General features: G+C 42.0%; 1 non-coding gene and 1 pseudogene across 1 annotated transcript; one reads left to right on the top strand and one right to left on the bottom strand.

The window, feature by feature from the left end:
• The first annotated feature begins 13,792 nt into the window (after positions 1-13,792).
• LOC104676559 lies at positions 13,793-49,888 on the top strand. The gene is made up of 5 exons (XR_004059931.1): positions 13,793-13,848; positions 14,500-14,644; positions 15,623-15,759; positions 41,229-41,264; positions 48,125-49,888. It is a non-coding gene; the product is annotated as an uncharacterized LOC104676559 (transcript).
• Positions 42,374-42,499, bottom strand: LOC115900599 (annotated as a pseudogene).
• Positions 49,889-72,089: the final 22,201 nt, after the last annotated feature.

Genomic DNA, 72,089 nt, shown 5'->3' with positions numbered 1-72,089 from the left:
TGGATGTGGGGAGGGCAGAACCTGCCCTGGGTTTTGTTTAAAGAATTTAACATTTAACAGATTGTCTGAGCCTAAGTAAAATGTGTTCAAGTACCAGTTTTGCCATACAGCCTCATGTCTTTGCAGCTCTATGGGGAATAGTATTAAAGCCTGTTCACTAAACTGCTGTATGGGAGCCCCACTGGAGAACGTCTGATGAAGAAAAAATGGAAACAAGAAGGCTCAGCAGTGTGGAAATCCACAGTCAATTATCCCCAGACACTAAAAGAAGCAGTGGGAGGCCAAGGTGGGAGGATCATTTGAGTCCAGGAGTTCAAGACCAGCCTGACAACATAGTGAGACCCCTTTTCTTACTTTTACAGAAAAATGAAAAAATTAGCCAGGTGTGATGGCACACGCCTGTAGTCCAAGCTATTCAGGAGGCTGAGGTGGGAGGATTTGCTTGAGCCTGGAAGGTCAAGACTGCAGTGAGTCGCGATTGTACCACTGGACTCCAGCCTGGGTGACAGATTGAGACCTTGTCTTCAAAAAGAAAAAAGAAGCAGTGTTTAGAAAAAAATAGAAGCAGTGCTTAGGAGTGAACAAATGTGTATCTCTACTTGCAGAGGTTGCGTTCAGCAGGCAGCTGTGAATTGAATCGTCCACTTTGCTTTCTAGATCTGGGGTCATGGTTTACTTTTTTTTTTTTTTTTTTTGAGACAGAGTCTCACTTTGTCTCCTAGACTAGAGTGCAGTGGTGTGATCTCAGCTCACTGCAATCTCTGCCTCCCGGGTTCAAGCGATTCTCCTGCCTCAGCCTCCCAAGGGACTACAAGCACCTGCCACCACACCCAGCTAATTTTTTGTATTTTTAGTAGAGACGGGGTTTCACCATGTTAGCCAGGATGGGTATTTTACTTCTAATGGCCAACGACGGCCCATCTGAAAGGTAGGAGTTCCAGCTTTGCCTGTGGGCAGATTTTTGCAACCACATCTGGCTTTGTTTTGCCATATTTTTAACCCCACCTCCCCTGCTACATTTGTTTTCTTTTTATTACATTTCCCGTCTGGATCCTTGCGTCTGCATTTCTAATGTCAACAACTGCTTTTATCACAGATAATAACTTCCTTTTATAAAAAGACTGTATCATCCTTACATGCATTTCAAATTAAATTTTTATGAACAAACACAGAAATACAGTATTTGGCAGTAAGCACGATGAAGTATACTTAATGCAGTCTGAATCTAAGTTGTGACAGCCAGGAACCAAGTTGGTTGCAGTTTTTTAAGTAATCTATTTCTTGAGAGTTTTGTTAACTTTCTTCAGAACTTAATTGACTTCACATTGGGATGTTTATTTAAGTAAATTATGTGGTATGCCCAAACATGCCATAAAAACAATTATCAAAACACTATTAATTATTTAAAACACCAGCGTTTTCCCAACCAAAATCGTCAAATGCTCCAAAATCGGTTGTCAGTAGACAGGCTGAAATAAACTTACGAAAAATGGCTGTAGAATAGAGGGAAAAACCAGCCTCTACAGTTTCCATGGAACAGGACTAAGCAAGTATTAATGTTTCTATTGTTTTGGTTCTAGGTTCTGCAGCCGACTTTCTGTGGGTTGCTCAAACCCATCTGATTCCAACAGGAATCAGATGACCACTTGAATAGCTATAGAGGACAATTATAAAACAAGATTAAAATAAATTTCCTCTTCCTATCAGTTAAGGTGATAGAATTATGTATAATATATATTAACATATTATATAATAATTATATATTATATTTACTCTAGTGAATAATATATAATATATAATTTATAATATAATACATTATATAATAGATATAATATATAATATATATATTAGATAATAATTATATATTATATTTAATCTAGTGAATAATCCTTTATAGCCATGCAATGCTGCCTGTATCCCACACCAAAAACTCAGAGAACTATAGATTGTTAAAGTTGAACACTTAAATGACAAGTTTCTAATGTTTCTAGTTTTGAGATGTGGTCCAACAAAACAATCATGTAGCAGAAGGATTTAAGCCATCTCAGCATGGAAACAGAATGGACAGAATTGGTTACACATTTTCATCTCATTGATATAATAATGGGTAAAGTGGGGACTTCTGTTTTCAATGGTTTCTTGATGGCATGAAATTCATAGAAAAAAAAGTATGGGTGCAGGACCCCGGCCTGACCCAGTCTCAGGCATCCATCTTATTTGAGACAAAATATAGCCTGGAAGGGCTCCACTGTGGAAATGAGAGCTTACATTTCAATGGCTATTAGGCTAGTTCTCAGACCTTTCTGAGTGGGGTTAGTGCATGATTTTAAATCCTCCAAAATAAGTACTGGTTGCATTAGCCCCTAATGAATCATTCTTATCTGCCTATCCTACACCTTGGAACTACTCAGAACATAATGGCTGGAATCTTAATTTCTTTTATTGATTGTTCCAGGTAAATCTTTTATTTTATTATTACTATTATTTATTTATTTTTTAGAGAGAGGGTCTCACTCTGTTGCCCAGTCTGGAGTGAGTGGCATGATCATAGCTCACTGTAACCATGAACTCTTGGGCTCAGCGAGCCTCCCACCTCAGCCTCCTAAGTAGCTGAGACTACAGATGCATGCCACCATGCCTAGCTACTTTTTTATTTTATTTTATTTTTTTAGAGATGGAGGAGGGGGGGCGTCTCACCATGTTGCCCAGGCTGGTCTTGAACTCCTGGCATAAAGTGATCCTCCTGCCTCAGCCTCCCAAAGCACTGGGATAACAGGCACGAGCTACTGCATCTGGCCCTTGTAAATCTTTACTGATACTGTCTGGTGACTACTTGCAAGATAGTTGCTCTGTGTAGACTTTACCTCTATGCTTCTAAAGAAATGAAGGCTTGGAACAGCTACAGAATTTGGATGGATGTTTACTCTCACAGAGCTCAATCTCTAAAGAGGAATATCTCTCTTCTGTTCTATTTTACAACATGTGTAAGGCACAGTCACGTCTTTGTTAAATTTCTATCATATTATATAAAATTACCTACTTAAGGAGCAAACAACTTTATTGAATACTCGTTCTACAGAGTTCTGAGTTGGATGTTGTAAGGAGATACAAAAATATAAAGACATGGCCTCTAACTTCAAGTTATTTACTACTTAGTGGGAAAAGACAGAATGAGTACATGTGAAAATACACAAAAACATAATCATTAGAAAACTCCATGTGCATACTCAGTTACGTATGTAAACGCTATGGGTGCTAGGTTGAAAAATTTAAGTCAATCAAGTGGCTCATGATAGGAATTTAGTTGAAGGAAAGCATGTAGCATGGGGAGTAAGACAAAATACTACAAGGATGATACTGAATGAAGTCTAGAAGTTCAGGTGTTGACCCGGTAATAAATCCTTTGTTTAATCAAAGGTTCATTCTGGTGATTGGAGTTACTGATTGAACTTTACGTGATATCCTATAAGAAGCTCCAAGTGTGGCAGAGAAAGTAACAGTATTTCCCAGTTTCCAGGTGCCTGGTTCTTAAATGACTGTAAAATCTCACGCTGGGATGACTCCATCTGAGCTTGGCACTTCTTCACCTAGTACTGGGGAGTCACAGGGAGCATTGAGTCTCAAGTGCTGGGATTACAGGTATGAGCCACTGAATCCAGCCTAAATGTTATTTTTTATACCCTTACAATGAGGAAGGAATTCAAACTGTGCTGAGAGCAATGCAAATGTACAATGTTTTATTAATTTTAAATCTTCTGCCTTCAAAGAAATAATAATCCCTGTGGGTACATAAAACACACTAATGTGAAAATAAATGTTGAAACTGCAGAATGATTCACTAAGTAAGTATTCAATTAATGCAGGTACCTGATGGGGTGACATAGGGTTAGACGTGGCACCAAATGCCTTTGTTTTTTTCTCTATCACTGGTCATGTGTTCAACCATCCACATCTAACTCCTCTCGGCGTTAGCTCCCGGAACTGTTGCAAGGATCAAAGGAGATAATTTATTCTATTTCAATAAATGGTTTTGTTGAGATTCAGATGCACTAGGGAGTTTGCACAGTGCTGGAGTTAGAAAGACGAATACACCAGGCATGGTGACTCATGCCTGTAATCTCAGCACTTTGGGAGGCTGAGGTGGGAGGATCGCTTGAGCCTGGGAGTTTGAGACCAGCTTGGACAACATGGCAAAACTCTTTCTCTACAAAAAATGAAAAATTAGCAGGGCACGGTGCTGCACGCTTGTAGTCCCAGAAACTTGGGAGGCTGAGGTGTGAGGATTTCTTGAGGCTGGGAGGTTGAGGTTGCAGTGAGCCATGATCCTGACACTGCACTCTGGTCTCAGCAATAGAGTGAGACCTTGTCAAAAAAGAAAAGGAAAAGAAAGGAAAAAAAGGAGGGAGGGAGGAAAAGAAATGAGGGAGGGAGAGAAAGAAAGGAGGGAGGAAGGGAAAGAAAAAGAAGAACACGAGAAAGCAAGAAAGAAAGAAAGGAAAGAGGCCGGGCGCGGTGGCTCAAGCCTGTAATCCCAGCACTTTGGGAGGCCGAGATGGGCAGATCACGAGGTCAGGAGATCGAGACCATCCTGGCTCACACGGTGAAACCCCGTCTCTACTAAAAATACAAAAAATTAGCTGGGCGAGGTGGTGGGCGCCTGTGGTCCCAGCGACTCAGGAGGCTGAGGCAGGAGAATGGCGTGAACCCGGGAGGCGGAGGTTGCAGTGAGCTGAGATCTGGCCACTGCACTCCAGCCTGGATGACAGAGTGAGACTCCGTCTCTAAAAAAAAAAAAAAAAAAAAAAAAAAGAAAACAAAGAAAGGAAAGAAAAAGAAAGAGAAAGAAAGAAGACAGAAGAAAAGACAAAGAGAAAGAAGGAAAAATAAAGAAAGAAGGAGAAAGGAAGGAAAAGAAAGAGAAAGAAAGAAGGAAAGAGAGAAAGAAACAAGAAAAGAGAGAAAGAAAAAAAGGAAAAAGAAAGATAAAGCAAGAAAGAAAGAAAGAGAAAGAAATAAAGAAGAATGAGACAAGAATTGCTCTTGAACATAGCTGCACGGGGAGGCAGACACTTAAAGGATGATAATCACAGTTTAGGAGCATTCAGGAGGACACGATGGAGTCTGTCTAGAGGAGACAGTGTATGTTAGGACACTGTACATGACCAGATATGAAATGCTGTTAATATGGGAAGCTGTTAATGTGGTTTGCTTTTATCAGATTATTTTATAATAGTAGAAATGATTTTTCTTCATCAGGGAGAAGATGGCACACTTCCAGCTGAGATAATGCCTATTTTCTGATGGAATTTATGAAGGAATGCATGGAAATGTGTCATGGGTAACTTCACATTCTGCTACTTCGGGTCAAAATCTGACACTAGCTATGTTTAACTCATTTGCTACTCTCTTAAGAGAGTTTGGGGAATCTATTCTTTTTAGTTAAGCATGGCACAGCAACTGAGTCTCATGCAGTGTGCCTGTAGCTGTGTCTAGAGCTACAATAAAGAAGAATACGAAATTGTAGTTAGACAGGAAGAATAAGTTTTGGAGTTCTGTTACAGGATAGGGTGACTACAGCAAATAACAATGTAGTGTATACAATATTTCAAGATAGAAGATTTTGAATGTTGTCACCACAAAGAAATGATAAATGTTTAAAGTGATGGATATGGTAATTACCCTGATTCAATCATTATACTATGCATACCTGCATCTAAACACCACACTGTACCCTATAAATATATAAAATGATTTTGTGTCAATTATAAATAAAAAATTAAATAAAAAATAAAATATCAACCCTTGGATAAAACAAAAACAAAAAAGAAGAAGAATACAGAGGTTGCTTTTTGAATTAGAATATCTGAAACAAGATCTGGGTGGTAGGAAGAAACCAACATTGTTTGGGTCTCCCTCTGTTGCCAGGCTGGAGTACAGTGGTGCACTTGTAGTTTACTGCAGCCTCAGACTCCTGAGTTCAAGTGATCCTCCCATCTCAGCCTCCTGAGTAGCTGGAACTACAGATATGTGCCACCATGCCTGGCTAATTTTAAAAATTTTTTTGTAGAGAGGGATCTTGCTTTGTTGCCCAGGCTGGTCTCAAACTCCTGACCTCAAGTGACCCTCCTGCCTTAGCCTCCCAAAGCACTGGGATTATAGGCGTGAGTCACTGTGTCTGGCCTGAACCAACATTTGTATTGTGCATACACACACACACACACGCTCACCCCCTGCAGAGATATCAGCCTATGAGTAAAATAGTGGCCCATGATATTACACATGTTCTTCTGCCTATCAGTCAACAAGAAGGTTTATGAATTTAGAATTGGTAGTCAGCTATGGACTTATTGATTGCCTTTGTTTTCACAGCTATTCCATGCACTCACTTGAGAGCATTTTCTATGATGAATTCAAGCACTAGCCCATTAGTGAGCATTTACCTTAATGTTCTAGAGTCCTTGTTAGTACAATACAGAGTTAAGGGCTATTTCACATTGCAGTAAAGATCCGGACAGTGTCTTTTATTCTTTGTGGGGATAATTAAGAAGCTGTTGCTAGTGTCTGATGAGAAGTGAAGCTGCTGTTTCTGGCAGAGGGGCAATGAGGATCAAAACACATATTTGGAATTTTATGTTGTTCCTGAGCTCCCCTGCTGGGCCAGGATGTGGGTTGAATTTGCTGTCTTGTATTAATGAAAAAAAAAAAAAAAAAAAAAAGACACAAGGGAGGCCAGGCAGTGGAGAGCGGAGAAAATAAAAGGCGGGGAGATGAAGTCGAGTTTCCTCTGATCTCCCTCGGAGCTGCTGTCGACTCATCAGCCTCAGTTAATTATAGAGGCAGAAACTGAGCCACTGCCAAAATAAACGGTGCTGGGCACATACGTAGCCTCTTGATAAGGGCTGCATTTATCTGTGAGAAGAGCATCTCAGATAAATGTGGAATGACTTACTGCCGGAACTTGGGACCTTTGTAAACCACGTCTACTAAATCTAGAGCTTGTTTATCAGCCAGTCTGCAGCTACTCGTCCCTGCAAACATTTTTTTTTGGTGCACATTCTGTTTCTCTTCCTGAAGGAATGGGAAAGCTGGTCTCCTGTGCCCTGGAATGAAAGTATCTTAACTATTAATATCTGGGTTTAGATGGAGTGGTACTGCCTTTTAAGTTTGTGGAAAGCTTTGGAACCATGACTCTGCTGCGTAAAATTACTTTTCCCATTCTCTAGAGGGTGAATTTTGAGTTGAAGTTTGAGAGGATCAAGTCAACAGAGTTTACAATTATTGTTGATAAGCATTGGGATGCGATCTTGTCTGTTTCATTGAAATTCAACACAAGACTTTCTGAGCCCTTCCAAGTGTGGGATTTCAAAGAGTGCCCTTGGACCGTTGGGGAGCTCAGTCTTTTTTTTTTTCCTTTGAGGCAGAGTCTTGCTCTGTTGCCCAGGCTGGAGTGCAGTGGTACAATCATAGCTCACTGCAGGCTTGAACTCCTGTCCTGGGTTCAACCGATCCTCCTTGAGTACTCAGCCTCCCAAATAGCTAGGACTATAGGCACACGCTACCACACTCAGCAAATTTTAAAATTATTTTCGTAGAGATAGGATCTTGCTATATTGCCCAGGGCCTCAAACGGTCCTCCTGCCTTTGCCTCCAAAGCACTGGGATTATAGGTGTGAGCCATCCGAAGCGGAGCTCAGTCTTGAGGTGGGATAAGCAATACAGATACATAGATCTCTAGTCCAGAAACACGTTTGGAAATGTGTTCCCACCCTGCCAATATCAATATTCAATACCTTTTCCATATCGTGTATGATGCTTGCATGGAGTTCTTTTTTTGCTAATGATTAATGGATTAAGAAATATCATTTTCAGATCGATTTTTAAATACATTCTTACAGATCCATTAAGAGATTATTTTTATTCCATAAAATCACTTTTAAAGTTATTCTTTTATTCAAAATTTGGAAAGCATCAACCTCTCTGGTATCCTCAGTCGTACGCCTGTGTGCTTTTTGCCTTAATAATTAAATAACTTTTCATCGCCTGAAAGCTCCAAGCTGGTTAACTGCGGATAGTTAAGTGTTTATCTTTTGTTGCTTCTGGGTAGCACATTTTACTGCTCCTGCGTGCTTTTGAGTGGTAGAAAAAAGTCAGTGTTATCATCAAACATTACCCCTCTGACCTGCTTGTTTATATGCCTACTGTAACATGGCTTTGCTTGAATTTCTGAGGTTAGTCAAAGCAAATATCCGTACAATCTTGAGACAACTGCATATAAACTAAAACATCTTTTGTCAAGACTGCCAGTAATACATTCCTTCAGACCAAAGCCTTAAGGAAAACTAGCTACCGATATTAATGGAGGGAATTTCTTAAAAACTTAAGAGGAATTATAGGACTTTTGTACCACCTCCCATTTACCACTTTATCCTGAAAGATGTGGGGTGGAGGTCCTCCCCTGGCTCAACTTAAGTGCTTTGTAGGGTTGTTGCTACAAGAAGGCACTGTTGTGTGAAACTAACTGTGCTTTGTGTTTGTTAAACTTAAATATTCTAAAATAAGCATTCGTTTTGTTTGTCCATTAGGCAAAGTATGGGGCAGCGTGAAACAGAAATATCTGGCTTCAAATAAATTGTATGTGCTAAATTTTCACTGTGTATGTGAATCTAATTATAAGACAAAGCTATATAAGACATTTAGCAAACTGTTTTCTAGAGATGATATTAGATAAAACCTTAGAAATCACACTGATTTTTTTCCCATTCTAAAAAGTGCATTTTGGCTCGGTAGCATAATAGCCATCTTTCCAGGATGAATCGTTTATGTTTTAGGGGTGGAGAGAAATCTGATCGACATTAAAAGAAAGGCCAATCACTAACAACTCCAGAAATCATATAAATAGATTGTTATGGGTCGGGTGCTGTGGCTTATGCCTGTAATCTGTACTTTGGGAGACCTAGCGGGGGAGGATTGCTTGAACCCAGGGCTATGAGACTAGCCTAGGCAACACTGAACTTGTCTCAACAAGAAATAAATAAATTAGCCGTGCAAGGTTGTGTATGCCTGTGATTCCAGACACTCAGGAGGCTAAGGCAAGGAGGATCGCTTGAGCCAGGGAGGTTGAGTCTGCTGTGAGCTGTGATTGTGCCACTGCAGGTCAGCCTGGGTGACAAAGTGAGACCCTGCCTATAAAGAAATAAACAGTTTCTTGCTAACGGTTGGCTTCACTATTTGGAAATAAAAGTTTAAAAAGTTTTAATAACGTTGTGCCCTCCATATCAATTGTTAATGACAACACTCTGTGTCATATTGTAGAAGACAAAATCATTCTGGGTCCAAGGCTCTGCCAATAAAAGCAAGTTCACATTCTCCACAGTGGGCAGCAGAGGGGTACTCTTGATTTTTGGAGGCGTCGCTGAACTCGAGAACCCCTGTTCTAATCCCTAGAGTTCCTTTTTCCCTAGGAATTTGTCCCTAGTTGTTCACAGTGTTTCCATGCCAAGCAACAGGAGGATTTCCTTAGAGATCTTCATACTGAAACAAACCATAGACAAATTCCTATGACTGAGTCATGGCTTTGGTTTACTCATCAGATCTCCAGCACAGGACTCACAGTCTCTATCTTATGCCTATCACTTTGTGGATTTTGTTTCTCTAGAGTGCTAGAGAAAGAGTTTTTGATTCAAATCAGCATAAACTGCTGTTAGGAAAGAAAATGTCCCTTCTTTATTTGCAGTTTGGTAGCCACAGTGCTGATTTAGCCTCATGCAGAATATATAATCCCTTCCTTTGTTTTCTTAATACATTTGCTTGTGCCTCAATAATGAAAATTTCTACTTTATATTTATAGTAATTTGTTTATTTGCCTTCTCCCCCTACTCTCTCTCTCTCTATATATGTATATATATATAGATATATATGTGTATATATGTATATATACATATATATGTGTATATATGTATATATATAGATATATATGTGTGTGTGTATATATAGATATATATGTGTGTGTGTGTGTGTGTGTATATATATATATATTTTTTTTTTTTGACAGAGTCTTTCTCTGTTGCCCAGGCTGGAGTGCAGTCGTGAGATCTCAGCTCACTGCAACCTCCACCTCCTGGATTCAAACAATTCTCCTGCTTCAACCTCCTGAGTAGCTGGGATTACAGGCGCCCGCCACCACGTCTGGCTAATTTTTGTATTTTTAGTAGAGACAGGGTTTCACCGTGTTGGCCAGGCTTGTCTCCAACTCCTGACCTCAAGTGATCTGCCCTCCTCAGCCTCCCAAAGTGCTGGGATTACTGGCCTGAGCCACTGTGCCTGACCTTCCTCTACTGTATTATAACATCTTCAGGATGACATAATTTCTCATTCCACTTAAAATCTTCCATAGTATAACAACAATACTTTGCACATAGTAGGCTCTTGACAAATTCTGTTGAATCAAAAAATGCATTAAAAATGATTACCTCATACTAGTAGACTTTCTTCCTTATTAGTAATTTTAAAAGAGGGTCACCCTGTTTCGATTTCTTATCACATTGGAAAGGGTGCATTAACAGAAAGAGGCCTGTCTTCCTCAGTGGTTGGGGTCCAGAGAGTCCAAATGCTGCTTCTCCATTCTAATTAGATCATATTTTATTCTGAATAAAGCCCACTTTGAACTGACATTCAAAAGCCCCTTCTCTCCTCCATTTCTGCCCTTTTTCTCCTTGCCCATCTATCTTTCCTTCATATTGCTGCAGCTCCTTGTGGTTGAGACCTGTTCTTGTCTCTATCAATAGATTCTTGCAGTCTTCAAATTGGAGCCTAAAAAAAAACACTGTATTTTTTTTGTTGTTGTTATTGCCATGGTAATCTGCAACACAATAGCTTCTGTATTTTCATGCTCAATGACTCTATCTCTACTGAGAAGAGGATGAAAGGAATTCACTATAAATATAATCAACAATAAACATAGTAATAAAGTAAATTACATAGACTGTTAGAAGATAATAAATGCTATGCTCTCCAAAAATGAAAGAAAGAAAAAAGAAAAGGAAAAGTGTAGGGCAGGATAAGGGAATAGCGTGTTTGAGGAAGGAGCTGAAGTTGTGTGTTTAAATAGGATGATGAGAACTGGCTTATGACAATGTAAGATCATGAGATTTGAGTAAAGTCTTAGACAGGGAGAGGAAGTGAGCCATATGGATCTTTGAGGGCATGGTGTTCAGGCCGAGGAAAGGAAGGAGGCTGGAGGTTGATTGAGGAGCAGAAGGGAATTGCTGTGCTGGAGCTGGGATGGTAAGAGCTGAGACTAGGGAGGTCACAGAAGCCTGAATCACATGGAATAGACGATAAGGGGCAAGGTAGGAGCAGGGGGGCCTTTCAGGAGGCCAGAGCAGTTCTCCAGATGGTATTGGGATCAGAATAAGAGCAGCAAAAGCAGTGAGAAGTTGTCAGAATCCGGATGTGTTTTGAAGAAAGAGACAAGGGATATTCTTGTCTCTTTGAATCTATTGATAGAGACAAGAACGGGTCTCAACCACAAGGAGCTGCAGCAATACGAATATGGATTGGATATAGGGTAGCAGAGAAAAAGACGAGTCAAGGATGAATCCAAGAAGTGTTCTGTTTTAGGCCAGAAGGATGAAATTGCCATCAACTAACTAACATGGGGAAGGTTGGGGTGCAGTGGGATAGGTAGGGAAAATCAATTCAGTAGTAGACGTGTGAGTTAGAGAAGTATATTAGATATTCATGTGAAAATGATGAGTATGCTATTGGATATGTAGGTTTGGAGTTTAGGACATAGGACTGGACTGGAGATATTCATTTGGGAGTTATCAGTGTGTGTAGTATTTAAAACCATGGAACCAGATGAGATCTCCAAGGGAGTAAGTAGAGACAGAGATGAAAACAAGAACAATGACTGAGCCCTGGAGTAATTAGAAGTTAAGAGGGGCAAAGGACTGCAACGAATGTGCATGACAAGATCCATGTATTGCCATCAAAGTGAGTGGCTGTTTCTGTGAGGGTAGAGGTCAAGATGACTGAAGGAGGAGAGAAGTTTAATGACCTGGAATGGTGGAGTTTTGGAAGCATTATTATCTATGCATTGAACATGCTCAGAAAAGAGAGGAGAAGTATTGGAGAGGATGCCAAGGGGCTGATGTTGTTGAAAAAGGTGGGGAACAGTGTTGGGCAGGGGTATTACAGGACCAATGCATTCATATGCCTGTCGTGCAGAAACAGATCAATACACCAAGACAGCAGGCTTTGCAGCAGAGAGGGGGTTTGATGACAGCAGGGAGGCCAAGTGAGCAGATGGGAGAAGACCCTCAAATCCATCTTTCCGAAGAGTTCTCGGCTGAGGTTTTCAAGGGGATTGTGGGGGGTGAGGGGATGAAAAATTGTAGTCATTGATTGGTTGGGGAAAGGGGGATGAAATCATCAGGATGTAGAAACTGCATTCTTCAGTGAGTCAGCTTCTCATGGGGTCCTTCAGACCAGCTGGCATCAGTAGTTTCATCAGTATGCAGGACTTACAAGAATATCTCAAATGGAAAACAACATTTCACAATGTTCAGTTGTTTTCTGTAGAGCAGTGAAGGGGAACTCTAATCTTGTGACAGGGTCTGTGTGATTCTGGAGCAATAGGTAGCAAAATACTATGAGGAAGGATCAGAGAACAGCTGACCCCATGACTATCACTGAGTATGTGCAAACTTGGCTTATTTTTGTTTCTCTTCCTCTCTTCTCTTCTGATTAATTTTAGGGACAGTTTCAGGGGTGATAGATGATGATGGTATGAGATTTGCAGTAGATGCCGGGCGCGGTGGCTCAAGCCTGTAATCCCAGCACTTTGGGAGACCAAGACGGGTGGATCACGAGGTCAGGAGATCGAGACCATCCTGGCTAACACGGTGAAACCCCGTCTCTACTAAAAAATACAAAAAACTAGCCGGGCGAGGTGGCGGGCGCCTGTAGTCCCAGCTACTCGGGAGGCTGAGGCAGGAGAATGGCGTAAACCCGGGAGGCGGAGCTTGCAGTGAGCTGAGATCCGGCCACTGCACTCCAGCCTGGGCGACAGAGCGAGACTCCGTCTCAAAAAAAAAAAAAAAAAAAAAAAAAAAAAAGAGAGAGATTTGCAGTAGAAGGGAAGGAGAAGGCTCTGGAAGGGGAAAAGAGGACCAGCAGGGCCCCTCCATCACTTCCAGGTCTGCAGGAGGTGGCAGGAGGGCCTGGAATGAAAAACAGCCTGCCGCGGTGCAGTGGCTCACGCCTGTAATCCCAGTACTTTGGGAGGCCAAGATGGGCAGATCACAAGGTCAAGAGATTGAGACCATCCTGGTCAACATGGGGAAACCCCGTCTCTACTAAAAATACAAAAAATAGCTGGGTGTGGTGGCGTGTGCCTGTAATCCCAGCTACTCGGGAGGCTGAGGTAGGAGAACCATTTGAACCCAGGAGGTGGAGCTTGCAGTGAGCTGAGACCACACCACTGCACTCCAGCCTGGTGACAGAGGGAGACTCCATCTCAAAAAAAGAAGAAAAAGAAAAAAGAAAAACAGCCAGCGCATAAGAGAAGAGGTGAGCTCGTCCTCAGGGAAGAGTCAGTTTTTGTCAGAGCAAGGAGGGACTATTTGGAAGTTAGATTTCGGATGTGAAGAGTTTTGCTATTAGTGGATCAGGCTGATGGCACCGTGGACGGGTTTCAGGAGTCAGGAATGGGTGGGAGAAAGTTTCCCACTGTGGGTTGTGCAGCACCTCCTGGCCCGGAGAGTGTGGGTGAGACAAGTGGCTTGGGAGACAAGAATGAAGAGCATGAATGCCAGTGTGCAGCACTGAGTTCGCATCTGCCACATTGTAAGCTCTCAGAAGACCTCAGCTTCTATTCATTTTGTCACAAATCGATTAATTATTGAGCTGAAGGATATATTAGAAAAGGGTCAATAGCAATACTTCTAACTTCCAATCTGTACTTAGGCTTGGCATTCAATTGATGTTATCAAAACCTGTGCTAGCTCCAAGGAAGAGAGAACACTGTTTTCTGATTTAGTTGCTTCCTGAAAGGAGCTGAGAGCTGTAAAATGCAGGCAAGATTGGACTTTTCAGTAATGCTTATATATTGACTTGCAGGAACAGTATTAGAACATTTTTTTTAATGCACATATTATCTCCTTAGGGTAAGGGAAAAGGTTTTATCTTTTTATTTTTGCATCTCCCCTTTGAGTGAACATGGTTCTTTTTTCTTTAACTCACAACTTTGCAAGGTATTTGAAGAAATATGAGAGAGAGTTTCTGTTTCTTATCTCTTTAAGCAATATCCTCTTGTATACCAAATAATATCTTCCTGTGGTTAATGATACGAGAAACAGAACGCTTCTCCGGAAACCTTTTCACATCCCAGATTCAGAGTTCCTGTGTCCAGAATCTGATCTGACGTATTTTACTACTTAGGTAAATCCTTAATCTCAAGAGTGACAAGAGTGAAGTCTTTTTATGTTTGTTTTTTAGAGATGGGCCTCCTTCTGTCGCCTAGGCTGGAGTGCAGTGGTGTGATTATAGCTCACTGCAGCCTCAACCTCCTGAGCTCAAGTAGTCCTTCTACCTCAGCTTTCTGAGTTGTGACTACAGCCATGAACCACTGCATCCAGTTCAGGTTTTTTGCTTGTTTGTTGTTTTTCTTAAAAAAACACTAGTGATTCTATTTTGATTCTGGCAACTTTCATAAGGTCCAGGGACAAAATAAATGTGTTGTCTCCTGGGAGGAGATGGATTTATAAGCCCATAGGCACCATTCAGAAGCGGTGTGCCCTGGAAGCACCAAGGAATGTTGCTTGCTCCACCTTCCCAGGTGCTCAAGGCAAACCCCTGGATCATCCTTGACTCTTCTTTTGCTCTCACAGGGCACATCCAATCTACGAGGAAGTTAACTTGGTTCAGGTAGTTTAAAAATCTATCTGAATGTAGGGGCCAGGCACAGTGGCTCATACCTGGAGTCCCAATTACTCAGGAGGTTGAGGCGGGAGGATTGCTTGAGGCTCCAGGAGCTCGAGGCTGCAGTGAGCTATGATCATGCCACTGCACTGCAGCCTGGGCAACTGAACAAGGCTCAGGCTTGTCTTTAACTCCTGGCCTTTAGTGATCCTCTTGCCTTGTCATCCCAAAGTGTTGGGATTACAGGCATGGGCCACTGAGCCCTTCCTAAAACTTTTAATGTCAGTAACTTGGAAGAATGTTCTGGTGGACAGGAAAACCCTGGATGGAGAGAAGGTTGAGGCATTTGAGAGGTCAGAGAGAAGAAAGGTATCCAAGGACAATGGAATTGGCTGGTTGTTGCTCAGTTGCATTGAGGCTCTACAGTAGGATAATGAAAAGCTGTAGGCAGGTAGGGAGCAATTGAAAGCCAAGTGTGAAGGCCTGAGGGCCTCCAGGAGAGAAGCCCATATTCACTCAATTCAGTGTAGAAAAAGCAGAAGACCAAACTCTGGATTTAATAGGCTTGCCTAGCTTCAAAGATGATTATCATTATGCAAAGATCAGAGCACTGGTTGCGAAAACATGGAGCTCTTGTGCACGGAATGGGGACATTTGGGTGGATGCCTCCAAATATTTTGAGCTCTCAAACTCTTCTAAGCCCTCGGAGCCTGCAGAGGTGGCTCACCCTTCCCTGTTATCATCTGGAACTCCCATCACAGAGTTCCGTTTCCATGGGCCAAGAGGGCTTCTCAGGATCCTCAACTCCTTGCCTGGTTGTCAGACCAATCACTAGAGGTAAGTCACAACATCACCAAGCCAAGAATATTATGGCAACATTGATGAGCTAGAAGGAGACTGTACCTCCCCCAAACTGTGAGTAATTAGCCCCTATACTAGAAGGAAGGAACTGGATTTCGAAGGTGCTTGATCAAAGAGCAGGATAAAGGTAAATAAAGGAACTTCAGGGCATTTTCTCAGGATGTGGGACTTAATGCTTGGCAAAGACCCTAGAGGATAGTGCAAACTTGCTGCTTGGGTGGTTCAAGCCTGGAGATAGGTCCATGCTGAGTGGAGCTGAAACAGATTTTTAAAGGCTCAGGGAAGTGAGCATGCTGGAGAGGGTATATTATGGTGATTAGAAGACCCACCAGAGGATTACGAAGCACAAGGAGGTCTGGAGAACACAGCATTCACCAAGCCGTTGGGAAATTAGCTAGAGGCTTTCCTCTGCAGGCCACAACTGGTGGTATGAAAGGTTGTTGTGGAGTTGAATCCACAGAGAACAGTGACGATGGGGTGAAACAGATGGGAATCTTGTGAGGATATTTCTTAATACATCTAATTAAAAGAAAGCCAACACAGGCCGGGCATGGTGGCTCCCACCTGTAATCCCAGCACTTTGGGAGGCCGAAGTGGGTGGATCACTTGAGGTCAGGAATTCAAAACTAGCCTGGCCAAGATGGTGAAACCCTGTCTCCACTAAAAATACAAAAAATTAGCTGGGCGTGGTGGTGTACACCTGTGGTCCCAGCTACTTGGAAGGCTGAGGCAGGAGAATCACTTGAACCCGGAAGGTAGAGGTTGCAGTGAGCTGAGACTGTGCCACTTCACTCCAGCTTGGGCGACAGAGTGAGATCCTGTATCAAAAAAAAAAAAAAAAAAAAAAAAAAGCGCCAACAAGGATGCCCAGGAGGCTGAGGGTGTTTGCTCTATCAAACATTTGCAATCCCTTGTCTAGTACCTAGAACCTGAGGCAGTTTTCAGACCTGGAATCCCCCAATAGAAAGGGTGGCCACGTTCCCAGGATGAAGGATCCAGCAACACCACACCAAGTCTATGATGGTATCATTCCTTTTGTCCTTCCCCAAAGGACATTTATTCAAGTGACTCTACTCTGGGGAAAAACTCCCAGATGTTTTGAAGATTACTGGATGCCCTGTAGGGATGGATGGAGGTAGGCATTGAGGTGTGCAATGACTCAGATCTTCACTGGAGAAAGGACTTACCTGGCAGCTGCGAGGAGTGTGGGCAGCTGACAGCTTCTAGCTGCAGTGCCTGGAGGATCTGCTTCAGCTTTTGAACAAAGACCACCCTTTTTCTAGGCAGCTCCCAGCCAATACCCGCACCATGGCGGTACCAAGGCTGTGTCTGTCCAACACAGGAATCCTCTTTGCTCCAGAGCTTCCCATCACATTGGTCAAATCTGTGCCCGGCCCACCAAAATTTGAGACTCTCTCTTGTCTATCTTGTTTTCTACCCTTTTTCCTTTTGTAAGTGTCAAACCTACATCGTGATCTGAAGGCTTTCCATGCTTGGGCAATCTTCATATTTCCTCTTACACTTTTTACAAACATTACCCCCCAACCCCAAATCTCTTGCACTTCTTTCCCGCCCCCCCCCCAACTGGGACGGAGTCTCGCTCTGTCGCCCAGGCAGGAGTGCAGTGGCCGGATCTCAGCTCTCTGCAAGCTCCGCTTCCAGGGTTTACGCCATTCTCCTGCCTCAGCCTCCCGAGTAGCTGGGACTACAGGCGCCCGCCACTTCGCCCAGCTAGTTTTTTGTATTTTTAGTAGAGATGGGTTTTCACCGCATTAGCCAGGATGGTCTCGATTTCCTGACCTCGTGATCCGCCCGTCTCGGCCTCCCAAAGTGCTGGGATTACAGGCTTGAGCCACTGCGCCCGGCCTGCACTTCTAACTCAACCTCATTGTCTGCTTTCCTTAGGATGCAACTGACATGATGCTTTGGTCTGCTCAGTTGTAGTCTGTTTAGCCACAGATAAGGCAGTCGGGTACAGTAAATGACTTTGCAGAGGCTCGCTAACACATGGAAATGTTTATACCCATTTAAAAAGTTAATTCACAAAGTAGTACCAGATTTTCTCATTACAGTATTTTAATGCAGGGGCTCGTACAGTTAAAATATTCTGGAAGTTAAGTAGGAAAAGTACATTGAAGATAAATCTACGTTAATTACAGATGCAAAATTTTTGTTTTAAATGTAAGCATCTACCCTACTCCCTTCCACCAGAGTTAGGCTGGGGTTCTGTGAATTGCACACAGACATTTCTTGCTTGTTATGGAATTTGCTTTTTGTATTTTGGAAGCAGCTAAATTCTGGGCAACAAAACCAAACTGGTCTCACATTTAGATTAAGCACCTTCAATGGCTGAGCCACTTCCTCTTGTATGTTTGATAGTCACCCAAAATTGAGGACAGTGGTGGATACACTCTTCGCCTTCTGTTTCAACACTCTCTTGCCTTTCTTATTTCCTAGTGCTATTTGTGGCACCGCAATCATATATGTTTACTAGGTTTAGACAACAACACCATCTTGGCTGACACTTTAAAAAAAGTATTTGAGATCCTTGACAACAGCTCAATTCCTCAGACTTAGGAAGAGGTCACATGGCTTCTCACAACGGCTAAGACAAGGGTGGGAGTGGGAAAGTCTTTCCATTTCTTCATCTAGGCACTTAGTAAACAAAACCAGCTCCTCAAAATAGCTTTTATACAAAGAACATAATCTTTTACCTAAGAATCTTTATTTGGGTTTCCATCATCCAGTCTTTTCCTTTTTTCTCTTTTAAAGCTGGAAGCCCATGGACTTTGAGATTTGTTGCATCTTTATCCACAAATCTCCTCCCTTTAATAACCAGTCTTCTCAGAACTTAGATTCCAGCCAGGCCTACACCTTCAACATCTTCTTCGGATGTTGACTATTACTAGACCGTTTTCCAGCCATTCTCATTTTATCAATAGCTCCTTCAATCTTGAGATTCCTTCTTAAGAACCATTTCCTTCTAAAGGTCTATTCTAACTGCCTCCAAATGATTTCTTCTTCTTCATCATTATCTTAATGCTTCCTTAGCCATGAGCTTGTTTGTACAAGTGTAAAGATAAATGGTGACTGGCAGAATGCCTGTGCTTGAAAGATACAACGGGCTTATTTGCCAATTTCTTCTGTCTTATAGAACTGTGGTTACACTACTCCGCCTTCATTACAATCACAAATGTGTGAGAATGAAGGAGAGGCCAAGCATGCCTGTAATCTTGGCATTTTGGGAGGCTGTGGTGGGAGGATTCCTTGAGCCCAGGAGTTTGAGACCAGTCTGGGCAACATGGTGAAACCCTGTCTCTACAAAAAATACTAAAAATTAGCCTGGCATGATGGTGCATGCCTGTGGTCCCAGCTACTCAGGAGGCTGAAGTGGGAGGATCATCTGAGCCCAGGAGGTAGAGGCTTCAGTGAGTCCTCATTGCATTGCTGTACCCCAGCCTGGGCGACAGCTAAACCTCGTCTCAAAAAAAAAAAAAAAAAAGAGTAAAGGAGAAATCACCATCTGAAATCTGAGGATTAAGGGACTAATTTGGCTAGTTTGTAATTGTTTTATTATTATTATTATTTTGGGATGGAGTCTCGCTCTATCCCCTAGGCTGGAGTACAGTGGTACGATCTCGGCTCACTGCAACCTCCGCCTCCCAGGTTCAAATGACTCTCCTGCCTCAGCCTCCCGAGTAACTGGGACTACAGACACCCGCCACCATGCCTGGCTAATTTTTTGTATTTTTAGTAGAGATGGGGTGTCACTGTGTTAGCCAGGATGGTCTTGATCTCCTGACCTCGTGATCTGTCCACCTCGGCCTCCCAAAGTGCTAGGATTACAGGCGTGAACCACTGCTCCCCGGCTGTGATTTTTATAAGTTGTTTGCTGTCAGAGCTAAGGATTTTACTTGAGTTAACAAATAACTATGCTATAAGTAACAAAAATGCTTAGCCAAAGACGTGCTAATAGTTTTCCTGGTATTAGCTGGTTCCCCCTTGAGTTAGAACATACCTATGAGAACACATAGGAGGACATCTCTCAAAATGTAGCTGGCACCAAGCTATTTATGTATACCTGTTCGCTTGTCATCCATTGAGCCAGACATCTGACATCTTTGTTGCCTTTTTCTTTCTAGGTCTTGGTACTGTTGACATTTGATAAATGTTTATTTCTTGATTTTAATTCTTAGCCTTTGTTTCATTTAATACTTCAGTTCTTCATGCCAGAATTGTCTGGAAGGCAACTGGAAGTTTAACAGAGATAAAGGAAATCGAGATCACAGTATATTCCTCATAGTTCTAACATCTGCATTTTGGGAACAGAAGGCAAATGTTTTAAATGTTTTGCCAATTGCAATTAAACCAAATGATCAACTACTCATCATGATGCAGTTTCAGGGATGTATGTCTGCAATTCACACATTTCATCTCCTAGCTTGTTCTTCTTTCAATAAAGAGGTCACGATTGGAGTGACTTTTAGGCTAAGTTATAAACAGTTACCTTTGCCTTTGTGTCTCTTGTAATAATTGTTGCATTGGGTAAGGATTACATGTGATATGTGCCTTGTGATCTGCTTCAGAACAGGAGAGGAAATGTGTTGGTCTTCCCCAGGATCACCTCTGTGAACCACTTAAAACTCTAGTAGACAGAGCACTGGAGAGTGTCCCCCAGAGAACTGTTTTAACTGGCCATCTGCCTCCTCACCCTCTAGATTATGGACCTGTGTTTTGCAGCTTTTAGGCTCCAGATCTTTTTTTTTCAGTCTCAACCCCTAAATCCTAACAAGGCTAAATAGTCTTTTGTTTCTTTAAGTGTGTAGAAGCTATTCCAAAGCTTTTTAGCTTTCATTGACTAGTAAATTTCCAAAAGACACTTTTGAAGCCTTGCTTAAAGTTTTTAACATTTTTATTTTCTCAGGTAAAAATAGTTCTTAAAAAGAGATTGTCAAAGATATATATTTTTTTTTCTAGAAATATTTACTATGGCAGATATTCCTCTCTCCTTTCTTTTTGGCAAAACTTCAATTTCATGTGGGAGTTTATCCCTCTCCCATATGAGTTAAAATTTAATCTTGACAAGTCGAAGCCTCTAAGTCAATATCCTTGAAAGCGATTGGCTTAAGGGGAGGCATGAGATCCTTTTCTGGACTGTTATGTACACGGGAAGGTCTGTTAGGGGTTTATGCTGGTCTGTTTCCATTTGTCCCACTCCATCCAGAACTCATCTGTCTTTTTCTGCTTTGTGTCCCAGGAGGTTGACCTCTAAGGATTGCGCTGTGAAGTCTTCCTTGTCCTCTGGCATTCCACTGGATTTGGCTAATGAAGGCATTGCTAGGAGGGCAGAGTATTCATAATTCGACCTCAGACTCCCTTCCTCCTGGCTGCGATCCAGACAGTAGCCACATTCCTGTAAGGCACAGCTCCCGTGTCGGGCAAGCTCTCTTCCTCAGCTACAGCTCTCTTTATGAAGGGTGGAAACTTCCTTTCTTCTTTCTCCTTCAGGACCAGAAGCAGGAGGATTCTCTGCTGTAATCCTTGGCATTTCACCTTTCCTCCTTGGTTCTCTTAACTTTGCTCGCTTGCAGTCTTTAAACAGCCCCTCCATTAAATTCACTTCTATTAAATTCTCTGAGAATGCAAGCTCTTCCCTGCTCAAACCTTGACTGATATAGGGGGCTTCGAGGAATGGTTCTTGAAAAGACTCACAGAGGAGGAAGACACAGTTTCTCTTGTACTGGAGGTCATTGTGTCAGCAGGTGACCCTGGAACCTTGGAGGCAGCCATTTTGAACAAGGAAGGGATCCAGGTGAGAGAGACTAACATGCTGTGGATAGCAGAGTCAGAAAATGGAAGGGGAGTGTGTCCTTGAGGCCACTGTGCTTTTGAATGAATCAATTTTGGAGGTGTCCTGAAAGGGGACAGTGTGCTGGATGATCTAGTACACATTGCTGATGCTTTATGTCACTTTGAGCAGCAGTCTTGTGTTCTGTGAAGCTGAACAATTTCTCTCTCGCTCCCTTCTTGAGATGGGGTCTTGCTCTGCACTCAGGCTGGAGTGCAGTGGGGTGATCAAAACTCACTGCAGCCTAATACTCCTGGGCTCAAGCGATCTTCCTACCTCAACCTCCCCAGTAGTTGGGACTACAGGCATGTACTGCCATACCCAGCTAATTAAAAAAAAAAAGCTTTGTGAAGAGGGATCTTACTATGTTGCCCAGACTAGTCTCAAATTCATGGTCTCAAGCAGTCCTCCTGCTTCTGCCTCCCAAAATACTGGAATTGCAGGCATGAGCAACCATGACCATCAGAAAGTTTTCTTGAGTCTGATAAAGCAAACCCACAGGGTGCAATTATAAAACAATGGGATCGTTGTGGGGGAAATGTACTTAAATAGAGTGCGCAGAGATACATCTAAAGTGACTTGAACAATGAGAAGTTCAATGAGACATGAGCAGGTGGGAAAACTATCACTACTACTTCAGAAAGAAAGGGACATTTAAACTCCAAATATGCAGAAAGAAAATAAACTGAGAATAAATGGGAGGGCTAGAAAATTAAATGGAATATTAAGGACATTCCTTTTATTTTTTCTCAATGTTTGGTAAGCACTAATGTGTGTGTGTGTGTGAGTGTGTGTGTGTGTGTGCGCGCGCGCACGTTTGTGTGTGTGTAGTGTCTTTTTCCATGGTTTATGGCTTAAAATAAATTTTTTGGTAGAAATTATACAAAGCACTCATTGCTGCATGCATATGTAACAGGGTGGCATTTAACCCAGTTTAGGCAATGGGGTAAAGTCAGTGAAGGCTGATGCCGGGATCCTGTACCTGTAAGACTGACGTGGTTTTCAGGGCCGCCGCTCCACTCCCACACGCCTTCACCAATTCCTGGTCTTGTCTCTGCCTCATCCTGCTCTGGGTTGCTCTGCTCTGGTCCTGGTCATGGGCCCTGAACTCCCTCCCACCCTGGCCCTCCAGGCTGGCTTGCTCTGTGCTCTCCGACATGCGGTCCTGGGCTGGGGTTCCCCATCTTCCTCCTTATCTTTCTACCTGGCATTGCACCTCTGTGATTCTCTAGAATAAATTCTCTATCCTTGAACTACTACAGTGGTGATTTTAGTCTTGGTAAGCCCTTCCCCTTGAAAAAATAACATTTAAAAAAACACAATTTTCTCTAATACATTTTAGAATAATTTTAATTTAAAAAACCCCTGTATGGTATTTGTTTCTCATGGGCTGTTTTTAGGCTTGCCCCCTCTCTGTGCTCCTTGTCTTACTCTGGCCCCTTTTTCTAGACCCTCCTCCAGCTTATGGCCCTCCTTTGCTTCTTCACCTCTTCTTTTGAGACAAGGTCTTGCTCTATCACATAAGCTGGAGTGCAGTGGTGCCATCATAGCTCACTGCAGCCTTGAACTCCTAGGCTCAGGTGATCCTCCCACCTCAGCCTCCTGACTAGCTGGGACCACAGACACACACCACCGGGCCAGGCTAATTTTTAAATGTTTGCTAGAGGTAAAGTTTCACTATGTCGGCCAGGCTGGTCTCCAACTCTTGGCCTCAAATGATTCTTCCACCTCACCTTCCCAAAGTGCTGAGGTGACAGGGGTGAGCCACTGCACCTGGCCCACTCACCTCTTTGAATCACTGTCTTCTCAATTCTGAATCCTTCTAAATTTTCCTCACCAACACTCAGATTGAGAAGTGGGAAGAAGAAACAAGAAAATAGGAGGAGAAAGAGGGGCCCAAAACAATTACTTTCTAATGCAAGCAGAACAGAATCAAGGTGAAAGAAAAGATCTTTTGAGGCCTGGAGTTGAGTGAGCCCATGAGTCAAACCTTAAGGGGAAGGCGGGAGGCAGGACTTGTGATTTCTTCTTGGGTGAGCTATTTGTTTAAGTGATGCTGGAATTGTAGGCCATAGACGCAAATTATAGAATCATTCCCTGACTTGCCCACTAGATTGGGCAAGTTGGGGAAAATAATCAATTTATCCGTTGAAAATTAATTCTTTCCGTTGGACGATAGCGAAAGGTCCTAAGAAGATACTGAATAAATGCTTTCTGATGATGTGGGTGCAGCCAGGAGCCACTGCACTGATGTTTTGAGGCCTTTCCAGCTGTAGAGTTCAAGAGTTCTTAATTAGGAACACATGTTCTGAGAGTCCACACAGTCACATCTTGTCACTGTAAAGGAAGACATTAAAAGGTATGGCTCTAGAATGAAGAATGGCCTGGTGCAGTGGTTCATGCCTGTAATCCTAGCACTTTGGGAGGCTGAGGCGGGAGGATCACTTGAGTCCAGGAATTCGAGACCAGTCTGCACAATAAAATGAGACCTCTGTCTTTACAAGAAGTAAAACAATTAGCCAGATATGATGGCACATGCCTGTAGTGCCAGCTACATGACAGGCTGAGGCAGGAGGATGGTTTGAGCCCAGGAGGTTGAGGCTGCAGGGAGCTGTGTTTGTGCCACTGCACTCTAACCTGGGCAACAGAGCAAGACCTTCTCTCAAAAACATAAAAATAATAATCAAAGGAAGAAACTTGCTCCTTGTGATGTATGGGGCAAGACGTTCTGACCTTTTCCTTTTTTCTTGGCTTTGGGACCTCAGGGGATTCACTGAACCTCTCTGGGCTACTAGTGTTGTGATCTGTAACACTGAGATGATTAATTCTGTTCTGCTCACCTCTCAGGGTCGGACAGGATCAAATGATACAGATGACAGCATGTTGTGACACACAGCCTTCCACACTAGTGCAAGGTATCACTGAGGTTTTACTATGATGTGTGACCCAGTTGCACGGTCACCAGGTACTGTGAGTGCTACTGGCCAGCAGAAGAAGGCCAGAGTAAACTGCAGTTCTACCCTGGGTAGCTTCACTTGGCTGGAAAAAAAAATCACTTACCCAAGGTTGTGTGCCTAGACTGTGCTGAGAAGCCAGGGGAAAGAGAGAGATGTCTCAACCAGGGCATTTACAAACCGAAGCCTGGGAGTACTATCAGACTTACCAAAGGGCCCTTAGGTTAATATATTTGCAAACATAGCCACCTGGCAGTTCAAAATGAAGCCATGTTTGTTTAAGAAAATTATAAATAAGTGTGTTTTTGATTCAAGTTCATCTTCTTGGCCCCTTCTCCTAAGTATTTCTGAAATCTGCCCACTTCTCTCCACCAATACCACCGCTTTATTCCAGGCCTGCCTCACCTCCCATGTGCTTCAAACTCTCAGCCTCCCACTTGGTCTCTTTTGTTCCAGTCTCTTTCCCGCAGCACCCTACTGTCCACGTCCACCTCACATCATCTCTGCCTCTAGTCAGATCATGTCACTTCCCTGCTTAGCATCTTCCAGTATTTCCCTGTTCCTCCTCCTTCCCTGTGGAACTCAGACTTCCAGCCTCCCCAAGGCTGGACTGGGTTGCTCCTGTGTGCTCAGTGGGCATGCTTACTCACCTTCCCTCCTCGATCTCACCTGGTGTCCTCATATCACACTGCTTTGAAGAAGGAGAACTCTCTGACTCTCACTAAATCTTCTCATTAAAACTGCTGACTTGAAGCTTGGACAAGAAGGTGGAACAGGATATGGAAAAGAATTATCACAGACCCCCACTAGACAGCAACCATGTGTCTTTTTTTTTTTTCTCTCTGTCTTTGAGATGGAGCCTTGCTCTGTCACCTAGGCTGGAGTACAGTGGCACGATCTTGGCTCACTGCAACCTCCACCTGTCAGGTTCAAGTGATTCTCAATTCTCATGCCTCAGCCTCCTGAGTAGCTGGGACTACAGACACCTGCCACCACACCCACCTAATTTTTCTATTTTCAGTAGAGACAGGGTTTCACTATTTTGGCCAGGCTGATCTCGAACTCCTGACCTCAAGTGATCCACCTGCTGCGGCCTTCCAAAGTGCTGGGATTAGAGGCCTGAGCCACTGCGCCCAGCCCATCTCCTACTACATCTATAATCATCTCCCTCCACTGTTTCCTCTTTCTTCCCTCTAGGTACAATTGTCATGCATCCCTCTCCTGTCCAAGGCCAATTCCTATGCTCATGCCTTGCACTCGATCCCTGCACCATCTCAGGGACTTCCTCCTTTTATTATCTCCTCTATCTCCAACCTCATCAAGCTTCCCCTTTCTCCTGGATTATTCCCATCAGCATGCAAACATTCTGAATGTTTTTCCTTGATCCTTTAGAGGATGTTCAGCTGTCCTTCCATTTGTCTGCTTTTTATGCCTAAAATTCATGGAAGAGTCAGCTGGGCATGCCCTGTCACCACCTCACCTCTTCTCTATGCCTGTTGGGCTCCCGCTTCTGCTGCTTGATGGTGACCACTGCTCCAGGTGAGCAGTGTCCTCCTCCTTGCCACACTCAGGGCTCAGTTTTCTTTTTCCTTTTCTTTTCTTTCTTTCTTTCTTTCTTTCTTTCTTTCTTTCTTTCTTTCTTTCTTTCTTTCTTTCTTTCTTTCTTTCTTTCTTTCTTTCTTTCTTTCTTTCTGTCTCTCTCTCTCTCTCTCTCTCTCTTTCTTTCTTTCTTTCTCTTTTCTTTTTTTGAGACAGAGTTTCACTCTGTTGCCCAAGCTGGAGCGCAATGGCGTGATCTCAGCTCACTGAAAGTTCCACCTTCTGGGTTCAAGTGATCCTTCTGCCCCAGCCTCCCAAGTAGCTGGGATTACAGGCATGTGCCACCATACCTGCTAATTTTTGTATTTTTAGTAGAGTTGGGGTTTTGCCATTTTGGCCAGGCTGGTCTCGAACTCCTGCCCTCAAGTCATCTGCCCGTCTTGGCCTCCCAAAGTGCTGGGATTCCAGGTGTAAGCCACTGTGCCCGGCCTCAGCTTTCTGCCTTCATCTTGCTCCTTGCTCAAGGGCAGTCACCACCTTCCCTGGGTTTCTTTGTCTTTTCCAGTTCCGTTGCTAGCTCCTCCTTCCCTCCTAACACAGCTATGTGACTGTGTTCCTGAGCCCTCCACTGCTCTTACCACACTCTCTGTGGGTGGTCCCAACTTGACCCACGGCTTTAAATAGCATTTATTTGCTGGTGATTCCTGAATTTATAGCCTCAGCTTAGACCACTGCTCCTCTGAACTTCAGACTTGTGTATCCAACTGCCCACTCTCCACTCCCATGTAGCAATTTCACAAGCATCCCAAAGTTAATATGTCCCAGAATGAACTCTTGATTCCTGCCACTTCAGTCTATTTCTCTCCTGTCTTCTCTGTCTCAATAAATCACTCCTTCATCCACCTGTGGCTCCATTCCGAAACCTGGATGGCCATTCGGAAATCTGGATGGCCTACGTGTCTCTTCCCCTATACTTATCTTCATAGTTGATTTGTCAGAAATTCCGGACTATTCTACCTCTAAAATACGTCTTGAATCAGTACACCTGTTACCTCTTCTCTCACTATAGCCCAAACCACCACTAGTTTTTTCTTCTCCTTCTTCTTCTTCTTTTATTTGGGGAGCAGTAGGGGGGGGCATGGTTTTGCTCTGTTGTCCAGGCTCGAGTGCAGTGGTACAATCATAGCTTACCGTAGCTTCCACCTCCTGGGCTCAAGCGATCCTCCCACCTCAGTCTCCCAGGCAGCTAGGACTACAGGCCACACCATGATGCTCAGTTAATCTTTAAATATATACATATTTTTTTGTAGAGACAAGGTCTTGCTATGTTGCCCAGGCTGGTCTCACACTACTGTCCTTAAGTGATTGTCTTGCCTCAGCCACCGAAAATGCTGAGATTACAGGTGTCAGCCACTGTGCCCAGCTCACCATAAGCTTCTTAAGTGGTTTACTTGATTCCACTTGTGGAAGGCTTCGATCTCTTCCTACACAGCATCCAGGGAAAGTGTGATGCCTGTATAAATCTTTCAATGGCTCCCTATTGCCCAGCTCATATGGCCCTACTTGGTTTGGCCCCTGCCTTTCTATAAGCCCTCCTTCTCTCACCATGTCTCTGCCCCTCCTCTTTTCACAACCCGTGGCCGGCCCTCCTCACATCTGTCTGTTTCACTGATTAATACTCGGTCTCTGGTAACTGCCCCAGTGCAGAGGCTGTGCAAATCAATATTTGTTTTGATTGTTGAATTTATTGCCACACGTTAGATCCTAGAGTAACTAAGATGAACTAAAGAAAGCTTCCCCCAAACAGGAGCTGTTAGTCAAGTAAGTGACATAAATGTGTACACAGAGAATATTTACAATTCATTGTGATGGGGTGAACATGAGGGGAAGCCAAGGAAAGGCTTCTCAGGGAAAGAACACTTGAATTGAGTTGATGACCTTCCCCGTAAATCTAAACCATCACATAAAAACAATAACTTCAGGAAATAGAATGGAAAAATATGCTAAAATATTAATATTAGCATTCCTGGCTTTTAGTTTATTGGAAGTTTTTTTTCTTCTCTATTTTCATATTTCCAAATATTCCAGCATGAATTATAAAAGTTAGCTTTTTTAATGATGAAAAAGTTAAAAAAAAAACCCGGAGGAAGTAGTTCTTTAGTTCTTACATACACACACACAATAAAATAAAAACAAATGAAAACAAAAATCCCTGTTGAGCAGTGCAAACACACATTACACTTTGATATTAATAAAACAAGACACACTGGGATATCTCATTGTGCATTTTCTCATGTGTTTCTGGAAGTCAGCTACAAGTACTGGAAATGAAGCTTCTTCTCAAAATAAATTTTCCAAAAACAACAAAAAAATTGAAGAAAAAAGAGAAAAAGAATGAGAAATGTTGAAATCTTTTTACTGAGTTTATGAGTTGAGTGGCTAGCAGGGAAAGGATGGGTTGGGAGGGAACAGGGAGGAAAGGAAATAGGATTTTTTGGTGATGTTCCACTCGTAAAAGTCAGTGGATATTTTTACAGGTACCAGCTAGTCCTTCCTGAAAGTCCTCTACTGGTGACAGGCTGTGAAGCAGCAATAGGAAGATAAATGCTTTTCTGAAGAGTAATTTTAGTGCCGTGTGGAAAATGTGAGGGGAAAAAAATTAAAGATCGAATGGAAAATCCATCCACGGGCCAACCCACACCACAGAAGCGTTGGGGACCTTGCGTGTCCTAATTAGCCCCTACACCGGGAGCAGCAGCCCCAGCAGAGGCCTCTCTCTGGGCAACTGCCCTCGTCCTTTGTGGGGGGCAGCCTGGGTAAAGAGCATTCATTTACTCCACATGCCCTGAATGTGGCTATCATTTTGAGGGTGCAGAAGAATTGGAAAGTATAAAAAGCTAAGACCACCAAGCAGTGACCTTTTCCCCTTATTCTACAATGCAAGTCTATTTTTCCATAATGGGTATTTAGATGTTTTTGAATGGAGCCTTCCCAATGCAGGCAGTGTTGCAGGGAAGCTGCTTGCAATCTCTAATCTCTCTCCAACTCAGCTTCTTTTTCTACTCTAGTCAACCCTTTTGTAATCATGAAGTTCATGCAGATCTCACCAAGACTCATATCCCTTCCTTTTGTTTTCTCTCCGTGCTGAGATGATCCTCATATAGTGCTCTTCCGCAGTTCAGAATTTTCCCATGCTCCCATGGCAAGCTTTAGAGTTTCCAATGCCCGAGAACCACCCAGCTGGCAGAAGCTAAAAACAAGATGGCGTCATCATGAAATAAACCCTACTAGTATGTGGGGGATTCATAGCTTTCTCCCCTCTTCTTTACTCATACAGCTTCTCTTCTAAGTCAGAGAGTTTGAAATGATAGAACATTCTAAGGATTTCCTGAGAGCTTTGTACTGAGACATCTTTAGATATCTAAGAGGAACATGGGCAACTGTAATTTCCTTCCTAGGACCACCTCACTAGATGATACAGTTCCGTTTTAACAAGGGTAGCTAGTGGGTGAAAATAAGAGTCACACCCTGTGTTCAGAGCATTGCCATTTTATGTTTTGAGGTACAATTGACCCTTGAGCAGCTTGAAAGTTAGGGGCGCTATGCATACTCCTGAATACTCCAAAATCTGTGTATAACTTTTGCCTTCCCAAAAACTTGACTACTCATAGCCCACTATTGACGGGAAACCTTACCCGTAAGATAAACCTTTGATTAACACATATTTTGTATGTTCTATGTATTCTGTACCGTATTCTTACAATAAAGTCAGCTAAAGATAAGGAAATGTTATTAAGAAAATTATAAGGAAGAGAAAATGTATTTATTATTCATTAAGTGGGAGTGGATCGTCATAAAGGTCTTCATTCTAGTTTTCTCTGTGTTGAGTAGGCTGGGGAGGAGGAGAGAGAAGAGAAGTTGGTTTTGCTGTTTCAGGTGTGGCAGGGGTGGAAGAAAATCCACATGTAAGTGGAAACTTGCAGTTCAAGGGTCAACCGTGTGTTTTTTTTCCAGTCAAAGGGACTTTCTGCTCCCACACGGGCAGTCATTGAGTTCTAATGGTTGACTTTTTTTTTTTTTTTTTTTTTTGAGACAGAGTCTTGCTCTGTCACCCAGGCTGGAGTGCAGTGGCTGGATCTCCGCTCACTGCAAGCTCCGCCTCCCGGGTTTACGCCATTCTCCTGCCTCAGCCTCCCAAGTAGCTGGGACTACAGGCGCCCACCACCTCGCCCGGCTAGTTTTTTGTATTTTTTAGTAGAGACGGGGTTTCACCGGGTTAGCCAGGATGGTCTCGATCTCCTGACCTTGTGATCCGCCCGTCTCGGCCTCCCAAAGTGCTGGGATTACAGGCTTGAGCCACCGCGCCCGGCCTATGGTTGACGTTTAAAACACAAAAATTATAGGATCTACAGGAACAATTTCACATTTAATTGAAAACAGGAGACAATCCCGAAGGACTTAGCATAAAGGAGATGGTTCCTGGTCCAGTCTTAAGCCACCTGCTGTAATATGTCCAAAGTCCCTTTTTGGTCCTGATAGCCCAGACAATAACTGGGAATGTTTACTTCTCTTGTCTTTAATCCTTAGCCTAAGGGTTTGTCTGTTTCTTAGTTTTAATTGTTGTCTTTTGAGGAGTTTCAATCAGGTCTGGTTAGATGTAGAATTAAGTTGGAATCTAGTTTGAAGGAGTTTACTTCCTTTGGCTATAATTGAAAATGGTAGCTGGGGCCAAGGGAGTGCTGACAAGATTGCTAATTTGACCTCTTGTGACCAAGAACCTGACCTGATGAAGCAGTGATGTGGGATTATTGCATTTGAAATGATGTACTCACATAAGTTTTGGTACAGAAGTTGCTGAGAGCCTCAGGAGCACCAGGATCCAGCCTCGCCCAGCTGACTTAGGGAGAGCAATGGTTCCTGTTTGCTGGGGACTATTCCGGGTTTAAAAGGGAACGTCTCAAGCTCTGGAAAACCCCTTAGTTCTGGGCAAACAGGAGAGTTGGTCACCTGGAATTCAAGTCTGAATGAATCAAAACAAAAAACAACTGGGGAAACACTGATGATATCAGGTTTGAGTTTTCTTCTTTTGTGGGATGAACCTTGTTCACAATCATTTTATTAACTGGGGTGGAGAAGAGTGTGAGAAAGGGAGCAGAGAGAGAGAGAGAGAGAGAGAGAGAGAGAGAGTTAGACAGGGTCTCACACTGTTGCCAAGGCTGGAGTATGATGGTGAGATCACAACTCACTGCAACCTCCACCTCCTGGGCTCAAGTAATCCTCCTGCCTTGGCCTCCAGGGTATCTGGGACTACAGGTATGCACCACCAGGCTTGGCTAATTTTTTGTATTTTTGGTAGAGACCAGGTTTTGCCATGTTGCCCAGGCTGGTCTCGAACTCCTGGAATCAGTGATCCACCCACTTTGGCCTCCCAAAGTGTTGGGATTATAGGTGTGAACCTCCATGCTTGGCCTACATACATATATGTGTGTGTGTGTATATATATGTATATGTGTATGTATATGTGTGTGTGTGTGTGTGTGTGGGTGGGTGGGTGTATACTTGCAATGAGACTGTGTTTTCAAGGCAGCTTGTCTTCAGTAGTGGCCAAGATTAGAGAATGGACCAACCTGTGATACCAACAGAGGTTGAGCCTAAGCTAAGGAAAGCAATTTGGGATGAAGAATGAGTCTTTCCTTCCTTGCATCTTTCCTTTCTTCCTTCTTCCTTCTTTTTTGTTTTTTTTTATTTCAAAAGTAATATATGCTGTGTAGACAGCAAGGCTGAAACTATCAGAATGTGGGAGAATCTCCTTGTCCAGAGGCAGCCACCCTCTGTGCTCTAGCACTTGATGTTGAGTATTCATCATGGGTCTATCGCTCCAGAAGACCAAGGTTGATTTAGGGGTTGTGGTCAGCCTTCATGATAGAACTTGGCCTTTTAGCCACTTCATTGTGTTTGTGAATCTATCCTGGATAGTGACCAACTCTCATGGTTTGTCTAGAGCTAAGGGGTCTTCAAAGGCTTGAGACTTGCAGGTTTGGGCAGTAATATTAATATTATCTATACCTCTTCCTCATCTACAGGGGATAAATTGAATCCAAATAGTGTGCTGTTTACCTCCCTCTCCATCTTTACCCAATCAAAAGTGACAGCATTATTCACTAAACTGTGATATATGAGACAGTCTGGCTCTGTTGCGCAGGCTGGAGTGTAACGGTGTGATCTTGGCTCACTGCGACTTCCATGCCTCAGGTTCAAGTGATTCTTATGCCTCAGCCTCCCAAGCAGCTGGGACTACAGGCATGTGCCACCACGCTCAGCTAATTTTTGTATTTTTAGGAGAGATGAGGTTTCACCATGTTGCCCAGACTGGTCTCAAACTCCTGGCCTCAAGTGATCTGCCCACCTCAGCCTCCCAAACTGCTGAGATTACAGGCATGAGTCACTGTGACCGGCCCCACTGTGAATAATATAAAACCCAGATATGTCAGGGTTTCTAAAAAGGGAGATTCTTCCTGTGGGCAAAAATGGTAGGACTTATAGTCTTGCTCTTTGAGTCTTTGACACTATTGTGTTCAGGCTAAACACTTAAACTTGAGTTCAACAAATGGAAAGGGACAATTGTAAGGATATAATTCTACAGAGGAACATGATGTTAAATAATCTGGCTTATAAAATCATATCACTGCATTTTCCAATTACTGTCTCTTCATGGTCACCTTCCCACATGGCTTTACAAACCCTGTGTTCACAGGACAGTGGGCATGTTTGATTCTGCCTCCTGGGAGGGCCTGCAAGAGAAGCAAAACACAGAGGCCCATAAAGACAGAGATGTTCCTTCTTATTTCACTTTTTTTTTTTTTGTACTTTGTTGTCCAGACCAGAGTACAGTGGTGCAGTCACTGCTTACTGCAGCCTCAAACACCCAGGCTCGAGCAATCCTCTCACCTTGATCTCTCAGAGTAGCTGGGACCACAGGCATGCATCATGATGTCTGGCTTATTTTTAAATTTGTTGTAGTGATGGGAGTCTCACTATATTGCCCAGGCTGGTCTTGAACTCCTGACCTCAAGTGATCCTCCCACCTGGACCTCCCAAAGTGTTGGGATTACAGGCGTGAGCCACCATACCATGCCCCCTCTCATTCCTATCTCGGGACATCTTCAGGGTTCCATTTTGCTTCCAAGATCCTTCCTCCTCTCCAATGCTGGGATGTCCACTCCCTGTAGGGAGGGGCTAACTCCCACCCTGAACTTCGACCACTCTTCCCCAAGTCCTCAGTAGGGCCAGCATCAGACTCTAGCAGAGCAAGCCCGATGGCCACACGAAAGGCAGACACCCCCATCACAGGACGGGCATTGTGTTGTCATATGACACTTTCCTATTTTCCAGAGTGTGACATGTTGATTTTTAAAACAGAAATCAGGGAATGGAGAAATTATATAGCTGTGCGTATGTGACTGTACCTTACCTGGACATCAGTTTGCCCTTTGCTTGTGGTAAAATGATATAGATGATATTGTCTTGAGGGGTCACTGAGATTTTCATACTCTTTGAGCAGACCTTTGAGAAATTCCTTGCTGAAATCATTTCTTAGTGGATTAGTATCCTTATAAATTATGAAAACATGGCATCTAACGATGAACGATGACCTCAACATAAATAAAATGATGAGAGCCAAGCTGCTGTGGACCTCAGAGGTTCTAGGGAGGTCTGTTCTCATGACCGCATGCATTTGAGCTGGCCTAAAGATAACAAAAAGGTACTTCAAAATATTAGGCTGCGGTTGCTTCACTGATCAAAAGGAGGAGGGAGTTGTTTTGAAGGTTTCGTCTGGTTTCTACTATGGTGGCATTGCAGGTCCACTCAGACCAGTTGTTTTGTATCCTCAGTCAACGTATCCAGAAACTGAAAAGATCTGATGCCTGAAAAGAAAACAACAAAGCCCTCCAATCTGGAGTAAATCTGACAACAAAACAGATTGCAGCAATAATAAGAAAAAAAATTCATTAAGCCAGACATGTTTGAAATATAGGGACTCCCTGTGGAACCACAATGAAGACAGATCAGACACAAAAGCATTCAGTTGTCTCCATTGTAAAATCAAAGCTCCAGTTAATGGGGCGACTTTGAACATAGTTGAAGTAATAAGTTCATTATTCTGCCTAATCCCCACTTTTCACTGTGAAACAATGTTAAATGTTAGGATTCTTTGGAGGTATGAATTAACAAATACTGAGTTTCCATGACATTTTAGGGACATGTTTTATTTTCCCCATTAAAAAATTCAGCTATTTCTTTAATGTGGTTAATCTCCAATGTGTTCCTGAAGAAGCAACTAATGATTAGACAGCAAAGTCAAACAGTTAATTTTAAGAATATGTGCTATGACCCAGAATTGGTGCCTAACGTTAGCTACAGATCTAGAATCCGAAAATGGGAACTGCCATGGAATCTGGCAGGAAGAAGGTAGCACTTGGGTTAAAGGGGTCCAAAAATGAGTGTCATTGAAGTTTTCACTACATCTTAAAATAATGTGATTTTGAATGATTATTTAAAAATTTAATGAAAACCTTAGTTTACACAAAAATTTGACAAGTAAGTAATATTTGTAACAGTTTGGTGGGAGTAGGGCAGGAAAAAACTTTGTCAAATTGGACTTTCCTTTAAGAGAATCTTTAGAATTAAAATGTTACCACTGATGATGACATAATATGTTGGCAGAAGGAAGACGTGTTGGAATGATGTTAAAACAAGCAAGTTCAAGTTATTTCTTGGCGGTCTTACGATCACAGACATGGGTTTATTAAAAAATCCTTCTTGTAATGATCATGGGGAAAATTGTAACCTCGAACATGAGACAGTCTAAATTTAAACATTCCTTTTTACAGGTTTCTGTGATAAATTGTTAATATGGTGCTCCTTAAATAATTGGTTATTAAATATGGCCCTGGGTTGTACAATAAGAATAAATGTAGTGTCACTTTAACTAATCTTCAAAGGACTATTATTCCAGATATTTAGTTTTACCAACACAGGACCCTATAAAGACTTGCAGAGCAGACATATTTCCTTTTTGCAGATTTAAGAAATGTAAGCTTTAGGCTTGTCTAAAGCTGAGAACCGCTGGAGTGAGTAGGCAGCTCTTCCTTTCTCTGGATCAGTGCCCACTGTGTTTTGGTGATCGAAGAAGATGCTTTTGCTTCTGGGTTGCTCTTGAATGAGACCTGAAACTTTAAAAATATTCTTGGCCTGGCTCACGCCTGTAATCCCAACACTTTGGGAGGTCGAGGCGGGTGGATCACGAGGTCAGGAGATCGAGACCATCCTGGCTAACACGGTGAAACCCTGTCTCTACTAAAAATACAAAAATTAGTCAAGTGTGATGGCAGGCACCTGTAGTCCCAGCCACTCAGGAGGCTGAGGCAGGAGAATGGCGTGAACCTGGGAGACAGAGGTTTCACTGAGCCAAGATCACGCCATTGTGCTCCAGCCTGGGTGACAGAGTGAGACTCCATCTCAGAAAAAAAAAAAAAAGTATATATTCTTGGCCGAGTTTTAGGCTAAAAAAGTGCATTATCACTCCTTGCCATCTGTAGTGAATGAATGTACTATAAATCTTCATTTAACTTTATTATTATTTTTAATTACAACTGTTTTTACAGACAGACAGGGTCTTGCTCTGTTGCCCAGGCCGGATTGCAGTGGTGCAATCATAGTTCACTGCAGCCTCCACCTCCTGGGCTTAAGTGATCCTTGACCTTGACCTGCCGAGTAGCTGGGACTATTGGTGTGCACCACCATGCCTGGCTAATTTTTATATTTTTTTGTCGATTCAGGACCTTGCTATGTTGCCCAGGCTGGTCTTGAGTGTTTGATCTCAAGCAATCCTCCTGCCATGGCCTCCCAAGGCTCTGAGATTACAGGAGTGAGCCACCATGCCTGGCCCTAATTCTTCATTTTAATATATAAAATCTAGGTGCCCTTTTGTGTCCTATCTGTGGAATTGCCTGGTTCTTTTCATCTGCATTATATTTCCATCTGAAGGGACTCCTAAGTTGCTACTATAATCAATGAATAATTTATCACTCACCATCAATTATTGAGCATATGCTGAAAACAAGTTGGCAAAGAACCGAGAATGATATTTAAAGAACTGCAGATATTTAAAGAACTTTTAGAAAAATGGAAATTATTGTAAAAGGGCTTTTGGGGAACTGTCTTTCATTTAAAGAGGTTTTGTCTAATAGGCAAAGTGTGGCGTTTGGGAGAAAGGTAAGGTGAAGATATTACTTTGGGAGTCCCCAGCACTGAATCAGTCATCTAGGGTGTGAAAATGGGTGGGAAAGAAAAACTGAGGTCTGAGAACTATAGTCTAGTGATGCCAGAGTATAGAGTAGGGCTCCCTTCCTGGCTGCACAGAAGTTTAAAATCGTATGGTCTTGGAAGCCAAACTTAGGAAGTGTTGAGGTAAAGGAGATTGTTCAATAGTGCCAAGCACAGTGGATGCAACAAATAAGACAACATTGGCCATTCATTTTGTCAATAGGGAGGTCGTTTTGATCTTGACATGGGCAGTTTCTGTGGATTAGTGAAGATGAAAGTCTAAATGGAGGATATATTTTTTAATTTTTATTTTTTGAGACAGGGTCTCACTCTGTCACCCAGACTGTAGTGCAGTGGCACAAACGCAGCCCACTGTAGCCTCCACCTCCTGGGCTCAAGTGATCCTCTCTCCTGGGCCTACGAAAGTGCTGGGATTATAGGCATGAGCACCATCGCGCCCTGCCTAAATGGAGTATTTTCATGAGAGAATAAGAAAGGAGAAAAGAAAGATGGTCAACATAGATAAATCTTTAGAGAAGTTTTATTATAAAAAGAAACAGAATATGGGAGGTGCCTTGAGGGACTTGGAGTTAAGGGATTTTTTCTTTTTTTTTTTTTTTTAAGATGGTAAAAGTTGCAGCCTGTTTTTCTGGGTTTGTTTTGTTTTGTTTTTTAGAGACAGGGTCTCGCTTTGTCACCCAGGCTAGAGTGCAGTGGTGGGACCGTAGCTCACTGCAGCCTCGAATGCCTTGGCTTTACCAATCCTCCCTCCTTAGCTCCCTGAATAGTTGGGACTACAGGTGCACACCACCTTGCCCAGCTAGTCTTTTCTTTTCTTTTTGAGACAGGATCTCACTACATTGCCCAGGCTGAGCTTGAACTCCTGGGCTCAAGCGATCCATCTGTCATGACTCTCAAAGTGCTGGGGTTACAGGCGTGAGCTACTGTGTGGCCAAGGTTTTTGATACTATTGTGGCTAATGTCATCAACTCCCCAATATTCACTCCACTACAATGGATTAACCTAAGCCAATCATGGTGACTGTGCAACTCATGCCAAGGATGGGTTTCGGAATACACGAGGGACCTCACTTTAATTGATGGATATGAAAGGAATTCTAACACAAAGGTGGAGAGCTGGCTTGAGGGAGACTTCAGGGAAAAGTTCTAAATTCCTTTACAAACCATTGAAGAAGAGATGATTCCTCCTCTTCTTTCTCTAGATGCTTTTAATTTTGAGGCCTGGTGCTGATTTGGTCATCTTATCTCCAGTCTGTGATCGAGGCTAATACACATGGAGATCCAAGTGGAAAGAAATGCAAGAAGTGGACCTGGAGCCTGACATATCACGCCTAAGGCAAACCTTCTCTTTAGGCTTTTTTTGATGTGAGCTAACATATTTCCTTACTTTAAAGTCACTTTTAGTTGTGATTTCCTGTTACTCGCACCTGAAAACATCCTACTGATACTGATAAGTCCTGAAACATTGCTCTTCAGAAAGTTCTGTACATGCACTCCTTGAAAATATGCCACAATATGTTGAAATACATCCTTAAAACAAATAATAAATACCTTAAAATATGTTTCAATAAATCTAAACGCCATTGGTATCATGAGTGTGTCAGTAAGATTTTTTGTCAAAATTAGTCTGATCAACTTTTGAGGGGTTGCGTATATCAGGGGCACAGTAAGTATTTGCTGGCTGCATGTGACTGATGCAGTGTGGAGGCTCCCAAGGGGAGGTTTGCTCTGTGGCCTCGGGCCTCAGGGTGGAGGCAGGTTGTGTGAAGGCAGTGTCACTCTTGATGGATCACATATTGAAACTAGTTTTTGAATATCTCTTGAATCTTTTCTCTCCATTCCCAGAGAGTCCGCCTTTGTTTACCCCCTTATGATATCTTCACTGGATTCTTGCCAAGACATTCTAACTGTGCTATCATGAGACTTCTCACTCCTCTGCTACAAGACAGTCTTATTCCTCTGCACTCTCTCCTTGTGGGTTAAGTCCCTTCCAAGATGCTTCCAAGTTCCTTCCTTACAAACATAAGGAATATGGTGCTCTCATGCTTCTGGTTCCCTGGATGTTCCTGATATCTCTGCATCTTTGGGTTGCACACCCTTTGACCTTTGAGCTGGATACAGAAGACATTCGATACAATTTGAAGGAGGAATGAATAGGGCACCCTAGCAGTATATGCATTGTTGTCTGAAAAAAAAATCGGTATGAACTGCTTCAGGAGAGAAATGGAAAGCTGGAGGCTTGGGAAGTGAATTATGCCTGCAGGCCAGTTTTCTAAAAAATGTTTTTTTGTTTTTTGTTTTTTTCACTCTTTTTCCCAGCCTGGAGTGCAGTCGTGCAGTCTCAGTTCACTGCAATCTCCACCTCGTGGGTTCAAGTGATTCTCCTGCCTCAGCCTCCCGAGTAGCTGGGATTACAGGCGCCCGCCACCACACCTGGCTGGTTTTTGTGTTTTTAATAGAGATGAGGCTTCACCATGTTGGCCAGGCTGGTCTCAAACTCCTAACCTCAAGTGATCTGCCTGCGTTGGCCTCCCAGAGTGTTAGGATTATAGGCATGAGCCACTGCTCCCGGCCTAAAAAATGTTTTGACCAGGTTGCTGGCATTAAGAAATTGGGAGATTTTATATTAAATCATCTGGATTTCTGGCTTATTTTGACATCAATGGCTCATTCCCAAAGAGCAGTAGCCAGTTGGGGCTCACTAGGGCCCCTCCTTCTGGGGGTTCTCAGTGTGACTCATTCCTCAGCCGGCCTTTCTGTTACCTGCATGCTGCACTCAGCCTCAGCTTTGGGATTGTTCCAGAACTTCCAGTGCTCTGCTCTTATGTGTTCATGGTCCAGGCCTCTGTGGACTGTGTCAGAGGCTGACACTGCCCTAGTTTAGGGATCAAAAGCTCCATTATACATTTGTCCTTTGGTGCCCAAATGCCTCCTTGTTTCCTGCAACAAGCCAAAATTTGGAAACCTGGTTTCTGATTAGAGCTGAGCTTTCTTTTGAAGTCTGTCACTTTTCTGAATTCTTCTCACTTTTCAGAGTGTCAGCGTCCTTATTTGTAAAATACATTATCTGGACAGATGAGCTGTGAGGTTGTGGACTGTCTGTGGTTATTGTGAATTTATCGTGAAACGTATCTGCGTGTTATGCGACCCTTAGTTGAAGGGTACAGGGCCGGTGGGGAGGGTACTCTCTAATAGGAGGCTTGCCTGACATGGGGGATAATGGCCTATTTCCCTCCTGTCAAACCTGAAGCCTTGGGAATTTCTGAAATACTGAAACTCACTCCTTTGGCTTATAGCTCCGTGTAAGCTGTAAAACACACACTCAACACTTGATACTTTTCATTAAGATGAAACGACCCTCAAGTGCAAGTGACAGAGTATGTTGATCTATGGTTAGGGGCATAACATTGTGCTTGACTGTCTTCAGAAGAGTTCTGCCCAGTTGTGGCTTTAACTTGACATCCAGACAACAAAGCTCCCTGATCACATTTAATAAGAACATTTAATAACCCCCTTATTGAGTATTTCTGCTGCCCCCATAGATAAACCTTTAACAAATGAAGCTTTCGTTGCCACGCAGCCTCAAGAATGTCCTCTCTGTGATGAATGTGTCTAAATTTGTGTGGATGTGAGGTCTCTGGAGGCTGGGAGAATCCTGTTGTGTGTGGAACAGTTCCCAGGGAGCCCAGCTCTAGTGGAATCGATGTCGCCAAGACACTAGGAATGACTTCCAGGGCCCACAGCCTCCCAATCACATTCATCCACACTAAATGATGACATATAGAAGAAACCCATTTCTCCAGGTTTTTACATACTGGACACACACAAACAGCCAAATGATTTCACCAAGATTTTTAAATCAATGGTCATCTATTTAAACATGGAATGATGGACCGGCTGTGCTGGTTCACACCTGTAATCTCAGCACTTTGGGAGGCTGAGGCAGAAGGATTGCTTGAGCCTAGGAGTTCAAGACCAGTCTGGGTAACATAGCAAGACCCCATCTCTACTACAGATTAAAAAAAAAAATTAGCTAGGCATGGTGGTGTGTGCCTGTAGTCCCCTCTACATGGGAGGCTGCGGTGGGAGGATAGCCTGAGACCAGGAGTTTGAGGCTGCAGTGAGCTATGATTGCGCCACTGCACTCTAGCCTGAGTGATAGAGTGAGCCCCTGTCTCGAAAAATAAAATAAAATAAAAATGAACAGTGGGTTACTGTGGGTCACAGCAGCATAGCCGTTGTTGGGAGGTGTTCGTGATAATGTGATGGGACAGTTGGTGTTGTCATGGAGACTAATCCACATTATGTGGACAAGAAAAAAGAGTCAAAAAATGTCTGTATTTTATTTTGTGAACACCTTATAAGCATTATGAAACAATGCTTATTTACCATTTAGCAGAAGATACTCTAGATGTACGAGCTTGAAGAGAATTTGAAAGAAAGAACTGATAACACTGCAGGATCTTTCCCAAGAGCTGTTGCATCACTGTTTCCTGGGGTTTAACTGGATGATATCACAACAAATCCTTCTACATGATTTTGTCATACTGCTCCCTGTAGATCACAGAAATTTTGATTTACAATCATTTTTATTTATGATTATGAATGATGGCTTTGAAGATATTTTAAGGCAATGAATGTGTCATGGAAATTTCTATTACTTTCAGGTCATGCTGGATAAGTTCACAGCTTGAATTATGTTTAGTCTCTAATAGTTAAGGTTTAATTATTGTTGTGATTTTTTTTTTTCATTTTCAGGTAAGCCTAGAATTGTATGATTGGAACTCAATGACGGTAAATACTTATTATACGCCACAGTTTATTTGCATGATATATGATATATTTTTATTAAGTGAAAAAGTTTTCTAGTACATATATATATACACACACACACACACATACATGTACTTAACACTTACTTATTCTAACGAAACGTTACGTTCCTTATTATATACTATACCTTATGTGCTCAAAGTGCCTTTTTGCACCCTTGGATCTGTTTGAAATCAAGATTTCTGGCTTGTAGATATATTTTTAGTTGGGAACAGATGAGCCCCTGGCCACCCGGGTGAATTATTTGGGACTGTGGTGTGTTCCCCTCTAGCACTCTGCACCCTATGTGTTTCTTCTGCTTCCCTAGGGAGGTGATTGGTGAGTCTTAGGGAGGGGCCAGGACAAAGGTCCTGTGGCCTGGGGAGGACAGGTTATAGTTTAAGCTAACACCCCGTACGTGCTAGGAAGTCACCAAGGAAGGAGGTGGCCTTGTCCCCGGGGGGAGTTTGCACTTGTGTGCCTGTGGCTTGTCACGTAACCAAGGTGACTGGAGAGACTGGCTAGGTCCTGGAGAGTCTCACATTTTAAATTTTAAGTTAATTATTACTTTTTGAAAGGAAGTTTGCCTGTGTTGTGCAGGCTGGCATCCACCTCTTGGGCTCAAATGATCCCCTCGTCTCAAACGATCCTCAGGCTGAGATGACAGTAGCTGGGACGACAGGCATGGGCCACTGTATTACTCAATTTTCATACTGCTATAAAGAAATACCTGAGACTGGGCAATTTACCAAAACAAAAACAAAAACAAAAACAAAAACGTTTAATGGACTAACAGCTTCACATGGCTTGGGAGGCCTCACAATCATGCAGGAAGGTGAAAGAGAAGCAAAGTCATGTCTTGCATGGCAGCAGGCAGGAGAGGGGTGCAGGGGAACTCCCCTTTATAAAACCATCAGATCTCATGAGACTTGTTCATTACCACAAGAGCAGTATGAGAAAAACCCATCCCCATTATTCAATTACCTCCCACTAGGTCCCTCCCATGACATGTGGGGATTATGGGAACTATAATTTAAGATGAGATTTAGGTAGGGACACAGTCAAACCATATCAGCCACTGTGCCCGGCCAAGCCTGCAGCACCTGGTATTCCCAGGTGGTCTCCCATCCAAATACTAACCAGGCCCAAACCTGCTTAGCTTCTGAGTTCAGATGAGATCAGGTGCATTATCTTCAAGATGTAGTATTTGCACCATCAATTCTAGCTTCTACACAATGTGCAGGGACATTGAATAGATCTTGTCCAAATCCCAATTTTTCTCTGTCAAGCATTGCCTCATCCCATAGTAGGAATGAGATAGAGAACACGGTAATGCCGCAGTTCAACCACCCTAGAGTGACAGAAAAATGAGATGGGTAGAGATAAATACTACTACAAAAGCTCTCGTTTCCTAAGTGCTCTGCATTCTATAGCAGATGGAAATAAAATGGGCATCTATTCTGGACTCCAATGTTACCTTGCCCAGGACTTTGTGACTGTCATCGAGGCATGACTACATATCTGTGTCCAGTTAACCACCAAAATAAGAGCAATGGCTCCTTCCGATCTCCCCTTCCCCTACTTGTGGGATGTGTGTGTGGGAAAGATTGCCTGCTGAAACTTCACACACCTTTGGACCCCAGTATGCCCCCCAACTTTGCGCTTGCTGTTTCAGGTCACTTAAGCTGATACTAATGTTCCTTCTCATCTATTCCCTTCCCTTTTTGATGTAAACAAGAAAAAACAAAACAAACAAACAAACAAAAAACCAACTTTCATTCCCTTGTTTAAGGCCAGATGCCATAAGTGAAGAGGGCTGGTTAACAATGAATATGTGACTGGGCACAGTGGCTTACGCCTGTAATCCCAGCACTTTGGGAGGCTGAGGCAGGAGGATCACCTGAGGTCAGGGGTTCAAGACCAGCCTGGTCAACATGGCGAAACCCTGTCGCTACTAAAAATACAAAAATTAGCGAGGCGTGGTGGCAGGCGCCTGTAGTCCCAGCTACTGGGGAGGCTGAGGCAGGAGAATCACTTGAACCTGGGAGGTGGAGGGTGCAGTGAGCCGAGATTGTACCATTGTACTCCAACCTGAGTGACAGAGTGAGACTTTGTCAAAACAAAACAAAACAAAACAAAACAAAACAAACCCAGTGACTATGCATGAGGGAGAAGCTTTACTATCTTGTGAATAAAAGGAAATGTGTTCTGAAGGCATCAGGTGGCTTATCTTTGAATCTCTGGGACATTGTCACAGGACTGTGGGGCGTTTAAGCCCAGACAGAATTGTCTAAGATTATTAAATGAAGGAGTCCCGCATTCATGGTGACTCAAGCTGTTAGTACTTCCTTTCTTCTGGGATCCAGCCTGTTGTGGCCTCTTTAGTATCAGCAGTGGCTGCGCAGAACATTGCCAAGCCCTTAGCAACCTATTCAGAAGCTCTGTGGGGGTGGCTGGGGAGTCCCAGGTTTGCAAATGCAACTGCGAGTCAGCCTGGAAAGTCGGCACCACGGTGCCCTCTCCCTGCCCGGCTCCTTCCAAGAAATTCCCAGCTACCCTGCTGTTTATTAAACAGCTCAGTAAAGAAAGCACAGGGGGCAAAACAGTCATCCTACATGAGCAGAAGGCATTCACAAGTTGCCAGAGTGATTTTGTCTGAGTGTTCGGCCTGGAGGTGGCTGAAAGAGGAATAATGAAACAGAACGGGCAGTCCAAGCGGACATGAAACAACGATTACACAGTGGATATTTCTTTGTAGTTAGGCACTCTCTTTGCCAGCGTGAAACTCAACTTGAACTTACTCAACAGTTTAAAGTCAGGGATTCCAGAGACTTAGCTTTGGAGAACACGTGAAGAAATACCCACCGTTCAGGGGCAATGCTGACATTTACAAGGCTGATGCGAAAGATCGCATGTGTGAATGGAAATGCTTTATCATTACTGATTTATCCTCTAATGATGCATGTTTGTAAAGCAGCTAAAACTAAAATACATTAAAAAGTTCTCAATAATTTTATACACACACACATCCAAAAGCAGCTGCATTTTTACAGATTAGCTATTTAACTGGTCAAGGGCAGTTAGGCTTAATTAATGTGAACTTAGCCACTAAAGTTAATAAATTCTCCCATGGGAGTTATGAATTGAGAATGTGAAAGGAAGTTGTCTATTTAATAGCTAATTAAATGACTAGTGTTTTCCCACAAAATCATTTTCTGGGTTTTGCAAGCTAACAAGGAAGCGTCACTTTGATTTTCTTTTTTTTTTTGTTAATCAAGAAGATTTAAGACAATTTTTGCTCTGTAAAGCAACAAAAAAAATTCATATAGACTTCATGGAAGATTTGTTTGTTTGTTTGTTTTTAGAAAAACCTTAACTATTATAAATATTTCCCTAGTTGCCTGTAATCTAAAAAGTCAAGACATTTGCTATTGGATTAACAATGCTTTGACTGACTCACATACTGATTTTGAGTTATTATTTCAGCTAAGATGAAAGAAAGTTTCATAAAGAAGGCAGTGAAAACCCAGGATCCCTGGTCCCCAGGGTGGTTTTGTGGTAATAAGAGGTTAGGGAGCTTTAATCAGTGACTTTGGCATCTTTACTCAATATATGAAAGAATTACGAAGGTTCCTTAGGTACCGAACTTCCTCCCAAGGAGGGAGCTTATAACTCAAAAACTTAAGGATTTAAGTGCATTGACTAAAATTCAGTTGTGAGAGAAGGGAGAATTCTTGTTTGAGAATTCCCTGCATAGTCATTTGACAATCACCGTAAGACTTTCTTATAACACTTTACTGAGGTAAATTTAAATATAGTAAAGTGAAAAAAATCTAAGGCAAAAAATGTGATGACTTTTATATGTATGCTTACAGCCACGTGACTACCACACAGTTCCATGTTCCTCAGCTAAATGCAATGCTAATCTTTAAGAGGAGGTTTTTGTTATGCTTGTTTTTTTTTTTTTTTTTTTTTTTTTTCACAGTCTGGCACTTAAAGTGAGCCAAATATTTCTCCAGGTACACTCAGCTGTAGAACTAGTGATCCTGTCCAATGCTATAAGAAAAATAGGCTGTGATTTAATTTGTTAAGTAATAATGGTTTATTGGGGCTGGGTACAGTAGCTCATGCCTGTAATCCCAGCACTTTGGGAGGCCGAGGCAGGTAGATCACCTGAGGTCAGGAGTTTGAGACCAGCCTGGCCAACACAGTGAAACCCTATCTCTACTAAACATGCCAAATTAGCCGGGTGTGGTGGCGCATGCCTGTAATCCCAGCTACTCGGGAGGCTGAGGTAGGAGAATTGCTGGAACCCGGGAGGTGAAGGGTGCAGTGAGCCAAGATCATACCATTGCATGCCAGCCTAGGCAACAAGAGCAAAACTCCATCTCAAAACAAACAAACAAAAAAAGAAGTAATAATGGTTTATTGGACTTGATTTTGGTACCTCCTTGAAGGATTTTGAAGAGTAAGTGTGAGCGTGTGAAGTTTTGCAATGAGAGATTATTTTACTCCTTCCTAAGATAGGATTCCCCTATAGTCTCAGAACAAAGAATAGTTCTTTGAATAGTATATTTCAGCCTTAGGGAATCACATTTTAGTACTTCATTTTATAGTGGGTGGGTGAAAATTTCATTATGGGTGTTCATCAATTCTCAGAATTTAAAGTCATAAATTAAAAATCACTAATTTAAAAGGGTTTAATGTCTCCATTGTAGAAGGCGTTTGGGATCTTGGTGTTTGAGTTAGTTTCCTGACCCAAAGGCTCAGACAGTGGAAGTATCATCTCCCTAGTCTCCAGCATTCTTTAAAAACACAATTACAAGAGATAATATATGCAGTGCCTGGCACACAGCAGGGTGAAAAGCAAATGTAAACTCTTTCCTCTTCCCTCACCATCCTTCTCCTCCTTGATCCCACTTCTAAATGTCATAGCTGAGTACGGGTACCTGTGAATAGATCAAGAGATGTCAGACAGTGGAGACAGGTGAATCTTGAGTTAAGGGGGAGACGAGGGTGAGGTAGTGGTGCAGAACATAGGTAGGTTCAGGGTCTAGAAGGTGAGTTGGGCTGGTGTCCTGAAATATAAGCCTTGCTGGCAAACATAGGCAAGAGAAGGTCCAAGTGATGAGAGTTGATATTAAGGACCAATGGATATTGGGAAACAGTTGAGCAAAGGCAATTAATTGAGCACAATCATTCCATTCAATTCAACAAACATTTGTGGAGTCCTTTCTATGTGCAACTAAATGCTCTAAGATTTCTGAGTTAGGAACAGCCTAGCATGTGGCAAGTATAATTGATGGCTGATTGCCAACCTTGGGCAAGGAGAGTCGATCTCTGCTCTGGCTTGAGTAATCTGGTTTGGGTAGATTAGGATCACAGTAAACACTGTGGGGGAAGGTGTAGAATGGGGGAATGACACATTTCTGCATGGTTGCAACCAAAGACAGGGCTTCTGGGAGACCTACGTTGTAAATGTTCCATCTCACTGGGCTGTGTCCATTTATATCTGTCTCCGTCTGGCGCTAGATTTGTTTGGTTTCATGTATTTCTAAAACAGAATCCTGTCAATTCCTTCTGAGGTCTTCAACTGGAGTTTGGGTTGGGAGGGCCATGCTGTGTAGAGTTTGGAGCCACGTGGGGCCTGCCAGCATTATTAAGTTGCATTCTTTTGATGTGTGTATCTCCCTTTGTCCCAGCCCTGTTCCCCACCTGTGAAGCAGGCTTTGACTTCCATATATTATGGAATATTATGCACACAAGAGAAAAGAGCTTCATTTTATTTTCAGTTTTTTTCCATACTTCGTCAACAATTAACCACGTTAGAAAAAGTAGAGCTGAAATAATCCCATCAGGAATTGGCACTGGATTTCTGGAAAACTTAGCCCTAACCACCTCTTTTATTTAGTGTGTTTGTCTAGGAATTGAGAAAAGCTTGAGTGTTGGTTTATCTTATGTTTCCAACTAAGAGCAATTTCATAAATACTAGAAACTTTGCAGGGAAAAAATCTATTTTCATTAAATGATTAATGCACTAGGCAACAGAAATTTGAATGAGTGGAGACTAGAAGTGGGTTTCTTGATCTTCTTCTGCATGCAGCACTTTTTTTTTTTTTTTAATTTGGAATCTATCCTCAAAGTTTGGAAATCTGTTTAGGTTATGAAACCCAGTAGTCAGAAGAATGTCACATCTTCATTAAACAAAACAAAACACAATTTTGTGCCTTCTGGACTGAAGAGTGGTGTTACCCATCTCTGTGGAGTAGGGGATGTGGGGGGCTCTCCAGCCTGTGAATATAGGATCTAACAGCACACACCCCTTTATGTTGAGGGGCCTCCCAGTTATAAGGCTGATGTTGTTTTTTATGACAAGAAACTATTTGCGAAATTTGATTTAGGAACCAGTTAGCTAAATTTAAGATTATGAAAATGAACCAGAAAGAGAAGACTCTGATCAAACAACTTTGGCTCTTGGGAGGCGGACCCCTCACATCCCATGGGGCCTCCAATCAGAGGCCTCGAGAGAATCTCTAGAAAGCCTGAGAGTGAGTGAGGCCTGGGCGCCTGGAGACTGCTTCTGGCCCCTGGCCTTCCTCGACTTTGGGAGAGACCATCCTGTCCTGGAAACATGCTCCGTGGTGACGCCATGCGCAGGGTTGGCCTTCTGGAGTCCGTGTCTCTGGAAGCCGCATCCACGTCCCGCTTCCTGGTCCACACTGAGTGAGGCTGGGAGAGGGTTTCCAGGGGCACTTCCGTTTCAGCTTGTTTCTATTTTAATGCCTGGAGACAATTAAGACCAATGTCTGCTGCCAGTATTTTTTTTTTTTTTTTTTCCACAGTTCACGCTATTCTTAGAAACAGTTGAGCCAGTGGCGGTGGAGTCTGAAGGGTCTGGAATCTTTTCCTTCGTGTGGCAGCAACTTATTTTTCCTGCGGAGGCTCGGTGGTGCTTTTCTTGGGCTCAGGATTGCGGCTTGGATGGCTCATTCCCTGGGAGTGCACACACTGAGCCCTTTGGAAAGGCAGCAGCAGGGCAAGGATCAGTGGCAGGCAAAGAGGCAAAAAAAGCAGGGCCCGGGTTCCATAGGCAACTGCTTTGTTTACAGTTCCAGAAACGGTGCTTGTTCAACTATCCTGAACTTTTGTAGAAGTTCAAACTTGGAAACTGTAGTGATGAAAATGAGAACTGTGTTTTAAAAATTACTTTTAACTGTCTGTGAAGCAAGTCTACATTTTGGCAAAATGGGCTGCTTTTGATCTGGTCATGTGGGATTTAAAAAAAATTTAATTCAGCTGGATTTTGCAAAACCCTTGCATTGTATGACATGAGGTTATTTAAGGTATAGTTTTGTCTTCAAAGAGAAGAAATAAGACACACGCATGGATTTCTAGAGTAAAAATAACGAGGGAATGTTATTACCCAAAAGCATATATTAGAAAGCTCACTTGCAGTGATGTTGAACTGGGAACATTCCAGAAGGATTCCATGTGAAGCAGTGTTTGCTTTTGTATGTTTGAAATGCTCCATAATAAAAATGAAAAACTGTAAGAGCAAAAGAAATAATAATACAGATTATGAAGTAATTAAAATGAAGCAGAGAAAAAACCTGTAGGATGCAGCCTAAATAAATGATACTTTAAATCAAGCTTATCCAACCCATGTCTTGTAGCCCGCAATGCAGCCCAGGACATATTTGAATACGGCCCAACACAAATTCGTAAACTTTCTTAAAACATTGTGAGGTTTTTTTTTTTTTTTTTTTTTTAGCTCATCAGCTATCATTAGTGTTAGTGTATTTTACATGTGGCCCAAGACAATTCTTCTTCTGATGTGGCCCAGGGAAGCCAAAAGACTGGACACTTCTGGTTAAAATAATCATTTACACCTCAGTCACATATTAGAAAATGAGAAAGACTGAAAAATTTGCCAGCTACGTGCTTGACATAGTACAATAGAAAAACAACAGCAAAGCAAGCAGAAAGAAGGCAGAAGGAGGAAGGAAACCATAAAGATAAGGAGAGCAATTAATGAGCTAGAAAACAAAGTAATAATGCAGAAAATCAACCCAACTAAAAGCCGGTTCCTTGAAAAGAGTGATAAAGCCATCTCTGGCAAACTGACCAAGGACGAGAGAAGAAAAAGCACGAAAAGCACAGAGCATAGCCACTCATGGAGATCTTAAAGCCTGTAAGAGAATACTATGGCCAAGTTCCTGACAGTACATTTGGAAAGAGGGAAACCAGACAATCTCCTAGAAAAATATTAATTACAAAAACTGATGAAAGAAAAAGCTGGAATATACTTATAATCAACAAAAGAAGTGAATCAAGTTAATAATCTACAGCCTTCCTTCCCCGGATGCCTCCCCCTCTGAAAAACAGGCCAGACACAACCAAGTTTACAAAATCTTCAAAGAACAGATAAGCACTACTTTGTATAAACTTTTTCAAAGAATAAGAAAAGGACAACTTCCCACATCATTTTGTATGCATAACCTTGATAATAAAACTGAACAAGTAAAGTAGAGTGTAGCAAAATTATAGGTCATTGTTAATTATGAACATGAGTGTAATGATCTTGAATAAAATATTAGTAAACCAAATCTATCAAAATATTTAAATAATACATTTTTGACCAGTTAGTGTTTATCCTAATGTTGCAGGATGGTTTACATTAGGAAATCTTTTTAATGTAATTCACCACATCTGTACATTTAAAGATGTTCAAATGTTACTGTATATTGCTTACCGTTTTGTCTGTAAAATATAAAAATATAGTTAATTACTGTCTATCTCTGGTGATGGAGAGTAAACAATGAAATGGGGATGCTTTAGCTGACACTAAAATATTTTCTTTCTCAAAAAATAAAAAGGTAACTAAAGGAAAGATTGTGTTAAGGGTAACACTTCTTAGATTTAGCGGATGAACCCCTTGGTCATTGTCATTGTTTTCATTTTTTTCTGAATTGCTGAGATGTTACACAACTAAACATGTTTAAGAAAAAAGGAGAAAAGGGCAAAATCTGGAACTTAGATGATATCCAGCACTGTTCTATTGATATATTTCATTTATACTCATTTATGCACTAAATGAATATTTCTACTAAAAATACAAAAATTAGCTGGGCATGGTGGCACGTGCCTGTAATCCCAGCTACTTGGGAGGCTGAGGCAGGAAAATTGCCTGAACCGGGGAGGCAGAGGTTGCAGTGAGCTAAGATCATGCCGCTGCTATAACAGATTATCTGATATAATAGATTATCTTTTCCATTTAAAGTTTTTTCTTAGCTAATCTCCTGCCCTACCGTTATCGATGCGTCTCCATCCAGTGTTTGCCAACACTAAAATTGATTCACTGGCACCTTTCTGTCTGTCCCTTCCAACTCTCTCTTTACCAAGCCAGGAATGTTGCCAGCCAAAGTTTTGCAATTGACAGGTTTGTTGGTAATGGTGGGTCTGGGGTATTTTTCTGCTCCTGCCCGCTAGTGTGGACTCAGACCCTGGGTCCACCTTCACACTGACTTTCTTAGGACTTAGGAGGGAGAAATCATCCTCAACTTTGGAGCTAATGATGTGACCCTTGCTCAGTGATTCTCAAACCACAAATACTCTTCTAGCCAAGGTCAGAGGTCAGTTACCCATGGGGGACAGGAGGGCAGCAGAAGGGACATCATAATTGGATAAATCTGTTAAATTTTCATATTCCCAATTTATTTGCTGTTCATTTAGGCAATGTCTGCTCTCTGTTCCTCAGCCTATTCACAATTGTGAATTCACAATTCACAGCCTGTTACCCCTATCATCCCCAAGTCTCTCTGCATTTAGTAGTTCATCACACACTTGTTCAGGGTACTAAGGTCCACATATGAGGGTTGGCACTGACAATGCCATGAAGAGTAAGACCTACGCCTAACCCTGGCGAAGATTTCCCCTTTGTGGGTGAGACAGACGTGCACTGGAGGTAGAAACCATCTCAGCTGCTTTATTCTTTAGACATTTCTGGTTTATGTTCTTTTTACATCTTAGTTCAATTCCAGCTTTCTTGTGAAGGTTTCCCAGATTTCCCTCCTCTGGGTTCAAACATACATATTCATGTTGTTACCAGGTGTTAGATCTGGCACTTAGTCCCCCCTGCATTGTGTGGGGAAAGACCACTGACATAGACAAACGGACCCGCGTCTGGTCCCTGATCCATCTTCTTAGCCATGTGATTTTTCCTTCAATTCTCAAATCCTTTGTCCTTTCCTTTGTCAAAGGAGGGTAATCCCCATGCCTCACAGAGTTGTCATGAGTATTCCGTGAGATAATGTATAAGGGAACCAGTCTGGGGTCTGTCTTACCAATAGTCACTCATTAATTATTAGTTTCTGCCTTATTTTTTCATGTCTTTATTTTTCATCTATCAAACAGTTAGTCTATCAACTCTAATTTCTCATCTGCCTCTAAGATGCTGAGATTCTGGTATATTGTTCTTTGATTATTAGCAAACTAGTTATCGCCTATGTATATTTTATTTTCTGAGCATGATTGTAAGTTTCTTGAGAATTGTTATAATTTTGGCATTCTCACTGTGCTCCAGGCAGTGAGGTCTCTCTGTGTATATCACTAATCGGTGTGTCATTTCTATGTCTGTTTGTTGTGTTTTCCATTACAAAACACAGACTCCTTGAGAGTATAAATTATAAAACTTCCTGGCCATATTTCTTCAGTGTTTGCTACATTGTTGTACAAAGGGGAGTCTGAGAAACATTCAGAGTGGTAGGGAATGACAAGCCATCTTCCACCATAGGCCCAGCTTTCTTTAAACACTATTTCTAGAATTATTTATATTCAGAATAATTGATCTTCCATTGAAGCACTCTGTTAGAGTGCAACGTTCCTCAGATATCCTGTTCTGATAATAGCATGATTCCAAGTTGTCATCATTTTATTCGTTTGATTGATCCTTGGAGCATGTACCCATGAACTGTTTATGGCAAGTAATTGAATTTCAAATCTTATCTCTCTATTATAATCTGATATGTGTTCCTACTGTGCTTTGGCTCCAAATATAATAAAAATCACATTTCTGAAATCCAAATTTTACCTCCAGGGATCTTTCTGCTCTTGTTAATGAACAGTTTGTGTACGCTGAACTCTCTGAAAGAGTTTAGTCAAACAGTCCTCAACCCTTCCACTCTTTGAAAGCTCATTATTAGTACATACTAATACAAAACAAACAGCAAGTCTTTTGTCATGAGAAATACTCCCCCAGGCTGAAGGAGTTTAATATTTAGAAAATGACACTCACTCTGTCATTCTTCAGAGAACTTACTTCTATCAGTAAACATATATTCAGTTATTATTTTCCCAGATAGCAAATATAACTAAAGTATTACAGCATTTCCTTGTTGGTGCTCAAACAGTCCAAGTACTGCCTCTTTAAGTGGGATCTTATCCCCCAAGTTAACAATTTAGTTAATAAGTGTTTAGTTTGAACCTCTTCTAACACTTAACACCTTGACTCAAGTAGGCCCTTGGTCCCTGGTTGTCTCAAGGATCTGTCTGAAGACTTTCAATAATCTAAGTTTAGTAACACTTCTATAGCACAAAATCAGTCTCTCTCTCTCCTCTTTTTTTTTTTTTTTTTTTTTTTTTTTTTTTTGAGACAAAGTCTCGCTCTGTAGCCCAGGCTGGAGTGCAGTGGCGCAATCCTGGCTCACTGTAGCCTGTATCTCCAGAGCTCAAGCCATCCTCTTGCCTCAGCCCCCCGAGGAGCAGGGACTATGGGCACACGCCACCACGTTCGGCTGATTTTTGTATTTTTGTTTTGTAGAGTCGGGGTCTCACTATGTAGCCCAGGCTAGTCTCAAACTTGTGGGCCCAGGCAATCCTCCCACCTTGGTGTCCCAGAGTGCTGGGATTACAGGTGTGAGCCACTGTGCCCGGTCAAAGTCAGTCTTGAGCCAGTTAGGAAGAGTGCTGCCTGCCACACATGAGCTTTGAAAACAAGAAACAAAAACCCTAAAAGTTTGGCTGGGCACAGTGATTCTTGTCTGTAATCCCAGAACTTTGGGAGGCCAAGGCACTTGAGGTCAAGAGTTGGAGACCAGCCTGGCCAACATGGTGAAATCCCATCTCTACTGAAAATACAAACAAATTAGCCAGGAGTGGTGGTGTGCGCCTGTAATCCCAGCTTCTCAGGAGGCTGAGGCAGGAGAATCACTTGAACCCAGGAGGCGGAGGTTGCAGTGAGCCAAGATGGTGCCACTGCACTCCAGCCTGGGTGACAGAGTGAGACTCTATCTCAAAAAAAAAAAAAAAAAAAAAAAAAAAAATCTAAAAGTTTGTTTTATAAGTAATGAAAGTGTATATTGCATCTCCAAATAGACTTTAAACCACTTGGCTTGCGTCAAGGACTAACTCTGAATTCTCTGGTTTCTAATGGCTATAATTGATAGCCTGGAAAAATTGTGATTCTTCTGTGTGTGGTGTGGGTGTGTGTATCAACGAATTAAAATAAATGACTTTTGTTATGTAACAGCTTCTGGATTTGTTTGAGATATTAAAGATTAATTTGTGCAACCTAATGAAGCATGCTGAACTCCAGGTTCCTTAAAACAGAAGTGAGGCCCATGTATAAGAAAAAAATAAGAAAAAAATAAGGAAAAATCCTGATTCACCCCCATCTCCCAGCCCTCCCTATTCTTATGGCCTGAGCATTTCTTTCCCAGGATGGAAGGGACTGGACACAGTGCCCTTTGCGCTGTGAATTGTCTGTCCCGAGCACACATTTTAAATCCTTTGTTTGGATCCCTTCTCTAAAAGAAAAACAAAACCAACAAAAATCCCAGCAACTTGGCTTAGCATGGTGGCATATGCCTGTAGTTCCAGCTACTTTGGAGGCTGAGGTGTGAGGATGCCTTGAGCCCAGGAGTTTGAGGCCGCAGTAAGCTGTGATTGTACCACTGCACTTTAGCCTGGGTGACAGAGTAAGATCCCAACTCCAACTCTTAAAAAAAAAAAAAAAAAAGAAAAAGAAAAAGAAAAAAAATGTTCAGGGGTGAGTTAGGTTCTAGAAATTAATTTGAGCATTCAAGATATGCATCAAAGTGGCCCTACCCTTTGACTGGGGTTCTGCCTTCTTTGTGATTTCTTGGCCGTGTGTTTCTCCACTCATAGCCTCTAGTTTTGATGGAGAGTAAGCTTGTTCCTTGTGGGGAGAGGGGACACCCCTCTAGCAACTGTTAATACAGTAGTGGGAACTTATATCCCATTTGCTCATTTTCAGTAAGTTTCTAAAATGGGGGTGTGATCACTGTTGGCATGCTCTCCCGATCAGTACTGAGTGAAGCATAATCTTAGAAGTACTAATAGCAATAATAATAATAGCTAACATTAATTAAGCATTTAATCTGTGTTAAGTGACATAGGATTAAGTGCGTATCATATGGTCATATAATTCTTTTTTCTAATTTAAAATTTTTTATTTTTCGAGATGGAGTCTTGCTCTGTTGCCCAGGCTGGAGTGCAGTGGTGCGATCTCAACTCACTGCAACCTCCACCTCCCTGGTTCAAGCAATTCTCCTGCCTCAGCCTCCCTAATAGCTGGGATTACAGGTGCTCTCCACCAGGTGTGGCTAATTTTTGTATTTTCAGTAGAGATGGGGTTTCACCACACTGGCCAGGTTGGTCTCAAATTTCTGACCTCATGATCTGGCCGCCTCAGCCTCCCAAAGTGCTGAGCCACCACGCCCGTCATCTTTTTTCTAATTTTTAATTTTTAACTTTGTGGGTACCTAGTAAGTGCATTGGCCCTTTAACTCTTATAACAACTGTGTGAGTTAGGAAGTTATTTTCTCCATTTTATTGATGAGGAAAGTGAGGCTTCAAGAGTGTAAGTCATTTGCCTCAGTTACTAAGCAGTGAAACTGAAATTTGAAAACGCAAGTCTTATATCAAAGTTCCTGATCTCAATTTTTTATCATATGTAATGCACAATGTATCCTAGTTGGAAAAATGTTCATGCAATAGAAATGCAGCTGATGTCCCCCTTAACTCCCCTATCTTATATCAGTCATCTCCCAAAGTTCTTAGGAGATTCCCAGATCTTTGTTTTTATGCATTTGTTGTATGTGTATAAATAACATGATTTCCTTCTGTGAGATTTGAAAAATATGGAACATATCATATCATATGTTTTAATATGTAACTAACATTTAAAAAAAATAACAACTTATTTAAGAGATTTTTTTTCAGTTTAATACAAAGATTGTGCTTTATTCTTTCAAAATGGTTGCATGGTATCCTATATTACGGATGTACCCTATAATAGTCAATTGTCTCGCTAGTGTCCCATCGTGATTAGATTTTTTGTAATACAAACCGACTGATATCTGTTTCACCTGTTCTCAACTTCCAAGATTAGAGAAACACAATTAGAACTTTAGAAAATTGCCTATACAAGGCCAGGTGTGTTGGCTCACACCTGTAATCCCAGCACTTTGGGAGGCCAAGGCAGGCGATCGCAAGGTCAGGAGATCAAGACCATCCTGGCTAACACGGTGAAACCCTGTCTCTACTAAAAATGCAAAAAATTAGCCAGACGTGGTGGCGGGCGCCTGTAATCCCAGCTACTCAGGAGGCTGAGGCAGGAGAATCACTTGAATCCAGTGGGGTGGCGGTTGTGGTGAGCTGAGATTGCACCACTGCACTCCAGCCTGGGTGACAGAGCAAGACTCCATCTCAAAAACAAAACAGAACAAAACAAAAAGAAGAAAATTGCCTGTACAGGTGGTGTTTGATTTTTTAAAAAATTTCTTGCCCCTTAATGTCCTGGGGTTATTGGAGGATACAGTGCATCTGGCCCAATGTGAGGTCACACCACCCCAGTGAGGGCAAATCCCTCTTCCTTGATAAAATGCTCACTGGTTTCTTTTGCTTTGAGAATAAAAATGACCTGGGAAGGAAATTTCCTTTAATACTCCAGTTTTAGTCGCCCCTGAACACTGGCCAGTGACCTTCCTCCTAGGTGAACCATTTTAGCTGGAGAGAAAAATCCTATTGCTTCTTGTGGATGTATACACACACACACACACACACACACACAGACATACACACACACACACACACAGAGACCCTGTCTCTCCCTCTCTTTATATATATATACACACACACATATAGATAGATCATACCATTATATCTATATCTCTCTATATATAGATACATAGCTCTCTCTATATATAGATTATACCACTATATATAGATATATTTAGTGGTCTATCTATAGTGGTGTGATAGATATAGGTATATCTATATCTATCTATCTATCTATCTATCTATCTATCTATCTATCTATCTATATAGTGGTGTGATCCATATATATATAGAGAGAGACAGGGTCTCACTCTGTGATCATATATATCTAGATACATATCATATATATCATATATCTAGATCATATATACTACATATATCTAGATCATATCTAGATATATGTAGATCATATGTATCTAGATACAATCATCTCTCTCTCTCTCTATATATATACTTCTCTCTCTCTCTCTATATATATATATAGAGAGAGAGCAGTGGTGTGATCATGGCTCACTGCAGCCTTGAACTTTCAGACTTAAGCAGTCCTCCCACCTTAGCCTCACAAGGAGCTGGGACTTCAGATGCTTGCCACTCTGCTCGGCTAATATATATATATTTGTAATTTTTGTAGATATGGGTTCTCCTTGTGTTGTCCAGGCTGGTCTCAAACTCCTGACCTCAAGTGATCTGCTGCCTTGGCCTCCCTCAGTGCTGGTGTTACAGACGCAAGTCACCATGCCTGGTCCTCTTGTAGATATTTTACATTATGCTAAGAAAACTGGTTTTTCATCTTCCCCATCCAGTTTGTGAATAGTTCAGTAGCAGCATCAGTGGTTTCTCTACCTGTGGTTTCACTGAAATGTACATTTAGATCTTTGGCTTCCTTTGGGTTCACATTTCCATGGAAAATCATGGGTATCAGCTCCATAGCTTCACACCAGAAATTCTCCATATTTTCAACTTTTGCTAAAATATTCTCTCTCATCCAATGAACGATTTTCCCCCAGCTGGATCCTTTGTTAAAGTAGTTTTTAAAACACTTTTCTTATATCACTACAAAGAATAAGCTAGGCTTCTTTACATGGTAGATCTGAGTTAACTGCAGAGGTTAACATCCTACCCTTCCAGGTGTCTAGAACTCCTTGTTAAGGCCCTTGACTTTCTTAGGTATCTTTAACTCCTTTAATGATCAGGAATACTAATAAAGTAGCAAATTTGGCCATTTGTCCTCAGGTGTGATTAAGATGGTTTCATTTGCTTTTATCCCTCTTCCTCAGGGCTTTGTCAATCCATGTACAATACTTTCTAGCATCTTAGATTTGGTCATTTATTTTAGAGAGCCATAGAATTTGAGAGATGGTCATTCTTTCAGCTGTCATTTAATATACATTAAAAAAAACCCGTGTGTATTAGTCCATTTTCACACTGTTCTAACGATACTACCTGAGACTGGGTAACATAAAGGAAAGAGGTGTAATTGACTCACAGTTGCACATGGCTGGGGAGGCCTCAGGAAACTTACAATCATGGCGGAAGGTGAGGAAGCAAACACCTTCCTCACAAGGTAGCAGGAGAGACAGCAGCGAAGTGGGAAGAGCCCCTTATAAAACCATCAGATCTCATGAGAATTGACGTAGTATCACAAGAACAGCCCAGGGGAAAGTGCCTCCGTGATCCAATCACTCCCCACCAGATCCTTCCCTCGACACGTGGGGATTATGGTTGGAGATGAGATTTGGGTGGGGACACAGAGCCAAACCATGTCACTATGTGATTAAATGAATCTCCTGAGGATGGACTAGAAGGCAGATCACCTCATTCAAGGCCAGTGCTGCCCCACTTCACTTATGGTGACCTAAGTTTTTGAGTCAGAAATTGGAGAACAGTTGCCATAAAAGAAGATCCAGGTTCTTTTGGTCAGTGTTGAGTAAATGTGGATATTATATCAGCTGGGTTTTTTTTTGTTTTTTTTTTTTTTTTTGGTGGGTGGGGTTCGGGTGAGGGGAAAGGGGGTTATCACACACTGTAAACCCTAAATGAGTAAAAGGCTGTCATAGACCTTAGGAGTGGGTAGATATTGAATGAGGTTTTGGTCACTCTAGCTGAGAGCAGGCCTGACTGGGTCTGAGTTTATAGGACTCTCTCACTCCTCATATCCTCTAGAATCAGGGAAACTGGGACTCTTCTCCTGAAGACAACCCTAAGGGGTTGCCAAGAGCCCCAGGCAGCCCTTGTGGAGACTGAGGTGGGGAATGTGTTTCCCCTGCCTGGGGGCTGGGGGAAATGTTTTGTTGCTCCAGTTACAGAATGCAGTCAGGCATGTTGTAGCTCTGGGAGAGGCCCTTGCAGCTGTCATAACCAGGGCATGAGAAACTTCCAGAGCCTTCTTCACCCTCGAACTGAGGGCTTGAGCAGTCTCTTGCCTCCATCAAACAGAGGTGGTATGATTTTAACTGTGCATTCAAAATCTTTGTGGAATATTCCAGACAAATCTCCCGACAGGAGACCTACACTGGAGACCACATTCTCAGATGACTCCTGAGGCAGGGCCCTGAGAGCTGAGGGTCTGCAGGAGGCAGAAAACCATCCAGGTCTCCTTCGGCACTGGGTTCTCCTCTTCGTGTTGTTTTTCCTTTCCTTCCTCTGTGTTCTTGCTCTTCTTTCTCTTTGGCAGAATTTTAGAAGGGAGTGGTGTCTTCAGGGCTCTATTTTCCCCACTCCTCCCTTCTACCTGCACCTATTGACTCATCCTGGAGAGTTACATCTTTGGCTTCTAGTGCACCTTGGCTGGCTGACACCAAAGCTGGCCCTTCTTACAGACAGGCTCAGTAATTAGCCACATGGGGCATAGAACCCGACAGCTGCTGACTAAGGCGAGGTGAAGCTTGGGGTGTGGGTGCTAGCAGGGCCTTTGTTATTGCTAGTGTGTAGCACTGGAAAGCCAGAGGTACCGAAAAACAGAGGCAAAGAACTAGGAAACAATCTGAGGAAGCAGACATGAGCAGTTCCTCATTTAAACTCTGTTCTGTCATCCTCAGGCCCTTCTTCTGCGTGTGTTCCGAGAAGCACCACATCTAGGCCATGCTCTGCTGACACTTAGTGCTAAGTTTAGAAGGTGATGCAACAAACCAGAGAAAAGGCAAAAACATATACAGAGTTGCCTCCATTAACATTGGTTATTTTTTTTTTTTTCCATTTTTTTTTTTTGAGACAGGGTCTCACTCTGCTACCCAGGGTGGAGTGCAGTGGCGCAATCTCGGCTCACTGCAACCTCCACCTCCTGCGTTCAAGCAATTCTCCTGTCTTAGCCTCCTGAGTAGCTGGGATTACAGGTGCCTGCCACCACACCTAGCTCATTTTTGTATTTTTAGTAGAGATGGGGTTTCACCATGTTGGCCAGGCTGGTCTTGAACTCCTGACCTCAGGTGATCTGCCCACCTTGGCCTCCCAAAGTGCTGGGTTATTGTTTTTGATTTTTAACTGTATTCATTTATTTATTTTTCGAGACAGGGTCTTGCTCTGTGGCCCAGGCTGGAGTGCAGTAGCACGATGATGGCTCACTGCAACCTCAACCTTCTGGGCTTGAGCAATCCTCCCACCTTAGCCTCCCAAGTAGCTGGAACTACAGGCAAGCATCATGATACATGGCTAATTTTTAAAAATTTTGTGTAAAGGTGAGGTCTCCCTACGTTGCCCAGACTGGTCTTGAACTCCTGGGCTCAAGCCATTCTCTTGCCACCGCCTTCCAAAGTGCTGGGATTATAGGTATGAGCCATTGTGCCTTGCCCAACTTTGTTTTTCATTCTGTGCTGGGTGTCATATGTATGTGACCATTTCCTACTTAATGTTGACAATATTATGGCTACATAGAAAAACTTATTTTCCTCCAGAATGACCACAATTGGAAACAATTAGTGTTATAACTTTGATGATATTATACATCTAACCACGCGCTTTCCTAATGATCGATCAGCATTTATTCTCAGGGCCGTGATCATCTCTGCCACTCTTGGTCCAGGGAAAGAAGGTCTTTCTCAGGTACACAGCAATGCTTTAGGGTACAAATGTGAACTGAAATTAAGTGTTTCTTTAATATTAAACCACATGTCTGATTGTGCAAAGCATATCATTTTGAGGCTAATTCGGATTCTTCATTTGCTGTGACTCTTTCACCTCAAAACTCTCTTTTTTCCATTTCTCTTCCTCGCTAAGCCCTAGTGTGCAGGAAACAGTGTATCCTATATTTGCCAGTAATGGTTTTTGAGGTGAAATGTAAAAAAAATGATGCATAGCTTCTCTGAGACTCTGGGAAATTGAGTGTATTGATTTGTTTTTACCACGTGGTAAAAGGGGTTTTTGGTTTATTTACCTTTTTAATCTTCAAATCTTGGCACAAAATAAAGGTGGCATGAAAAATGAGCTTTGAAAGGACAGATTTGGTTGTGGAAGAGAAACTGGCCAGGGCGATTTTTCCTACATTTCTGAGCTGTGTAAAGATGAAGGTCTGATAGGAGCTGACACTCACGACAAGGCCCGGGGCACAGAGCAGAGCTCCTCAAGGAGGCAGAACAAGGGCCTGTTCATTCTGGAATGTGGTTTGTGGGAGCACGAGGAAGGAAAACCATTATGCCCCAAAGTTTTCTCCCATCAAGTCCAACCGGGTCCGAAATGCTAACATGTGAGATTCAATCTTCCACGTAAAACACTCCTTTCCTTGGGTTCTTACCGAAGAAGGAAAAAAAATATCCAGATACTGAATTATACTGGCACTAACACTCTGGTGGAAATCTACTTAGCCTTAGTAGCTGAAAATATCATGGAAAGTATTTACAAATTTGTCAGTGATTCTAGTGAATAAAATTTTTTTGGAACACAGCCATGTCCATTTATACATTTTCTATGGCTGCTGTTGGCACTACAATGGCAGGACTGAATCATTGTGATGAAGGACACTTCTCAGAAGGCCCAAGATGCTTATTATCTGGTCCTTTAGAGAAAAAAAGTTGCTTATCCTTTGTCCATAGTTATGCTTTCTAGTACAGTAGCCACTAGCATCATGCGGCTATTCAAATGTAAATGTCTTAAAATTAAATATAATTAAAAATACACTTCTTCAGCCAGGCGCGGTTGCTCACGCCTGTAACCCCAGCACTTTGGAGGCCAAGGTGGGCACATTACCTGAGGTCAGGAGTTCAAGACCAGCCTGGCCAACATGGTGAAACCCTGTCACTACTAAAAATACAAAAAATTACCCAGGCATAGTGGTGGGCGCCTGTAATCACAGCTGCTCGGGAGGCTGAGGTGGGAGAATCGAACCTGGGAGATGGAGGTTGTAGTAAGCCAAGATCGCAGCACTGCACTCCAGCCCGGGCAACAGAAACATATTTTTTCATTTGTACTAGCTACATTTCAGGTGCTTATTAGCCACATGTGGATAGTGGCTACCATATTGGTCAGCACAGACACAGAACATTCCCATCATTACATAAAGTTCACTTTAAAACTAAATATGAATGAAAACCTAATGTATTAATCAATAACATATTAATCTTGTGTATAAATCTACTCACAACCCAAACATACCACGTTCTTTGATCTCCATCACTTTTTAAAATCAAAGGTAAAAATCGCTTCAGGGAATGAGTTAAACCCATTGCCTGCCTCTGAGCAGTAGGGTAACACCTCACTCTGAATAATCCTCCATACAGAATTCTCTGGAAAAAATGATTATTTCCTTCTCGTATGTGAGTCTTAAAAGACGCAGGCATTCGGGCTATTTCCACATATTTCACTTGACTCCTGCATTCACAATTCCTTGCTGGCCTCTAGGTAAGAGAGAGATTCTGTGAGCTGTGGACTGGGTTGCTCCTTCTCAGAAGGAAGGTCACCCAACCCTCACGAGCCTGAGAACCTTTTGACTGCTGCCTTGAGATGACAACAACGAACTCTTCCAAAGGGAGAGCTGAAGATCATCACAGCTCATCACTGCTGCTCGAGTGAGCTGCTTGCCTGAGGAAAGAGTTGAGGGGCTGGGGGATCATTGCCCCTCGTCTTGGCCAAGGTTTGGCTTTCTGCACAATGAGGTGTGACTTTTTTATGTTTGTTTGTTTGTTTGGAGACAGGGTCTCATTCTGTTGCCCAGGCTAGAGTGCGGTGGCACCATCACAGCTCACTGCAGCCTTGACCTCCAGGGCTCAAGTAGTCCTCTCACCTCAGCCTCCTGAGTAGCTGAGACTACAGGCGCACCTCATCATGCCTGGCTATTTTTTTTTTTTTTTTTTTTTTTTTTTTGTATTTTTTGTAGAGACAGCGCTTTGCCATGTTGCCCAGGCTGGTCTCAACCTCCTGAACTCAAGTGATCCTCCCACACCTGCCTCTCAAAGTGTCGGGATATAGACATAAGCCACCCTGCCCAGCTGACAGGTGACATATGAAAAACTGGTAAAGGAAGGATGGGACCTGGAGAATCTCTTTCTGATCTGATTTGAGAATTATTTTTATATTAGGTGGGGTAAAAGCTGAGCCACCATAACACAGACTCAACAGTACAGAAGTTTAAAAGATGAAGAAGTTTCTTTTGTATAACCATCCAAAATAAATGTTCCAGGTGCAGCCTATTCTGTTCCACAGTTATTTAAGGACACAGGTTCCTTTGAAGTCATTGCTCTGTCCTCCCCTGCCCCCTGTTCTCTGGGAGAATTGTCATCTGCATGGCTGAAGCTGATTATAGAGGCATGTCTGAGTTTCCACTTGTGAGAACGGGAAAAAGCATGGACGAAACATGCCCACTCCCTGAAGGCCTGGGTTCCTCATTGCTTGGTCATGATCCACTGGACTGAACACCCTACCTAACTGCAAGAGTCGCTGGAAAATGTAGTCTAGACTGTGCTCAGGAAGAAGTGGAAAATGAATTTCAGTGAACTAATGGCACTCTCCACTATACTTTCCTTTCCTTTTCTCAGTTTTTTTCCCCCAGAAAGTGTTTTGCTCTTGTTGCCCGGGTTGCAGTGCACTGGCATGGTCTTGGCTCACTATAACCTCTGCCTCCTGGGGTTAAGCCATCCTCCTGTCTCAGCCTCCCAAGTAGCTGGGATTACAGGCACCTGCCACCATGCCCATCTAATTTTTAAATTTTTAATAGAGATGGGATTTTAGCAGGTTGGCCAGGCTGGTCTTGAACTCCTGACCTCAGGTGATCCGCCCACCTCGGCCTTTTCTCAGTTCTTAATATTTTTTTCTTTCCAAACGCTATGACTCCATATCCATCAAGACAGTATATTGTTTCTCATCTTCTCCTACTTCTACCTCCCTCTCTTTCCAAAAAACAAAAAAACAAAACAAAAAACCCCAAAAAAAAACAAAAACAAAAAAAAAACACTAATGAAAGAGAATTTATTTTTTCAACCTTTTTGTTAATATTTCAAAAATCACAAATTCCCAACAGACGTAGACTGGGTTGAAAATAATTACATTTCTATGGAATGAGCCCTTTCTATCTAAATGCTAGACTCTCCCAAACGGGTGCTCTTTCATGTTTTCCTGGAGCAGGGGTGTTGTGGGACAGCGACCTCTCATCATATCGTCAACAGCCAGAAACATAGATACAACTGGAATGTTCTCCGGAGCCAGTCTGCTGTGTGCAGGCCTCAGCATTCCGTATCGTTTTGTTCCCTTCATTCCACTAGAGCGGCTCCAAGTCATGACAACCGGTGGGGATAATTGACGTAAAAGTGCTCAACCCCAAGTGGCCAAGCTTCCCCCAAACAATTGCTGGATTGTTCGGGGACCTGTTGATGCAACAAACCTTGTGCTGAGAAGCTTGCCCCGTAATTAGCAAGCAATGCTGTCAAGCCCATCAAATGGTTTTGTGTGACGGAGTGAACGAGACAAAGCACTCTCCTGTCCTTTGCTGGCAGGGAAGACAGTCGGTTTCTGAATGGACCTGACACTTCTGTAAAGGGAACTAAGTGAATGTGGCTTCCATTTCACACTCGTGCTTTCCAGACTGATACCAAATCTATGAGCCTGGGCTCTCGAGTTTGGCTCTCTGGTACTGGGCTGATGGACAGCAAAGTCTTAATGAAGCTCAGGGAAGGAAACAATGGCTTTGGGGTGTGAGCCCTGTTTTCTTTATGCCTCAGTAATCCTGAATAACCTCTAGGAATTCTCAAAAAGGAGCATATTTTGCACTCACTCAACACGGAAAGGAAGTTCAATACGTGATAGTTTTAACCTTGACGTTGACTTTGCCTATTTGGGGAAATTAGAAATGATGCAAGGTGGTCTCCAAGTTACTCAGTGCTAGAAGAATACCATTCATTGTGTATACTGTACACTGTGATGAAAGCAAATGTAAATTTTATATCTTTTTTTATTTGCTTTTATGAAAACATACAGTTGTAAAGAAACATTGAGGAGTGTTGGGGAAAGCAGCAGATGAGAAAAAACATGGGTAGAAATTTAACTTTTTAGGGCCTCAGCTGCCTTGACTGTAAATTGGGAACATTCTTTATATAATCTATAGAATGTTATTCAACCCCAAATATGTATGAACAGATGGATCATGTCCTTTACAAAACATTGTAATATATATAGTTATGTTCTTAAAAATCCCTTTCCTTCTCTCTGTACGTATATGTTGATATTTGTATGTTTATAAATATACGATAGATGATAAAGCTCTATGGACACGTTGATGCATTAGATATTTTTCCTATATACTTCTACCAGTTAGAAATATAGATGCATTTAAAACCTGACTCATGCTTCTGAATTGAATGAGAGTGGAAATAGTTACTTAGCACCATACATATAAATATCTAAATAATAATTGTTGTTAATATCAACATACTTAAACTGTGATGATGACTATAACACCATTAAAGAGGTATCTAAAAGGCAGAAATTTCTATCTTGCATTTTATATGTGCTAAAATAACTGTGACAGGAGATCTTTTAGCATAGAAAAATTTCCATTTATTTTAATTTTCACTGTAGATTTCATTCTTAAAAAGTCTTTAGTGGCCGGGCGCAGTGGCTCACACCTGTAATCCCAGCACTTTGGGAGGCCAAGGTGGGTGGATTATGAGGTCAGGAGATGAAGATCATCCTGGCTAACATGGTGAAACTCCGTTCTCTACTAAAAATACAAAAACAATTAGCCAGGCATGGTGGCGGGTGCTTATAGTCCCAGCTACTCGGGAGGCTGAGGCAGGAGAATGGCATGAACAAGGGAGGTGGAGCTTGCTTGCAGTGAGCTGAGATCACACCACTGCACTCCAGCCTGGGCGGCAGAGCAAGACTCCATCTCAAAAAAAAAAAAAAAAAAAAAAAACCTTTAGCCAATTATGGCATGATAAAGTTGGGGAAAAATATACAGTCATAATTGTACATTGTTTATGGTATTTCTCAAACCATTCCATCTCTTGGTGGGCTTTAATTTATTACCAGTTGAAATGAAATGAAACCTCTGACATTCATGGCACATGGGCGTGTGGAGAATGAATTAAATATGAATATTTACTTAGGAATTTTGTGTATATTTCTCCCAATTTCAGATTAATAGTACAAAATAGAAGCTGTTACATAACTTCTGAGATAACATGGGGGAGAAAAATATTATCTTCAACTTAGAGAATGGCCCAATTTTCAGGTTAAAGGAACAAAATTTTACTTCTAATTACTGTACTATTATTATACTATTTTATAATCTAGACTTATCAGAGATGAAATAGGTTGATATAGATAGGAAATATGTCCTTGTATTGCATCTTTGCTTTTTTTTTCCCATTGTGTTCTCAGCTTATATCACCATACCTGGCACATGAAACATTAATAAATATTTGTTTAGTGAATGAACAAATGTCTGAATTTGAGAATAGGTTCCTATGTCTTTGTGAATGTAATGGTTAATTTTATGTGTCAACTTGACTGAGACATGAAGTCCCAGATATTTGGTTAGATGTTCTTCTGGTTGTGTCTGGGAGGGTGTCTCTGGGTGAGATTCACATTTGAATGGGTGGACTGAGTGAAGCAGTTTGCTATCTTCAATGTGGATGAGGCCCGTTCAATCCTTTGGAGGCCTGAGTAGAACAGAAGGTGGGGAAGGGAGAAGTCGCTCTCTCTGCTTGATGGCCTTGAGTGGGGATATCTGCATCCTTCTGCTTTCTAGTCCCAGACTGCAACTTAGACCACTGGGCTCTCCCGGTTCTCCTGCCTTTGAATCTAGATTCTTTTCTTTGGTCTTTCCTTAAAAGTTCAATTTTGTTTTAACCGGGCACGATGGCTCAAGCCTGTAATCCCAGCACTTTGGGAGGCCGAGACGGGCGGATCACGAGGTCAGGAGATCAAGACCATCCTGGCTAACACGGTGAAACCCCGTCTCTACTAAAAAACACAAAAAACTAGCCAGGCGAGGTGGCGGGCGCTTGCAGTCCCAGCTACTTGGGAGGCTGAGGCAGGAGAATGGAGTAAACCGGGGAGGTGGAGCTTGCAGTGAGCTGAGATCCAGCCACTGCACTCCAGCCCGGGCGACAGAGCGAGACTCTGTCTCAAAAAAAAAAAAAAAAAAAAAAAAAAATTCAATTTTTTTTCAGCCACATTTTTTTTTGGTTATCTTGTACAGACAAAGGACGAAATGTCAGGTATAGTCAGAGAAAAATGAAACATAAATATCCTGTGTTAAAGTGCATTATAGGGTGTGTGTGTGTGTCTGTGTGTGTTGGGGGGAAACTTATGAAGAGAGAGTTTTGAAAGCACTAAAAATATTGCCTTTAAGGGAAAATGTTGATAAGCATGGTAGTTTAAAAAAATGACTGCAAATTTTTTGACACTACTTCCCTTATATCTGGGTGGGCTTGTTACTTTCTTCTAGCCAATAGAATACAGCATGACTTTCACAACTCAGTTGGAAAAACTGACACAGTTTTCACCTTGTTCACTGGGATACCTGCAACAGGACCCCGAGCCAGCCATCTTGTGACGACGTCCATACCATGTGGAGATGGCACGTGTGAGGTCCCAACTGACAGCCAGCATCAGCGATGAGGCATACAAGTGAAGGTGCTTCCAGAAGATTCCAGTCTCTAGCCATTTTGTCACCCCTAGCTGTAGAGTTTTTTCATTTGAGGTTCCAGGTGTAGCTGAGCAAGTCATTTTCCCTGTACTCTGACCAAAACCCTGACCCACCAAATTTGCAAGCATAAAGAACTGGAGGTATGAAGTGGCTAACTTTTGGGGGGGATTTGTTCCACAGCAATAGTTAAGTGGAACAACAAGATGTGGAGAGGAGGATGTGGGGAGGCAGAGAGCAAGAGCCAACACAAGGTATTACTCTGCCTTTTCCTTTGGTACCAAGTGTTCTGCCGTTGCTGTTTTTGCCCTGTACAAACCCTGGTGCAAGGTAAACAGACTGGGAATAAGGGTTTAGAAGAAGCCTCAGCATCAATTTCATATATATACCGATACACACACACACACACACACACACACACACACATATATATGTGTGTGTGCATTTTTTTTTTTTTTTTTTTGGTTAACACCAGTCACAACAAAACTACTAGGTTAAATATACATATATATTTATATATCCTTATATTTTTATATATACATATATTTATATATAAATATATCTATATCTATTTTTATAGAGAAATATCTATATATTTATATGTATATAAATATATGTATTTAACCAGTAGTTTTGTTGTGACTGGTGTTAACTAATTGCAGCCAGGCATGGTGGCTCATACCTGTGATCACAGCCACCTGAGAGGCTGAGGCAGGAGGATCACTTGAGGCCAAGAGTTCAAGACCAGCCTGGGCAACATAGCAATACCTCGTCTCTAAGAAAAAAAAACAATTGGAGAATCGTTTCACGTCCACCAATGTTATATTCCTTTATGCAGCTACAATGGAAGGAGGAGGAGATAGGGAGGAATTCTTGTGGTCAGCTGCTCCAGGCAGCCATTTTTGGGCGACCCAACATAAATACGTCAACAAATCAGTGGCCACCTCAACAAAAGTACTTTTATAAGAGCTGAAGGTTCAGGTATGGGGATTCTGTTTTTGTAAACGCAGAGATAGAGATCAGTTTCTTAGCTAACAACTAAGGACTGTTTTCTATATGGAATGTGGGGATGGGTATCCTCTGGAGTATGTGGCAGGGGAGGGGAATGGCACAGATGAATTCAAACCAGGGATACCACATGCAGGCCAGGTGAGGCCCGTGAAACTACAGGAGGCAGAATGGCTTAGGCCCAACTCAGAGGAGGACTCAGCCTTTGACAGGCAGGGAATTCTGCTCCAGAGCCCGCCATCTTGAAGAGCAGTATGGTTCTCACAAGGCGTGGAGATGCTTTGTTACACAAATAAAGGGTATAAAGGGATTTGGTGCTTACAATATCCACTGTGAGGTTTTTCTCCTAGGACATAATTTATAGATTAATCTTTTTTTAAAGAAAAATAAAATGATCTCAACTAGGGGAGAAAGTCTTCCAACCCAGTAGACTTCTTAAATACTTCTTCTGAATAGACTGTTTTTCTAATTTCTTCCCTAAGTTTGTGTATGATATATTATTACACCAGCACATGAAGCCGGCCAAATGAGCCCCAGGAAAGAAATATTGTTCCAAAGTAAATATAGGAACTTGCTTAATACCGCATGATCAGATATCTTGCAAATAAGACACACAATTAAAATATCATTGTATATGAGATTGAGAGTTGCAGATTGTATGAGATAGTCCCACTATGCTGAAGTGGAAATTTGATATACTTGTTGAGCTTTGAGAAGAATTCTGGGAAAATGGAACTTTGAACCTGTGTGGGGAGGAGAGAAGGATGATGTGAAAATATGGCTGAAAACTAAAGGCCACGGAGGAATGAAGGTAGATCATAAATCTGGAATATAGAGCAAATGTTTAGCAAACCATTCTAGCTGCATAAAGGTATACAACATTTGTGGACATGAGGCTGCTCTCAAATTTTAGCTAGCACCAGTCACAACAAAATTACCAGGTTAAATTTTATTAAAGCAAGCATATATTTAAAATAATTTTTTCATGGAAAAGAAATTCAAAGGCAAACAGTGGTCCACTTGTTTTAAGCAAAGCAAGGAAATGCCATTAGAGAATTAAGGATAGGATTAAAAAAACTCATCATAATGTGATTTTATTTTGCAAAGTTCATTATTTAAGAGATATATCTATCAATAAATAATATAAACACATACACACACACACACACACACACACACAGAGAGACAGAGAGAGAGAGAGAGAGAGAGAGAGAGAGAGAGAGAGATGCCTGAATAAGTTTACCTTTTAGTAGCAACAGAAAAGTAAGCAAAGAGCAGGAAAATGAAAACGACAAGCCCAGAGGCAAACAAAACAAAGTTTCAGGGAGTGTCTTATTATTGCATAGTTTGAAAAAAGTCATTGCCTGGGATGAAAAAACAAACTTTTTTAATGTAAAAACTTATTACATTGTGATATTATTTTACTTTAATGAGGCAGTGAAGACGACTTTGGATATATATTTAGATGAAAAGTCACAAATAAGCTTAGGTGTCCCAGTAAATGAAGATTATTAGGCACAAAAGGAGATTCAGAGATTTCCCTAGAAAACACAGTCTGATCTTTTTAATTTCTTTTTTCTTTTTTTGCTGGGGAAAGTTTAATGTAAATCTTTCCCTTTATGGGAAGTGATCGACTTTGTTCTTTGCTTAATGTAGATGGTGCCCTGGTCCCTGACATTGTGCTTTTTTACATATTTGAAGGAGTTTTAAGGGACACTAAGAATTTTCCTTCACTAAGATCTTAGAAATGACTGACACTACTCCAGCAAAATTGCACACATTGGTCTTCAAGGATCAAAGACTGAAATGGAGCTAATTTCCTACAACAATTCTACAGCCTGATGAGTTCGCTAAGTAGGAGAAGGCTGCCCATTGCCATTTATTGAACTAATTAAAAATAAAAACTTAGCTTTCAATAAAAGGTATATTTTAGAGCATGATACTAATTAGGATTTTTTTTTTTTTGTCTTTAAACAAAATGTAACCTTATCCTCTTTTGAAGGTTAGCATTGCTCACAGATTTTGTTAATTGGTTTATTAACTTTTTCTATCCTGGAATCATTCTTGTTCAGGCTTTCTTACATTCATGTCCTTGTGTAACTGTTGACTTTAGATTGAATTTTTTGTTTGTTTGTTTGACCAACAAAATGAGCAGAATCTGGGTTGGTAGAAAGTTTACAAGAAGTATATTCTAAGTTAATACATTAAGATGTTCAGTCTGGAAACTGGGAGGTGGTTGAGTTTAGACCATGCACAGCCAGTGAGGTCATGACAAGGCAGACCCTTACAGCTTAGCTTCACAATCTGGAAATCCAACATGTATCTATTTCAGTAATAATCATGTTCTGGGGGAAGGAAGTCACAAACCCCGGACTCAGATTTCCATAATGCACAATGACAATTACTAGAATGACTTTGATCTGGAAAGTGTTTCTAGCGACCTGTGATTGAAGGTTTCTGCCCTACAACCACTGTGTTCTGAAGCCTAACAGGCCTTATATTCACCTTTTACGAGAGTTTTTTCAAAGGTGATTGAGTTAGGAGAATCCACAACCAACCAGATGGGTCAGAACCTTTTGCCTATATTCTGTCTTTTGACACGTTGTTGTTTGAATGACTTTATTGGCCTTGGTGAAGTATATGGCCTTGTATAATAAAACCACAGGCCTTTGGGTAACAAGACTTCTCTAATTTTGACTCATTCAAAGTTCCTAAATGAAACAGTTTTTCATTAGCATCTTCAGTCCTAATCAAGTAGCCCTGGACTCAGAAGTAAGGTTTTCCTAAGCATTTGTCGGGGAGAGAAAAAATCCTGGGACAGATTTTATCTGGCTCCCTCTGAGTACTTTTGAAGTCTTGGATAGAACTGGACATTTTTTAGACTTTCCTTTGTGTGTCGGAGAAAGTTTCAGCAAGGCAGGCCGCTAGATAAAAGAGAAACCCCAGCCTATTTGGAGATGAAAGTCTTCAAACCAGGGCATGCCAAATTCATTGGAGAATATAGCCTCAAAGGAAATGTTTGCTTTCTTTTGAAAATTCATTATTATAAAGCCCATTGTGTCATTAGGCCAGTTGTGTGATTATTGAGAAATAACTAGAGATAATAAACGAATGTCTCATCAAAGGCATGTTAATTCTGGGTAATCTTATTGAACTTGTGAGTTGTAGATGCCCTTAAACGCCTTCTCTATGAAAAGACACAGTCCATACCCATCAGCATTGTTAATTAGGAAAACTCCCAGAAAATTATGGTATAGACAAAAGTTGAGGCTTTAAAAACAATTACTGGAAGCATGGAAAATATTTTACATCTGAACTTCAGAAGAAAGACCTCTTTTCGTGTTCTGGTTTTGGCTCGCCAGACTGGTCCTGCGCTTTGATAAATGGCAAAGTTACCTCGTTAATGAGCACTGAACAGATCCCGCCGCTGTCCCTGCTTGGGCTCTGCGCTGGGCAGGAAGCGGTTTTTTCCCCCCAGGCCAGATCTCATTTTCATGACTGAATCTTGTGAGATCTTGAAGCACGAAATCAATAGCTCTTATTCAATCAGCCCTGAAAGGAAGGCAGTTATCAAAAGGAACGCAGGTAAAGCAGGTGATAGCAGATGAAACTCGGCGATTATTTTCAAAAGAACCAGCAGGCGCTGAAGT

The sequence above is a fragment of the Rhinopithecus roxellana genome, chromosome 11 (genome assembly GCF_007565055.1).
Source record: "Rhinopithecus roxellana isolate Shanxi Qingling chromosome 11, ASM756505v1, whole genome shotgun sequence".
Lineage (NCBI taxonomy): Eukaryota > Metazoa > Chordata > Mammalia > Primates > Cercopithecidae > Rhinopithecus > Rhinopithecus roxellana.
The sequence above is the reverse complement of the archived record's forward strand: the minus strand, read 5'-3'. Positions and strand labels throughout refer to the sequence as shown.